This window comes from Coregonus clupeaformis, unplaced genomic scaffold (genome assembly GCF_020615455.1).
Source record: "Coregonus clupeaformis isolate EN_2021a unplaced genomic scaffold, ASM2061545v1 scaf0106, whole genome shotgun sequence".
Lineage (NCBI taxonomy): Eukaryota > Metazoa > Chordata > Actinopteri > Salmoniformes > Salmonidae > Coregonus > Coregonus clupeaformis.
In genome coordinates, this window is record NW_025533561.1 from 152,663 (window position 1) to 224,751 (window position 72,089).

Sequence of the window (72,089 nt, forward strand, 5' to 3'; positions counted from 1 at the left end):
CGATTTCCGCCGAAGTTGGTGCCTCTCCTTATTTTTGTTTTTTTTAGTAATTTAGCAGATGCTCTTATCCAGAGCGACTTACAGGAGCAATTAGGATTAAGTGCCTTGCTCAAGGGCACATCGACAGATTTTTCACCTAGTTGGCTCGGGGATTAGAACCAGCAAACTTTCGGTTACTGGCACAACGCTCTTAACCACTAAGCTACCTGCCGCCTATGCCTTGTGTGGGCGGCTATCGGCGGTCGTCGTCACCGGCTTTCTAGCTGCCACCGATCTACGTTTCTTTTTCTATTTGTTTTGTCTTGATTGTACACACCTGGTTCCCATCACGTTATGATTATTTCCCTATTTAACCCCCTGCTTCCCCCCTGGTTCCCATCACGTTATGATTATTTCCCTATTTAACCCCCTGCTTCCCCCTGGTTCCCATCACGTTATGATTATTTCCCTATTTAACCCCTGCTTCCCCCTGGTTCCCATCACGTTATGATTATTTCCCTATTTAACCCCCTCCTTCCCCCTGGTTCCCATCACGTTATGATTATTTCCCTATTTAACCCTCTGCTTCCCTCATGGTTTTGTGCGTGATTGTTCTTTGTTTGGTGTTGTATACTGCTTTGAGCTGTTATGTTTCCCTGCGTGGAAATTAGATTTGTTGTTTTTCAGAGTAAAGTTCGTTATTTACTCAGTTCTGTGTCCTGCGCCTGACTCCATCCTACCGCTGCACACTGACACCTGACATCAAATAAGCAAAGAGAAACGACAGTCCATCATTACTTTAAGACATGAAGGTCAGTCAATACGGAACATTTCAATAACTTTGAAAGTTTCTTCTGCTGCAGAGGATAAGTTCATTAGAGTTACCAGCCTCAGAAATTGCAGCCCAAATAAATGCTTCACAGAGTTCAAGTCACAGACACATCTCAACATCAACTGTTCAGAGGGGACTGTGTGAATCAGGCTTTCATGGTCGAATTGCTGCAAAGAAACCACTACTAAAGGACACCAATAAGAAGAAGAGACCTGCTTGAGCCAAGAAACATGAGCAATGGACATTACACCGGTGAACATTTGTCCTTTGGTCTAGAGTCCAAATTTGAGATTGTTGGTTCCAACCGCTGTCTCTTTGTGAGAAGCGGTGTGGGTGAACAGATGATCTCCGCATGTGTAGTTCCCACCGTAAAGCATGGAGGAGGAGGTGTTATGGTGTGGGGGTGCTTTGCTGGTGACACTGTCTGTGATTTATTTAGAATTTAACCACACTTAACCAGCATGGCTACCACAGCATTCTGCGGCGTCACGCCATCCCATCTGGTTTAAGCTTAGTGGGACTATCATTTGTTTTTTAACAGGACAATGACTCAACACACCTCTATTTGACCAAGAAGGAGAGTGATTGAGTGCTGCATCAGATGACCTGGCCTCCACAATCACCCAACCTCAACCCAATTGAGATGGTTTGGGATGAGTTGGATCGCAGAGTGAAGGAAAAGCAGCCAACAAGTGCTCATCATATGTGGGAACTCCTTCAAGACTGTTGGAAAAGCATCCCAGGTGAAGCTGGTTGAGAGAATGCCAAGAGTGTTTAAAGCTGTCATCAAGGCAAAGGGTGGCTATTTGAAGAATTTTCAAATATAAAATATATTTTCATTTGTTTAACACTTTTTTGGTTACTGCATTATTCCATATTTGTTATTTCATAGTTTTGATGTCTTCACTATTATTCTACAATGGAAAAAATAGTAAAGATAAAGACAAACCCTTGAATGAGTAGGTGTGTCCAAACTTTTGACTGGTACTGTATATACATGAATTAATGTATCATTATTAACAGTAGATAACATGTTTCTAAACACTACTCAATTAATCCTTGTGTGTGTGTGTGTGTGTGTGTCCAGTGTGTGTGTGTGTGTGTGTGTGTTGTCCAATGAGTGTGTGTCCTGTGTGTGTATGTGTGTGTGTCCAGGTTGTGTGTCTAGTGTGTGTGTGTCCAGTGTGTGTGTGTATAGAATGTGTGTCCTGTGTGTGTGTGTGTCCAGTGTGTGTCCAGTGTATGTGTGTTCATTGAGTGATACAGGAATACTGACCTCAGAGTCTCCAGTTTACAGTGGGGATTCCCCAGTCCAGCAGAGAGCAGCTTCACTCGTGAATCCACAATGTCATTTTATGTACTCACAGAGCAGCTCTGGAGGCTTTGACCACTGGCAGCAGCCTCAGAAGACGTTCCTCTGATCTGGAGTATTTCTTCAGGTCAAACACATCCAGCTCCTTTTCTGAAGTCAGCAACACAAAGACCAGAGCTGACCACTGTGCAGGTGACAGTTCTTCTTCTGAGAGACGTCCTGATCTCAGGTAGCTTTGGATCTCCTCCACTAGAGAATGGTCATTCAGTTCATTCAGACAGTGGAACAGATTGATGCACCTCTCTGGAGAGGGATTCTCTCTGATCTTCTCCTTGATGTACTTGACTGTTTCTTCATGGCTCTGTGAGCTGCTTCTTGTCTTTGTCAGTAGACCTCGTAAGTGCTTCTGATTGGACTCCAGTGAGAGGCCCAGAAGGAAGCGGAGGAACAGGTCCAGGTTTCCTGTCTCACTTTGTAAGGCTTTATCCACAGCACTCTTGTAGACAGTAACTTTACGCTTGTGTCTGATCCTCACAGAAAAGTTCCTGGACGTTGATTGCTGTTCCGCCATTAGATTCTCATTGTTGTTGATGAATGAGAGGAACACATATACAGCAGCCAGAAACTCCTGAATGCTCAGATGCACGAAGCAGTACACCTTGTCCTGGTACAGCCCACATTCCTCTTTAAAGAGCTGTGTGCACAATCCTGAGTACACTGAGGCTTCATTGACATCAATGCCAGCCTCTTTCAGATCTTTTTCATAGAAAATCAGATTGCCCTTCACGAGCTGTTGAAAAGCCAGTTTTCCCAGTGACAGAATGCTCTCTTTATTCCAGTGTGGACCTGTCTCTTCTTTCCCAAGATACTTTTCATTCTTCTGTTTGGTATGAAACTCCACAAGGTGTGTGTACATCTCAGTGATAGTCTTTGGCATCTCTTCTGTCTTGTCTGTACTCAACATGTGTTCAAGGACTGTTGCAGAAATCCAACAGAAGACTGGAATGTGGCACATGATGTGGAGGCTCCTTGATGTCTTTATGTGTGAGATGATTCTGCTGGCCAGGTCCTCATCACTGAATCTCTTCCTGAAGTACTCCTCTTTCTGTGGGTCATTGAACCCTCGTACCTCTGTCACCTGGTCAACACACACTGAAGGGATCTTATTGGCTGCTGCAGGTCGGGTAGTTATCCAGAGGAGAGCAGAGGGAAGCAGATTTCCCTTGATGAGATTTGTCAGCAGAACATCCACTGAGGTTGACTCTGTGACGTCACAACAAATCTTGTTCTTCTGGAAGTCCAGGGGCAGTCGGCACTCATCCAGACCATCAAAGATGAACAGAACTTTGTACTTGTCGTAGTTGGAGATTCTTGATTCTTTGGTTTCCTTTGCGAAGCGATTGAGAAGTTTAATCAAAGTGTGTTCATCCCCGTTCATCAAATTCAGCTCCCGAAAAGGGAATGAAAATACAAATTGGAGATCCTGATTTGCTTTTCCTTCAGCCCAGTCCAGAATGAACTTCTGCACAGAGACTGTTTTTCCAATGCCAGCGACTCCCTTTGTCAGCACAGTTCTGATAAGTTTGACTTGTCCAGTTAAGGGTTTGAAGATGTCGTTACATTTGATTGCAGTCTCTGGTCTTGATTGTTTCCTGGTTGTTGTCTCAATCTGTCTCAGCTCATGTTCATTATTGACCTCTCCTGTTCCACCCTCTGTGATGTAGAGCTCTGTGTAGATCTTATTGAGAAGTGTTGGGTTTCCTTGTTCAGCGATCCCCTCAAATACACATTGAAACTTCTTCTTTAGATTAGATTTGAGTTCACGTTGGCAAATCACAGCAAGCTCGTCTGAATGAAGAAATAACACAGAGGATATTAATATTATGTCTGATTTAATGCCAACAGTTTTGTAAAACTGTGTTATAAAGTTTAAATTATAATAATTTATTCTCTTAACTGACTGATTTATATCCTTATTGGTATTCTCTCTCTCTCTCTCTCTCTCTCTCTCTCTCTTTCTCTCTCTCTCTCTCAACACAACACATCCCTGCTGCTACTTGATGAGGTCACTAGGTGTTGTGTTAAGGCTGCTACAATATCATTGAGTAACACAGCTACTTTAGCTGTACTTAAGCTACAGCTTTTAAATGTTCTAAAACAGCATTCAACATGAGGCAGACAGCTCTTACTTTTCTCCAGTGTGTCAGCAAGCTCCTTCTGGTTCATTTTCCTCAGGACGTGCAGTGTGATCTTCAGAGCCCCCTCTCTGGCACTGCTCTCCTGCTTCTCATCTTCACAATCCACCACTTCCTTATCCTGCTTCTGACTCTCAAAGCCTTCTGGGAGGTCTGGAATAAGAATCCTCTTGAACATCTTCAGCTCGTTCTTCACAAATGTTATAATATTCTCTTCAAGCAACTGAAATAAATCAAATAAATAAGTTATGCAAGAGACTAAATGCTTTCTCATTAACACATTAATTAATGATTGACAGGTCAACTTTACCTGAGGTAAACAAAAACAAATGTACATAACAGGACCACATACACTGAATATGGAGGCCAGGTCTGTTTGATGACTCTGGGAAGACTGACCACTGAGAATCTCTGACTCTGATCTCTCCTGTTGGTTTCTGTGGACAAAACATGAGATTACATCTCCTCATCCAGGGAGTGCACACACACACACACACACACACACACACACACACACACACACACACACACACACACACACACACACACACACACACACACACACACACTCAAAGGGAGGGAATGTTGTGTTTGTTTAATATTGTTTCAGGACTATGAAAATGGAAAAAAGGATTAGCCTATGGATTATGAAAACAACAAAAAGAAATAGGAAAATGGGATAGGAGAAATGACTAGAGACAGTGTTGTTTAACTCACTGACCATGACCCATGAGTTCTTCTTACCTTTGTTCACTAGAAGAGTCTCCCTCTCTAAACACTATAGGTAGAGCCATAGACCGGTCACTCTTCATGGACACACAGCTGGGTACAGGGGAGGCTGGTCTCTCCTGCTTGATTGGGCTTCAACACAACAGAGACAAACATTACGTCTCTCATCTACTCTGAGCTCAGATGGGGAAACAAGAGTTTCATTCTAAAACGCTATATATCCATATTCAGAAATGTTCGTAAATTAGCTTCTATTGTTTAAATAAATTATCAAATAAATGGTTGTGTTTTTTCACTAGCTAATCATGGCATGGTGTTGTTCAATGACAGATATGTGTTTGATTAAAATCAATCACTTAATGGCTTCATTTCAGAGAGACAAATGTTATTTTTGCAAAATGCTATATATCTAATTAACTCTCAGAGAAATAAGTAGTACTGCTAGATTTTACACAGTTACATTTAACAAATAACTACATTTTTAATAAAGAACTGTACAAAAGATACACTTGTGACATCACTATTTAAATATTGTAAAATAATAATAAATTCAGTAATATGAGATCTGTATGTAAAACATTTACATTTTATTTTTTAGTCATTTAGTCATTTAACATTTAGCAGATGTTTTTTATTCAGGGTCCGGATTCCCAAAAGCATTTTAAGGCCAAGTTCATCATTAGAACCTTCGTAGGAGCATTGTTAAATCTCTGAGCTGTTTCCCAAAACCATCGTTATTAACGTTGCACTTGAAAACGCTCATATTTTAACACCTGCCTCAGACCACTTGTAGAACAGCCAAGTGCGTCGTTAGATGCTTTTTTGCCCTCCCGCGTCACTTTATACACAGAAGATCTCCGCTAAACATAGAATCACATGGTTTATCCGTCTCTTTGTGACCGCAGATAAATTCAGAACACAGTTGTCTACAAATACAAAGTTGCCAATGTCTTTGCAATTGATTCAAACAAGGGAAGTACACAAATTTGCTTCAAATGAAAACAGAGATGACTGCATTAAAATATAAACAGTAGGCTATAGGCCTATTTCAATCATATTGGAATATATTCAATGTTCAATATATTTAGTTTTATTTTACTACTTGTGGGCTACTGTCTGTAAATTGTCTCAATATATTTCATGATGTGTAGCCTAACATGTGCCCAATGATGTGCCAAATCTGTGATTTAGTACATTTTTATTATGTTTACATTAGAATAAACTACCTCAATATTTGCAGCTGTAGGTATTAATATCTTTCTAGAAGCTGATCCGTGGTCAGTATTGTGAAATAATTATAATGTTAAGGAAAGATTTTAATGGAGAAAACTGATCCGAGAGCAGTGCTCCCTTTCTTTCGATCCTATCAGTGTCGACACATGCTCCACCGGACATGATATCTTGCGGTGCTGCTGATCCAGTTTCTACTGGTCTGCCTGCGGATCTGGAACTCTGACCTGTTCACCGGACGTGCGACCTTGTCCCGAACCTGCTGTTTCGACCCTCTCTCTCTCTCTCTCTACCACTCCTGCTGTCTCGACCTCTGAATGCTCGGCTATGAAAAGCCAACTGACATTTACTCCTGAGGTGCTGACGTGTTGCACCCACTATAACCACAGTGATTATTATTTGACCCTGCTAGTCAACTATGAACATTTTAAAATCTTGAAAAACGATCTGAACTTAATGGCCATATCCTCTTATAATCTCCCACAGCACAGCCAGAAGAGGACTGGCCACCCCTCAGAGCCTGGTTCCTCTCTAGGCTTCTTCCTAGGTCCCTGCCTTTCTAGGGAGTTTTTCCTAGCCACCGTGCTTCTACATCTGCATTGCTTGCTCTTTGGGGTTTTAGAATGGGTTTCTATATAAGCACTTTGTGACAACTGCTGATGTAAAAAATGTCTTCTGGGAATACATATGAAGCAGACCAGGCCAGGGTTTGGGGTTTGAGAAGTCAATGAGAGGTAAACATGACTTCCTTAGTTGTTAATTTTGAAAATGTTCTGTCTTAAGTAGTTTAACAAACTGACACGTTTTCATGTTAGTCATAAACAACTTTATATGGAAGGAGTGCCTTTGATTTGACGGCCTGCACATGTGCAGTTCGGCACAAGACGACCATTAGACCCAATGACATATTTCTGCGCATGAGCTTCAAATCAAATCAAATTGTATTTCTCACATGCGCCGAATACGACAGTGGTACAATTTACCGTGAAATGCTTACTTACGAGCCCTTTCCCAACAATGCAGAGTTAAAAAGTCACAAAAATCACTAAATAAAAAAAGGAAATAGTAACATAATAAAATAACAATAATGAGGCTATAAGGAGTACCAGTACTGAGTCAATGTAAAGGGGTACCAGGTAGTTGAGGAAATAACTAGACTATATACAAGGAGTACCAGTACTGAGTCAATGTGCAGGGGTACCAGGAAGTTGAGGTAATTGAGGTAATATGTACATGTAGGTAGGGGAAAAAGTGACTAGGCAATCAGGATAGAGATTACATCTCCTCATCCAGGGAGTGCACACACACTCACTGACACACACACACACACACACACACACACACACACACACACAGGGAGGGAATGTTGTGTTTGTTTAATATTGTTTTAGGACTATGATAATGGAAAAAAGGATTAGCCTATGGATTATGAAAACAACAAAAAAAATTGTTAAAATATAGACTAATATGTTATTAAATTGTGTTCTTACACTGGAACAGTCATGCCCTATGAGAAATGTACAACAGCGCATGTGCGAAAATAAAGCATTTATTTTTATTTTAGGGCATTTCCACTGAACACACACACACACACACACACACACACACACACACACACACACACAGGGAATGTTGTCTTTGTTTAATATTGTTTCAGGACTATGAAAATTGAAAAAAGATTTAGCCTATGGATTATGAAAACAACAAAAAGAAATGTGAAAATGGGAGAGGAGAAATGACTAGAGACAGTGTTGTTTAACTCACTGACCATGACCCATGAGTTCTTCTTACCTTTGTTCAGTAGAAAAGTCTCCCTCTCTAAACACTATAGGTTGACCCATAGACCGGTCACTCTTCATGGACACACAGCTGGGTACAGGGGAGGCTGGTCTCTCCTGCTTGATTGGGCTTCAACACAACAAAGACAAACATTACGTCTCTCATCTACTCTGAGCTCAGATGGGGAAACAAGAGTTTCATCCCAAAATGCTATATATCCATTTTCAGAAATGTTCGTAAATTAGCTTTTACTGTTTAAAGAAATGATGAAAGAGATTGGTGTGATTTTTCAGTAGCTAATCATTGCATGGTTGTTCAATGACAGACATGTGATTATTTAAAATCCATCACTTGATGGTTTCATTTCAGAGAGACAAACAATCATGTTTTTTGCAAAATGCTGTATATCTGCCTCACTCTCAGAGAAATAAGTAGTACTGCTAGGTTTTACACAGTAAATATATATCTGCCTCACTCTCAGAGAAATAAGTAGTACTGCTAGGTTTTACACAGTAATAATATATATATATATATATATCTGCCTCACTCTCAGAGAAATAAGTAGTACTGCTAGGTTTTACACAGTAATAACATATATCTGCCTCACTCTCAGAGAAATATGTAGTACTGCTAGGTTTTACACATTAATAATATATCTGCCTCACTCTCAGAGAAATAAGTAGTACTGCTAGGTTTTAAACAGTAATATAATATATCTGCCTCACTCTCAGAGAAATAAGTAGTACTGCTAGGTTTTACACATCAAAATTGGATAAAAGTAGAGACTCAGCTAGAAAAAGGTATATCATACACTACAGTTGAGGAACAATGGGAAAGTAATTCTGCTTTGAAAGATGATAAACTTGTAACCTCACTTTTGCGAAATTGGCCTTTAAAAGTGTTGGTACACCTACTGGAGAGATCTTCTTTATCTACAATGGTGTTACTTTGGCAGATAATGTCACCCATCTAAATAAATAGTATATGTAATATATATATATATATATATATATATATATATATATATATATATATATATATATATATATATATATATAGTTAACTAAATGTATGGTGTTTTTGGTTTATGTCAGTTTCATTGTTTGTTATGCTATAAATGGTTATTTTATGGTCGTAAGTGGTAAAATGAACTAGAAAATGTCATATTTTGCAATTCTGAGTAATTCCTACTTTAGTAAGGATATACTTCATTGAGTACTACTGCAGTTGCTAAATAATACCAATAGATGGTAGCATAAGACCACAAATGAAATTTCAGAAGATCAGTTTAGCGTTCTCCCTGGATACACCACCACTCCCCCTCACAGGAAAACTCCTGCACACGCTTTTTACTGTCCCTTTCCACACTGCTAATGCAAGAGGAACGACTGAAAAAGCAATAAACAGATTACTGTGAAATAATATAATGATGATTAATGTTTATTATTAGCTGTTTTTATGCTCATGTTTTGAAATTATACTTCATTACTATAACGATTATCAATAAGCCTGAACATTAATTTAGTCAACTCTGGTCGAGAAAAACTTATTTTCTTGGTACATTCATTGTCAGATTCATCAACCAGCAGCGAGCACTCTGCCTTCTAACACAAGCGAGGGGCATGTTGAGGTACATTTGCTATCCGGGAGGGTTGCATGATGTAATTCATTGGCGGGCTGGAAGACGCACTCTTGTCTTATCTATTCCGAGGCTGTTTAATCACAATATTAGATATTTAAAAATGCATGTATACTAGGGTTGAGGTTGGAGCATCTGACTAGTGATTATTTACCAGGGGTTCAACACCTGCTATAGTCACTATTTAATTGCTCTTCCAAAAGCATCACAGGCTTAATACGAGATATATAGCTAGCTAGCAGGTATCAGTATCGACACATGCTCCACCGGACGTGATACCTTGCGGTGCTGCTGATCCAGTTTCTACTGGTCTGCCTGCGGATATGGAACTCTGACCTGTTCACCGGACGTGCGACCTTGTCCCGAACCTGCTGTTTCGTCCCGCTCTCTCTCTCTCTACCACACCTGCTGTCTCGACCTCTGAATGCTCAGCTATGAAAAGCCAACTGAAATTTACTCCTGAGGTGCTGACGTGTTGCACCCTCTATAACCACAGTGATTATTATTTGACCCTGCTGGTCATCTATTAACATTTGAACATCTTGAAGAACGATCTGGCCTTATTGGCCATGTGCTCTTATAATCTCCCCCGGCACAGCCAGAAGAGGACTGGCCACCCCTCAGAGCCTGGTTCCTCTCTAGGTTTCTTCCTAGGTCCCTGCCTTTCTAGGGAGTTTTTCCTAGCCACCGTGCTTCTACATCTGCATTGCTTGCTCTTTGGGGTTTTAGACTGGGATTCTATATAAGCACTTTGTGACAACTGCAGATGTAAAAAATTTCTTCTGGGAGTTTGAGAAGTCAATGAGAGGTAAAAATGACTTCCTTATTTGTTAATTTTGAAAATGTTCTGTCTTAAGTAGTTTAACAAACTGACACATTTTCATGTTAGACAAAAACAACTTTATATCGAAGGAGTGCCTTTGATTTGACGGCCTGCACATGTGCAGTTCGGCACAAGACGTCCATTAGACCCAATTAAGTATTTCTGCACATGAGCTTCAAATCAAATCAAATTGTATTTCTCACATGCGCCGAATACAACAGTGGTGCACTTTACCGTGAAATGCCTACTTACGAGCCCTTTCCCAACAATGCAGAGTTAAAAAGTCACAAAAATTCACTAAATAAAAAAAGGAAATAGTAACATAATAAAATAACAATAATGAGGCTATAAGGAGTACCAGTACTGAGTCAATGTGCAGGGTACCAGGTAGTTGAGGTAATAACTAGACTATATACAAGGAGTACCAGTACTGAGTCAATGTGCAGGGTACCAGGTAGTTGAGGTAATTGAGGTAATATGTACATGTAGATAGGGGAAAAAGTGACTAGGCAATCAGGATAGAGATTACATCTCCTCATCCAGGGAGTGCACACACACTCACTGACAGACACACACACACACACACACACACACACACACACACAGGGAGGGAATGTTGTGTTTGTTTAATATTGTTTTAGGACTATGATAATGGAAAAAAGGATTAGCCTATGGATTATGAAAACAACAAAAATAAATTGGTAACATATAGACTAATATGTTATTAAATTGTGTTCTTACACTGGTACAGTCATGCCCTATGAGAAATATACAACTGCGCATGTGCGAAAATAAAGCATTTATTTTTTATTTTAGGGCATTTCCACTGACACACACACACACACACACACACACACACACACACACACACACAGGGAATGTTGTGTTTGTTTAATATTGTTTCAGGACTATGAAAATTGAAAAAAGATTTAGCCTATGGATTATGAAAACAACAAAAATAAATGTGAAAATGGGAGAGGAGAAATGACTAGAGACAGTGTTGTTTAACTCACTGACCATGACCCATGAGTTCTTCTTACCTTTGTTCAGTAGAAAAGTCTCCCTCTCTAAACACTATAGGTTGACCCATAGACCGGTCACTCTTCATGGACACACAGCTGGGTACAGTGGAGGCTGGTCTCTCCTGCTTGATTGGGCTTCAACACAACAAAGACAAACATTACATCTCTCATCTACTCTGAGCTCAGATGGGGAAACAAGAGTTTCATCCCAAAATGCTATATATCCATTTTCAGAAATGTTCGTGAATTAGCTTTTACTGTTCAAAGAAATTATGAAAAAGATTGGTGTGATTTTTCAGTAGCTAATCATGGCATGGTTGTTCAATGACAGACATGTGATTATTTAAAATCTATAACTTGATGGTTTCATTTCAGAGAGACAAATAATCATGTTTTTTGCAAAATGCTATATATCTGCCTCACTCTCAGAGAAATGAGTAGTACTGCTAGGTTTTACACAGTAATAATATACAGCTGTCTCACTCTCAGAGAAATAAGTAGTACTGCTAGGTTTTAAAAAGTAATAATTTATATCTGCCTCACTCTCAGAGAAATAAGTAGTACTGCTAGGTTTTACACATCAAAATTGGATAAAAGTAGAGACTCAGCTAGAAAAAGGTATATCATACACTACAGTTGAGGAACAATGGGAAAGTAATTCTGCTTTGAAAGATGATAAACTTGTAACCTCACTTTTATCTAAATGTATGGTGTTTTTGGTTTATGTCAGTTTCATTGTTTGTTATGTAATAAATTGTTATTTTATGGTGGTAAGTGGTCAAATGAACTAGAAAATGTCATATTTTGCAATTCTGAGTAATTCCTACTTTAGTAAGGATATACTTTATTGAGTACTACTGCAGTTGCTAAATAATTCCAATAGATGGAAGCATAAGACCATGAATGAAATTTCAGAAGATCAGTTTAGCTTTCTCCCTGGATACACCACCACTCCCCCTCACAGGAAAACTCCTGCACACGCTTTTTACTGTCCCTTTCCACACTGCTAACGCAAGAGGAACGACTGAAAAAGCAATAAACAGATTACTGTGAAATAATATAATGATGATTAATGTTTATTAGTAGCTGTTTTTATGCTCATGTTTTGAAATTATACTTCATTACTATAACGATTATCAATAAGCCTGAACATTAATTTAGTCAACTCTGGTCGAGAAAAACGTATTTTCCTAGTACATTCATTGTCAGATTCATCAACCAGCAGCGAGCACTCTGCCTTCTAGCACAAGCGAGGGGCATGTTGAGGTACATTTGCTAACCGGGAGGGTTGCATGATGTAATTCATTGGCGGGCTGGAAGACGCACTCTTGTCTTATCTATTCCGAGGCTGTTTAATCGCAATATTAGATATTTAAAAATGCATGTATACTAGGGTTGAGGTTGGAGCATCTGACTAGTGATTATTTACTAGGGGTTAAACACCTGCTATAGTCACTATTTAATTGCTCTTCCAAAAGCATCACAGGCCTAATACGAGATATATAGCTAACTAAAGTAATGAGTGACCAGTTTAGAAAATCATGGGACATATAGTAATTGGTTCAATGCTATTTTATGTCAATCATATTGCTGCTTGTAGCCTATACAGTGGGGAAAAAAGTATTTAGTCAGCCACCAATTGTGCAAGTTCTCCCACTTCAAAAGATGAGAGAGGCCTGTAATTTTCATCATAGGTACACGTCAACTATGACAGACAAATTGAGGAAAAAAAATCCAGAAAATCACATTTTAGGATTTTAAATGAATTTTTTTGCAAATTATGGTGGAAAATAAGTATTTGGTCACCTACAAATAAGCAAGATTTCTGGCTCTCACAGACCTGTAACTTCTTCTTTAAGAGGCTCCTCTGTCCTCCACTCGTTACCTGTATTAATGGCACCTATTTGAACTTGTTATCAGTATAAAAGACACCTGTCCACAACCTCAAACAGTCACACTCCAAACTCCACTATGGCCAAGACCAAAGAGCTGCCAAAGGACACCAGAAACAAAATTGTAGACCTGCAACAGGCTGGGAAGACTGAATCTGCAATAGGTAAGCAGCTTGGTTTGAAGAAATCAACTGTGGGAGCAATTATTAGGAAATGGAAGACATACAAGACCACTGATAATCTCCCTCAATCTGGGGCTCCACGCAAGATCTCACCCCGTGGGGTCAAAATGATCACAAGAATGGTGAGCAAAAATCCCAGAACCACACGGGGGGACCTAGTGAATGACCTGCAGAGAGCTGGGACCAAAGTAACAAAGCCTACCATCAGTAACACACTATGCCGTCAGGGACTCAAATCCTGCAGTGCCAGACGTGTCCCCCTGCTTAAGCCTGTACATGTCCAGGTCCGTCTGAAGTTTGCTAGAGTGCATTTGGATGATCCAGAAGAGGATTGGGAGAATGTCATATGGTCAGATGAAACCAAAATAGAACATTTTGGTAAAAACTCAACTCGTCGTGTTTGGAGGACAAAGAATGGTGAGTTGCATCCAAAGAACATCATACCTACTGTGAAGCATGGGGGTGGAAACATCATGCTTTGGGGCTGTTTTTCTGCAAAGGGACCAGGACGACTGATCCGTGTAAAGGAAAGAATGAATGGAGCCATGTATCGTGAGATTTTGAGTGAAAACCTCCTTCCATCAGCAAGGGCATTGAAGATGAAACGTGGCTGGGTCTTTCAGCATGACAATGATCCTAAAAACACCGCCCGGGCAACGAAGGAGTGGCTTTGTAAGAAGCATTTCAAGGTCCTGGAGTGGCCTAGCCAGTCTCCAGATCTCAACTCCATAGAACATATTTGGAGGGAATTGAAAGTCTGTGTTGCCCAGCAACAGCCCCAAAACATCACTGCTCTAGAGGAGATCTGCATGGAGGAATGGGCCAAAATAGCAGCAACAGTGTGTGAAAACCTTGTGAAGACTTACAGAAAACGTTTGACCTGTGTCATTGCCAACAAAGGGTATTTAACAAAGTATTGAGAAACTTTTGTTATTGACCAAATACTTATTTTTCACCTTAATTTGCAAATAAATTTATTACAAATCCTACAATGTGATTTTCTGGATTTTTTCTTCTCATTTTGTTTGTCATAGTTGACGTGTACCTATGATGAAAATTACAGGCCTCTCTCATCTTAATAAGTGGGAGAACTTGCACAATTGGTGGCTGACTAAATACTTTTTTCCCCCACTGTAACTGATGCATTATTGTCTTATGCTGCCATCTATTGGAAATATTTAGCAATTAAAAGTTATTAATTCACGTACAGACATTGGTGAGGCAGCTGAGAAATAAAGTGTATTTGATCAGTCTCAAAACTGCCCCACGCCAATTGCTGGACTTTCACACAGAGGTTACTAGGTCACCCAATTCAAACCACATTTGAAAAATAAAACAAATGTGTCTTATTTATCAAGTGTTCTGTCTTGCAATTATACATATAATAAAATAACAACAAAATAATCAAAACGCTATTTAATACTATAATTGCACTTTGTGACATCTGCTGGTGTAACAAGGGCTTTATAAATACATTTGATTGATTGTTGAGTTTAGGGTTTATATGGCAAAAAACTGTATGGGTTTATGGCACTCTTGCTCCTCCTTGTGGCCGTATGTGGGTACTACATACATCATTCATGACACTTGCTAGGCTCATAATCTGAGTTCTGATCTACAAATCCATTAGCTAGACCACCCGATTATACAACAATCACCCCATTATACCCATTTGATTTGCAACTCAGTGAACCTGCGCAGCATTCGCTCAATTTGATGCCTACGAACAAAGATTTCGATGCATATCAAATTACCCAGCAGCCATTTAGAAACAACAAGTCGTCCAAAAAATGGTTATTTCTTAATTAAAAAATTTCTTCTGGCTGTTTAAATCGGCCACATCTTGAAAAAGAGGACAGGGACATGCGTTTTGTTTAGATTTTACTTTACTTTTTTCTTAAAACAAATATGGTTAACCATGACCAGAAAATGTTTAATGTTTGATGGCTATCCGCCAGCCATCGCCTCTTAAACTGTGTCTCACCTCACTATTGGTGACTACAACATGTACTCAGGTGAACAGTGTGCACGCTCACCAAGTAGCCGTAACCTTGTTAATAATATATTACCTGAGGTAAACCTACAGGGTTAACGCTCACCAAGTTACCGTAACCTTGTTAATAATAAGTTACCTGAGGTAAACCTACAGGGTTAATGCAGGCAGGTCTCATTGATAACAATAGTGAAGCTGGCATTGTGACGCAGAACAATGGCTGGGAATAGAACATTCTGAAGGCGAGTCGGTGTCACCGGAGCTCAATAGAACTAATAGGAGCTGGTAGGGTGAAAAATGTCCAAACATAAGGCCAGTTTTTTCGCGATTACTTCATAACCAGGGAGAGAATGTAATATTATGAAACTTGGCTCCATGGCGGATGCAATGAACTAATTTGATCAGAAATAAACGTTGTAAAAAATGTAACTTGAGGCCCCCCGAAAATAATATTAAAAAGTTCAGTCCTTGGACACAGAGGGGTTAAACACAAAATTTACCGTCCATCTAGTGAAGAGAGGAGAACCGGACAGAGGGATGGTAGGTAGCCAGCATCCGTCAACGAGAGAGGGAGAAGCCCTCCACGGTATTTAACAGGTGGAAGAAACAACCCGGGAGCTCCATCGGTCCACAAGAAATGCAGGCAGCCGGTGATGATGTAGTGGTAGCTAGGATAACTAGGATGCTGCTCGTGTCTCAACACTGTAATGAACTCCGTCGTTGTTCCCCAACATCACCTCAGTCCACTCTGCGCGTAACTGGACGATATGCTTGGCGCCAAACCGTACGTGGACGCGGACAGTTCTGTACAGGGACGCGGACAGTTCCAGAACGCGGACGTGAGCAGAGCAACACAATAAACTAATCCAAGTCTTTAAAGTCAGTTACATTAGTAATATTCATTTTTTATTATGTAAAACAAAAATGATTTGTTTTTTAAAACAATATTTTGAGATCTGGGCCCATATCCAAAAAGCGTCTCAGAGTAGAAAATGTGTCGTATAAGTGCTGAGAATAAAGCCGTTTTAGTCCTACTCTTATGGGTATAAATTAAAGCTATGCATGAAGCCTCTTTATTCATAAGTGTCCCACCTAGTTGGCAGATATTTAGGACACCTCATGAGCTGTCCTAACCAGTTAAGAGGTACCAGCAGGTGTCTTGATAATAGGAACATGCAGCGAGTCAGCGGTTCCTGTGCAACATGTAATTGATTTGGAGCAGTGGTGACCTGTCATTCAGGGCAGAGCCCCACCTGTTTAGCAGATGCTCTTACCCAGAGCGATTTATCTTAAGATAGCTAGGTGAGACAACCAGATAATACAGTCAAACATACAGGATACGAACATTCAATTTCAGCTAAACAATGGATATATAGCGTTTTGCAATAAAAATAATAATAATGATATACATCTAAAATCTATTAATTAAACATCTGAGAACAGTAATATTGAAGGTACCCATAAGCAACCATTTCGTATTAAATAACACATGTGAAAAATTGTGGAAATAGCATTTAGGAAATAAACTCTTAATAATTCTTAAACAAAATTGTCATCTCACCTCTTAGCTTTGGTGTCATGTTCCCCAGAGAGACTCATTTTAGAGGCAGGGCCCCCCTCCTCTCTCTCCCCAGAGAGACTCATTTTAGAGGCAGGGCCCCCCTCCTCTCTCTCCCCAGAGAGACTCATTTTAGACCACTGACCCCTAAACAGTGATCCAACATGTTGGTTGTAGTTAACACAGTAATTCTTGAATGTGAATTGTTATCATTTATTAATTATCTCTTACAAAACATTTACTAACAGACATATCGAAACAGTCAGGTGATTTAATGCAATCACATGAATATCTAGTTGTGACATATCTTCACCATGGCCATGTCACATACTTATTTGTATTCATTAAAAGTCTGCCATTTATTATTTTTGAATCTGTTCTTTTCTAAACGTATCTGTGAATGTAGCCAGAAGGACTAAAACAGGCTTGATTGATCTGGGGGGGATCAGTGATCTATACAGAAATGTTTTTTGCAACAATTAAGAGATGTTTTATTATTTAAAGTAGGCTAGGTTATAATGTATAACAGTTTTTTTGTTGTTGTGTAAAGCAGATCAAGGTCTATACCTCAGCCAGTGGCGACCCGTCATTCAGGGCAGGTGGCCTTTCCTGTTTTGCATGTTATTGTGGCATTAATACATGTCACATATCAGTTTGCTAACAATGTAAAAATATATATATACACTACCGGTCAAAAGTTTTAGACCACCTACTTGAATGAGTACGAGTTTTAGAACTCGTACTCATTCAAGGGTTTTTCTTTATTTTTACTATTTTCTACATTGTAGAATAATAGTGAAGACATCAAAACTATGAAATAACACATATGGAATCATGTAGTAACCAAAAAAGTGTTAAACAAATCAAAATATATTTTATATTTGAGATTCTTCAAATAGCCACCCTTTGCCTTGATGACAGCTTTGCACACTCTTGGCATTCTCTCAACCAGCGACCCGTCATTCAGGGCAGGTGGCCTTTCCTGTTTTGCATGTTATTTTGGCATTAATACGTGTCACATATCAGTTTGCAAAAAATGTTTAATTAAATATATATATAATTGAGTTAATGTAGCCGCATACAAGCATGGTCTCTTTTTCTTGAGTAAGGCAGCTCCAAAATGCAGGTGTTTCAGCCTAGCTCAGTGCTTCCTGTGGTGGTGGGGCAAGCCAGAAGAAAATACGGAGCGCTGCTCCGTGATTGGCTCAGTGTTCTGTCACTCATGGGGACACTACGTCACTGCCAAGTCTAAGGGTAGAGCTAGAAAATTCAAGCCCCTTGGGTTCTGCCACAGAGTTACATTAGAAGTGCCCATCCAAGAAGGTCATTGGCCAACAGATAAAATGACGTCAAATCACATTATATCTACAGTAGCTTTGATTGAACTGATCAGGTCAACATCATACTTTCAAAATCTTAGCCAGCAGTCATCATCATGAATCAGGTCGACAATCTACAGGCAAATCCTTTTTAATCCTTGTCATATGAAGAGAAATAATGAAGAGAAATGATAGGACAGCTGTTGGGACTCTGCTGTTGGGACTCTGCTGTTGGGACTCTGCTGTTGGGACTCTGCTGTTGGGACTCTGCTGTTGGGACTCTGCTGTCGGGACTCTGCTGTCGGGACTCTGCTGTCGGGACTCTGCTGTCGGGAATCTGCTATTGGGACTCTGCTGTTGGGACTCTGCTTTATGTAGGCCCTAACAGTTTGTGGTCACCGTTTGTCACCGTTATAGTGCAATTAATGTATTGTTTAGTGTTGTGTTGTGGAGTGGCTTTGCTGACATGCATCCCCCTTTATTTATGTTTTGCCCCACCAAGATTGACATGCTAAAATCACCACTGACCTCAGCTATAGCCTAGATGACCAGCCTAAACCTGTTCAGATCAGTTCCCATAACGTTATAACAGTAACAGTAGCAGGAGCCTAGTCCTGATACAGATGGAGGTCTGTACCTCAGCTATAGCCTACATATCCTAGATGACCAGCCTAAACCTGTTCAGATCAGTTCCCATAACATTACAGACCTAACAGTAGCAGCAGTGGCGGCTCCTGAAAAAATTCTCAGGAGGGGCAATTTTTCTGATGATTTAGGTGACCTACACACATTTTAAAAAAGATATGTCCAGCAACAACATGAAGACAGGGGCAGCATATAAGTCAATACCAGAAGCATTTATTGACTGATCTGGGGAGATGGATTCCAGTTTCTGTGACAGATTATAAATAATCTCTGATGCCTTTGTTATATTAGCTTTTGGTTGAATGTACTGTCGTAGTAAATATATAATGTTATAGCTTGGTCTGACTAAAATCTTGTGCATGACCCATTTTGTGTTGGGCGTTTGTTTTCAATCAATGCTGTTCCTATCCTATAACAATGGACAAAAGAGTCCTATCTTGTCAGCCTTGTCAGCAGGTGGCCAAGGACAACACCCACGCCATAGGTCTCTCAGTTCTTCCAACTCACGAGTTCTTGCTCTGAGGACACACACACACACACACACACACATCATCACTGATAACACACACACACACACACACATCATCACTGTTAAACACACACACACACACACATCATCACTGTTAAACACACACACACACACACACAAAAATCCCCTCTCTTTAGGCTGAACATTTGAAGACAGAGAACCCGACTCAGAGCCAATGCAACAGTGGAGGGGACCTCGCCCAACTCATCAGGACCAATCAGAAGATCAGAACTACTAGATTCAACCTACATCATTTATTGTATAAAATGTCAGCACACAATGTTTTCGGGGCTCTCTTCAGATAGCTCCCTAAGAGTTTGACGAACGAGTCCGTGCACGCGATTCCAGATATCTTTACCTCTGAATAAACTGCCTTTATTATACCATATCCACCCTGTCCAAAGTCTCTACTTGGTCTCAGTTCTCCAGTAAACTTGTGATTATCAACAGTACACAACGGTAACAAACAATTGGGGGAACTCACGGGGCAGATAGTAAGGTCACAGTGACACAGAAAGCAGTTCAATGTCGGGGCTCGGGGTACAGAGTCGCTCTCTTACCAGGATCGATTTTCCCTGTGACTGTCAGATCGAGGTCCGCTCCGACCAGGGTGAAGCCGGCCGGCTCCACTTCTCTGTCCGGGACTCTGTCATCCAGCCAAGTCTCCCAGCTGTATTGGATTCCGCTGCCAGCAACGTTTTCATTATTTAGTCCGTTCGTAGCGGGTATGTACACGATCAACAAGATCAGTCCAAAACCCACCACTCGAAATCCATGGTTGGCAGAATGTTTGTAAACTAAGTGTACAAATTAAAAACATAAAATAACGCCACTAAGTGTACAAATTAAAAACATAAAATAACGCCACACTGCAGGTCGCAAAGAGACGCTGCTAGCCGCTATTTGCTTAGTTACGTTCATGGTTACGTCACGTATGACGAAAGCGCGTAAGTGCAAGCCCACAGACACCCATAGAGAATGTATTGAAAGCTTTGAAATTTGAAAAAAATAGATTTTACATGACAGGCTATGAGAGACTTCTGGGCGATTTTCAACCTGACTGAAATCGCCCAAAAACGGGCGGGGCCATTTGAAGCACGACTTTAGCCTGATTTGACATTTAGTGGCAGTCAGATCAGATTACAACACTGATAACTACTGTTGCCGTGATATAATTGATTAGAAAAAAAATCCCTTCCTTTTCCCGTTTGGCAGTGCGTCGCCCATATCGCCCTATTGAACAGGCCGTCCCTGAGTAGCAGGACAGAGCTTGTAGCCTAGGCATGGTATTTTACACACCATTTCAAATGGAGACCATCAGGTTTGTCAACATGATAAGTGATCATAGCTCAAACCTACTCTGACTATTGAATGTCTGACGTCGACCTAACCTTATAATAGTTTGTAGTTTAGCCTAGACCTACGAGAGTCTGCCCGTCTTTCCTACATATCAACACATTTATCCCACTTCTAATGTTACAGAGAAATATGTGCCACAGTTTCAACAGCCATTGTGTAACTGCGTAGGCTGCACACTTACTTTCACGTTCATATGAGGAAATCACATAACTTCTTACAGTCGCTGGTGCAGCCGCCTGTTCTCTTGCAGATGAAGTAGCTTTCATAGGCAACTCATTCAACCAGCCTAAACAACAGTAAATAAAATATGTCAAATGGTCAAAAGTCAATCCTGATATAGCCATGTACATCAAAGAGAGGTGTATTGCTACAGATGTAGGATCTTAATTTTAGCCAGTTTGCTACAGCAGGAAAATAATCCTGCAGCAACAGGACATTTTAATGATTATGGGAATGGCCGGCAGGGATGTAGCTCAGTTGGTAGAGCATGGCATTTGCAACGCCAGGGTTGTGGGTTCGATTCCAGTATAAAAAAATAAAATGTATGCACTCGCAATGTATGTAAGTCGCTCTGGATAAGAGCGTCTGCTAAATGACTAAAATGTAAAAAATCACCATGTAGAATTATGTGTACAGATGTAGGATCTTATTTTGATCACCCCCCCACTGCAGAATAACTTTCCCTCAACGCAGTAAATGTAAAACTTGTAGTGTATTTGAGGTTTTAAAAGGCTTCTGAAGTTTGTAATTTCCACTTAGAAATGGCAGACTTGAGTTTCCCTTACTAAAAATGTATCAACCGCTACAAAAATGTCCATTAATTATAATTCACATAATAATTCACATTTCCTGTTGCTGCAGGAATATTTTCCTGCTGTAGCAAACTGGCTCAAATTAAGATCCTACATATGTATGTGCAAATGTCCTTGGCGAATAAAGGTGATTCTGATTCTGCAAAGGTTGAGTCTCTAGATTCCCTTGCTGCTCTGGGGAAATAATGAAATGGAAATCATGGGCGATTTAAACTGGGACTGGTTATCTCCAAACTTTTAGACCATGTCATTTGTTATATTTCACCCAATTGATAAAGGAAGCTAGAAGGCTGAACCCAGAAGACAACTTTAAATCAACACTTACTGATATTATCCTAAAATCCTTTCACTCATATTGTTGAGTCTCTTTGTTCAACGGACGTCGGGTAGCCTGTGATATTAATATTGTAGCAAACAGCGGGGCAGGGCGGTGAACCCAGGTCGCTGGCCAAAACTAGGTTAACCCTATTGCTGCGATGGGAATTGTAACCTGTCTCACACTGCCCCCTATAAAAGCAAGTCTCGTGCTTCGACTACTCAGACCCCTCACACATCCGGGCCATGCAATCTGATGGCCTCACAGACACCATACTACTTCTGACACCAATGTAGCAAACAGCGGGGCAGGAAAGTGAACCCAGGTTGCACTTGTAAAAAGGCAAACAACCTACGCATCGCGCCATTGGCGCCAATTGGGTTACTTGGTTGGAATTGCATCATAGTACATGGAAATAATGATGCATTTTATTTAGTAAAGTGGTTTCTTGCATCAAACACAACAACATTTTCAGTCACCTCCTCCTTGTGTGAAGGACAAGTAGATAAACAGGTTAATGTCAAGCTCTGCATGTTTTTTTGGAATGTCTCATGGAATGCAGGCTTACATTGAACACCACACATTGGCTGCTACTGTAGGCTGAATGATAGAACAGCTATTTCCATGTTAAATGTTATTGGAGGCCTTTTTTACATTATGATCATATAGCCTACTTGGTCTCTGTCTAAACTGTAACTTAAAGTGGGTACAGCCTCAGTGTTCACAGTAAACTCACGCCGGAAGTTGCACAGATCGCTACACTATAGTAGAACTATGATACAATTACATTTATCATACGAAATGTGAAATGTAGAACTATGACGAATGAATATTGATGTATTGAATTCACAGGAGGTTGGTGGCACCTTAATTGGGGAGGACGGGCTTGTGGTAATGGCTGGAGCGGAATAGGTGGAATGGTATAATTAATATGAGCCGTCCACCCCTCAGCAACCTCCACTGATTGAATTTGACTTGCCCACGTCCAGTTAGCGCCATTTTGTATGATTAAACTGTCAAGTCATTATATATTTTCCGTTCTGCTGAGAGCACCTTCCTGATGACTGGCACTCTGTACATTCCTATGGATGAGGCCTGAGCTGGAATGTGAAGCTAACTGAAGCTAGCTTTAGAAAACCAGTATATCTAGCTTGCATCATAGTCCTCCCCTCAGGCTAAGTTCAGGTTACAGCATCAGGCAGACATCAACAGCCGAGTTGTAGGCTACTACCTGGGTCGTATTCATTAGTTTACACAGCAGCCAACAGTTTTAAAATGTTGCATAAACAGTTTACTCCAAACGCTGTCCAACGTGACCTAAACGGTTTCTGTTGCCAAACGTTTTGCTACGGTGGGCACTAATGAATACACACAACCTGTTTTGAGGAAGTGTAAATTGTTGTTAGTCTTTCCACAGTATTTATTTGTATCTTTTTCACACAACATACCTTCCTGAGTGAAAAGCGTTAACAGTAGATTAGAAAGAGAAAATGTTGTTGCTTGTTGTGTTTTAAGCCTGTTTTGAGAAGACAAGTCTATAGACCTATGATACAGTACACTCTTAGAAAAAAGAGTTCCAAAAGGGTCCTCTGGCTGTCCCCATAGGAGAACGCTTTTGGGTTCCAGGTAAAACCCTCAGTGGAAAGGATTCTTCATGGAACTCAAAAGGGTTCTACCTAGGACCAAAAAGGGTTCTACAAAGGGTTATCCTATGGTGACAGCCAAAGAACCCTTTTAGATTCTAGATAGTGTAGCAGCGATCACCCTGGGGCACACAGATGGAAACAGAACGAATTCACCCCACGCATCTAATTTATATCCAAAACATTTTAAGGAGAGTAGGCCTATTATAACACTGTCTACAAAACATATAATCAACTATATTAATACACATAACAATATCATCAACTATATTAATACACATAACAATATCATCAACTATATGAATACACATAACAATATCATCAACTATATTAATACACATAACAATATCATCAACTATATGAATACACATAACAATATCATCAACTATATTAATACACATAACAATATCATCAACTATATGAATACACATAACAATCGTCGTCTTACCTTTTATATGACTCTCAATAGAAGTAGAGTCTGGAATGATCATTCGGTGGTGGAAAGTTCCTTTAGTTTGTTCTGCTCATTTCCATATCAGGTTCTACCTGTTCTCTCTCCCACTCCCTGTCTCTTTATAGCTCTTACAATGTGCCTTGGCATACATTCTACAAGTGTCTGGAACTCCAAATGTAGTTCTGATTTAGTGTTCCAAATGAAAACAATTTGATTAAACTGGTTAATATGGTTACACTACATTAAGACTGAGTAATGCTGTGATTGTTTTTATTATTTTGTATTGAAATGTTTGACTTTATTTTCCCTATGTCCTTTCAATATAGGAACAATTTGTGAAATGACAGCCTTCTGTAAATATGGACAAAAGTCTATGGATTCATTTGATGGTATGTGTCTTGCAACATTATGTAAAATGACAGGTTGAGAAACACTGCATCTTCCTAGGTGCATATGTGAGAAGGAACGCAAACTGTCTCCCTATGTGTGTGCCATCCCTAAACATCAAGTGTTTGTGGTTCATTAAAATGTTTATTGTCAAGGTAAAAAAATAAATAATAATAAAAGTGTCTGGAACTCTATTGGAGGGATGTGACATCATTCTTCCACAAGAAATTCCATAATTTAGTGTTTTGTTGATGGTTGTCTTCAATTGGGTTGAGACCTGGTGACTGAGACGGCCATGGCATATTGTGAAACATCAGCAAGTTAAGCAATCTTCATCACTGAAGCTCCTGCCAAACGTGCCCCAACAATCACCAATCGATAAGCTCTTCCCGAGCAGGGTTGCAGTCTCTCTTCGTTGCAGCTCCTCTCTCCCCAGGGGTATCAGTTCCTCTCTCCCCAGGGGTAGCAGCTCCTCTCTCCCCAGGGGTAACAGCTCCTCTCTCCCCAGGGGTAACAGCTCCTCTCTCCCCAGGGGTAGCAGTTCCTCTCTCCCCAGGGGTAACAGCTCCTCTCTCCCCAGGGGTAGCAGCTCCTCTCTCCCCCAGGGGTAACAGCTCCTCTCTCCCCAAGGGTAACAGCTCCTCTCTCCCCAGGGGTAGCAGCTCCTCTCTCCCCAGGGGTAACAGCTCCTCTCTCCCCAGGGGTAACATCTCCTCTCTCCCCAGGGGTAACAGCTCCTCTCTCCCCAGGGGTATCAGCTCCTCTCTCCCCAGGGGTTACAGCTCCTCTCTCCCCAGGGGTAACAGCTCCTATCTCCCCAGGGGTAACAGCTCCTCTCTCCCCAGGGGTAGCAGCTCCTCTCTCCCCAGGGGTAGCAGCTCCTCTCTACCCTAGGATGTGAAGACATCGGTGGCTTAGCCCACAGCCAGTAGGAGGGTCCGGGAAGGAATTTCAACAGCTAAAGCCATGAATACAACACTAGTGTATTGCCAAAAACCACTCAAGAACTTCAAATATAGACCCTGACCTGTCCAATGAGCCAAACTGATTAAATAATCCCACAGTATCTCTCTCTCTCTCTCTCTCTCTCTCTCTCTCTCTCTCTCTCTCTCTCTCTCTCTCTCTCTCTCTCTCTCTCTCTCTCTCTCTCTCTCTCTCTCTCTCTCTCTCTCTCTCTCTCTCTCTCTCTCTCTCTCTCTCTCTCTCTCTCTCTCTCTCTCACACAGTGCAGTAATTAGAATCCCTATATCAGCTTTTAGTGATAGTCTACTGTGTGTTCTCCCCTCCTCTGTCTCTTTCCATCACTTTCTCTGCGTCGTCTAGTGATGTCTTTCATCTTGTCTGGTGTCTCTCTCCATCGACTCCCGAGTGGCGCAGTGGTTTAAGGCACTGCATCGCAGTTCTAGCTGTGCCATTAGAGATCCTGGTTCGTGACCGGGAGACCCATGGGCGGCGCACAATTGGTCCAGCGTCGTCCAAGGTAGGGGAGGGTTTGGCCGGCAGGGATGTGGGTTCGTTTCCCACGGGGGGACAGTATGAAAAATAAAAAATAAAAATAAAAAAACATGTATGCTGTAGTATGCATTTACTAACGGTAAGTCGCTCTGGATGAGAGCGTCTGCTAAATGACTAAAATGTCATATCCTATTCTTCTGTTGCTGTCTCTGTGTCTTGTCTGGTGTCTCTCTCCATCATATCATATTATTCTGTTGCTGTCTCTGTGTCTTGTCTGGTGTCTCTCTCCATCATATCCTATTATTCTGTTGCTGTCTCTGTGTCTTGTCTGGTGTCTCTCTCCATCATATCCTATTCTTCTGTTGCTGTCTCTGTGTCTTGTCTGGTGTCTCTCTCCATCATATCCTATTCTTCTGTTGCTGTCTCTGTGTCTTGTCTGGTGTCTCTCTCCATCATATCCTATTCTTCTGTTGCTGTCTCTGTGTCTTGTCTGGTGTCTCTCTCCATCATATCCTGTTCTTCTGTTGCTGTCCCTGTGTCTTGTCTGGTGTCTCTCTCCATCATATCCTATTCTTCTGTTGCTGTCTCTGTGTCTTGTCTGGTGTCTCTCTCCATCATATCCTATTCTTCTGTTGCTGTCTCTGTGTCTTGTCTGGTGTCTCTCTCCATCATATCCTATTCTTCTGTTGCTGTCTCTGTGTCTTGTCTGGTGTCTCTCTCCATCATATCCTATTCTTCTGTTGCTTTCTCTGTGTCTTGTCTGGTGTCTCTCTCCATCATATCCTATTCTTCTGTTGCTGTCTCTGTGTCTTGTCTGGTGTCTCTCTCCATCATATCCTATTCTTCTGTTGCTGTCTCTGTGTCTTGTCTGGTGTCTCTCTCCATCATATCCTATTCTTCTGTTGCTGTCTCTGTGTCTTGTCTGGTGTTTCTCTTTAGTTTTGCAATCCAAATTTGGAGCCATTGGAATTTTAACATGTTTTCCCATGTACATGGTGTAATTTACTGATGGTCCCTAACTAGCCCCATAGGGATATCCAAATTCAACCCAAATGTACCACAGGCATTACGATTGGGTCGGGTGCAGTTGCATTCTGAATTGATTATTACTTGGTGTGGGCATGTGGGCAACCTTCATTTACGTTGTGATGCAGTCACAACCACAAGTCTCACTAAACTCAGTTTTGGACAAGACTGACTTTATGACCAACATTATCCAACATTTTTCAGCGGAATTGTGCCATGTTTATTCTGGTGATAACTGGATCACTGGCTGTCTCATGGAGTGTGTGAGGGTGAGTGTCATGGTCGGGATGGCCTGAACTCAGAGCCTGATAGAATACCAAGGAAAACCGTAGTATCTGCAGTAGAACATGGTGGAACAAAGCCAGATGGCAGTAACCTCACTTACTGCTGTTTCCTTGGTTTTTACTGGGATTTTGTAGTTGCATCAAATTTGACCCTCCATTTTCTCTGAAACTGAAGATAATTGAACCAGGACACTTTGTCACAAGATATAACAGATACTACGAAGCCTGATTTAGGTCTGAACTCATCTTTGACCAAATGTGTAGCAGCAGTTTGCAATTGTACGGCAGAATAGCTGTGCACATAATCCTAATACCTCTTCATGGACTACATTTGAACACTTTAACAGTGTCTTCTGTTAGGGCGTGAACTGGTATGGTAAGATTAACTAGTGGGGCCAGTAACTGAAAGGTTGCTGGTTCGAATACCTGAGCCGTCAAGGTAAAAATATGTCTGTGCCCTTAAGCAAGGCACTTACACCTGATTTGCTCCAGGGGGCGCCGTACTACTATGACCCTGTAAAACACCACATTTCACTGCATCTATCCGGTGTCTGTGACAATACATTTACAAATATTGTATTTATTTATTACAACAGTTAATTTAACAATGCTGGTTATAAATCTTGTTTACATTTGATACCTTGACTTGCATTACACTCTCACTCCAGAAAAATATTCTCATGAAATCATATGACCTATAATTAGAGAAAAGGATTCCTGTGAACGCGGCCTGCTACAAGCAGGAAACAAGTTATGGATGTGTGATCTGTCTTGTCATCTTTTTGGGGTAACCACATTGGAACATTCCAACATTTATCTTTAAGGACATGAACTGGCAGAACAGGTTTCAGCAAAGTATGGAGTCATTGTTTTCAGGAAGGTGTCTCCATGGCGATAGGAGGGACAGGAGGCAGACTAAAGGGCAAGGGAAGCCACCTGAACTACTGCCCTACAAAGGCAAAGAGCAGTCTACGCAAACAGTGAATCTGAGAAAAATGGCTTTAAAGTTTGGGTTTTTGGTCCATGCATATCAACCATGACCACTGATCTGACCTATGACCCCTTAAATGCTGATACTGCACTCTGCCTTTGTATGACCTTAAACAGCTGTATGGGTAATGCAGAAGCAAAGTGCAGTATGTAAAAATCTAAATGTGTTTATCCAGCTTTCCTGTTGTTTTTCGGTTTGATGGAAACAGTTTGAGTGTTGTAACTATATTCCAACTGTATTTAATGTGTTATGTAGTCGTGTTTCCATGTTTTCAATGTTGTATTGGAGTAGGCCTAACCCTCACCAATATTTCTGTTGATGGAGAGAGACACCAGACAAGATGAGAGACATCAATAAACGACACAGAGAAAGTGATGGAGAGAGAGAGAGAGACACCAGACAAGACACAGAGACAGCAACAGAATAATAGGATATGATGGAGAGAGACACCAGACAAGACACAGAGACAGCAACAGAAGAATATGATATGATGGAGAGAGACACCAGACAAGACACAGGGACAGCAATAGAAGAATAGGATATGATGGAGAGAGACACCAGACAAGACACAGAGACAGCAAGAGAAGAACAGGATATGATGGAGAGAGACAGAACAAGCCATAACAGAAGAAAATAGACACAGGAGACAGTAACAAACTGGAACCTGAGACAGCAACAGACAAGACACAGATAGCAACAGACAAGACACAGAGAAAGTGACAGAAGAGGGCAGATGGAGAGAGAACCAAGGTTGGTTGAGCAGAAGAGGGCAGACAAGAGAGACAGCAACAGACGAGGGGAGACAAGAGAGACAGCAACAGAAGAGGGGAGACAAGAGAGACAGCAACAGAAGAGGGGAGACAAGAGAGACAGCAACAGAAGAGGGCAGACAAGAGAGACAGCAACAGAAGAGGGCAGACAAGAGACAGCAACAGAAAAGGGGAGACAAGAGAGACAGCAACAGAAGAGGGGAGACAAGAGAGACAGCAACATAAGGGGGGAGACAAGAGAGACAGCAACAGAAGAGGGGAGACAAGAGAGACAGCAACAGAAGACAGAGAAAGTAATGGAGAGAGGCAGAGGAGGGGAGATCAGACAGTAGACTGTATCACTTAAAGCTGCTCTATAGATTATAATTACTGCACAGTGAGTGTGTGTGTGTGTGTGTGTGTGTGGGGGGGGGGGGGGGGGTATGTGTGTGTGTGTGTGTGTCTGTGAGTGTGTGTGTGTGAGAGAGAGAGAGTAAATAATGGTAAAACAGCATTATAATGATAGTCATACAATGTCAAATATTTCTTAAGTATAAACATTCTCCATGATGAAATAACCTTAGGCCTACTATAATAAAACATTGAAAACATGAAAACACAACTACATAACACCATTAAATACAGTTTCCATCAAACAGATAAACAACAAGAAAGTTAGATCAACATATTTAGATTTCTTGATGATGCACTTTGCCGTTGCATTACACATATACTTGTTTAAGGTCATACAAAGGCAGAGTTCAGTATGAGCATTTTAGGGGTCATAGGTCAGATCAGTGGTTATGGTTGATATGCACGGACATTTGCGTAGACTGCTCTTTGCCTTTGTAGGGCAGTAGTTCAGGTGGCTGCCCTTGCCCTTTAGTCTGCCTCCTGTCCCTCCTATCGCCATGGAGACACCTTCCTGAAAACAATGACTCCATACTTCATGTCCTTAAAGATTAGAATGTTCCAATGTGGTTGGCTAAAAAGATGACAAGATAGATCACACATTCATCATTCAGGGTTTCTATCAAACAGAAATGTCACATTTCTGGTTTGTCCATACCTTGTTTCCTGCTTGTAGCAGTGTGCGTTTACAGGAATCCTTCTCTCTAACTATAAGTCACATGATTTCATGAGAATATTTTTCTGCAGTAAGAGGGTAATACAAGTGAAGGTGTCATTGGATCAACGTCAACAAGAGTTATAACCAGCATTGTTAAATTAACTGTTGGAATTGCAAAAAATATATGTGTTTTTATTGTCAGATACACCGGATAGGTGCAGTGAAATGTGTTGTGTTACAGGGTCATCCATAGTAGTACAGCACCCATGAAGCAAGTTAGTGTTAAGTGCCTTGCTTAAGGGCACATCAACAGATTTTCAAATTTACGGCTCGGGTATTCGAACCAGCGACCTTTCAGTTACTGGCCCAACATTCTAACCACTAGGCAATGTGACCACACCATACCAGGTCCCGCCCTAAAAGAAGACAATGTTTAAGTGTTCAAATGTAGTCCATGAAGAGGTATTAGGATTATGTGCACAACTATTCTGCCGTACAATTGCAAACTGCTGCTACACATTTGGTCAAAGATGAGTTCAGACCTAAATCAGGCTTCGTAGTATCTGTTATATCTTGTGACAAAGTGTCCTGGTTCAATTATCTTCAGTTTCAGAGAAAATGGAGGGTCAAATTTGATGTAACTACAAATCCCAGTAAAAAACCGGAGGAAACAGCAGTAAGTGAGGTTACTGCCATCTGGCTTTGTTCCACCATGTTCACTGCAGTTACTACGGTTTTCCTTGGTATTCTATCAGGCTCTGAGTTCAGGCCATCCCGACCATGACACTCACCCTCACACACTCCATGAGACAGCCAGTGATCCAGTTATCACCAGAATAAACATGGCAAAATTCCACTGAAAAATGTTGGATAATTTTGGTCATAAGTCAGTCTTGTCCAAAACTGAGTTTAGTGAGACTTGTGGTTGTGACTGCATCACAACGTAAATGAAGGTTGCCCACATGCCCACACCAAGTAATAATAAATTCAGAATGCAACTGCACGCGACCAATCGTAAGTACCTGTGGTAAATTTGGGTTGAATTTGGATATCCCTATGAGCTAGTTAGGGACCATCAGTAAATTACACCATGTACATGGGACAACATGTTAAAATTCCAATAGCTCCAAATTTGGATTGCAAAACTAAAGAGAGACATCAGACAAGACACAGAGACAGCAACAGAAGAATATGATATGATGGAGAGAGACACCAGACAAGACACAGAGACATCAATAGAAGAATATGATATGATGGAGAGAGACACCAGACAAGACACAGAGACAGCAACAGAAGAATAGGATATGATGGAGAGAGACACCAGACAAGACACAGAGACAGCAACAGAAGAATATGATATGATGGAGAGAGACACCAGACAAGACACAGAGACAGCAACAGAATAATAGGATATGATGGAGAGAGACACCAGACAAGATGAAAGACATCAATAGATGACACAGAGAAAGTGATGGAGAAAGACAGAGGAGGGGAGAACACACAGTAGACTATCACTAAAAGCTGATATAGGGATTCTAATTACTGCACTGCGTGTGTGTGAGCGAGAGAGAGAGAGAGAGAGAGAGAGAGAGAGAGAGAGAGAGAGAGAGAGAGAGAGAGAGAGAGAGAGAGAGAGAGAGAGAGGGATGTCTCGTGCCGAACAGCGCATGTTCGGATGTTGAAGCACTGTGGCTAGGAAAAACTCCCCAGAAAAGCAGGAACCTAGGAAGAAACATAGAGAGGAACCAGGCTCTGAGGGGTGGCCAGTCCTCTTCTGGCTGTGCCGGGTGGAGATTAAAACAATACATGGCCATTAAGGCCAGATCATTCTTCAAGATGTTCAAATGTTCATAGATGACCAGCAGGGTCAAATAATAATCACAGTGGTTATAGAGGTTGCAACAGGTCAGCATCTCAGAGTAAATGTCAGTTGCCTTTTCATAGTCGATCATTCAGAGGTTGAGACAGCAGGTGTGTGTGTGTGTGTGTGTAGAGAGAGAGAGAGAGAGAGAGAGAGAGAGAGAGAGAGAGAGAGAGAGAGAGAGAGAGAGAGAGAGAGAGAGAGAGAGAGAGAGAGAGAGAGAGAGAGAGAGAGAGAGAGAGAGAGAGAGAGAGAGAGAGAGAGAGAGAGAGAGAGAGAGAGAGAGAGAGAGAGAGAGAGAGTTTAGGTACTGTGGGATTCTTTAATCAGTTTGGCTCATTGGACAGGTCAGAGTCTATGTTTGAAGTTCTTAAGTGGTTTTTGGCAATACACTAGTGATGTATTCATGGATTTACCTGTTGAAATTCCTTCCCGGACCCTCCTACTGGCTATTGGCTAAGCCACCGATGTCTTCAAATCCTAGGGGAGAGAGGAGCTGCTACCCCTGTGGAGAGAGGAGCTGCTACCCCTGGGGAGAGAGGAGCAGCTACCCCTGGGGAGAGAGGAGCTGTTACCCCTGGGGAGAGAGGAGCTGATACCCCTGGGGAGAGAGGAGCTGATACCCCTGGGGAGAGAGGAGCTGATACCCCTGCGGAGAGAGGAGCTGCTACCCCTGGGGAGAGAGGAGCTGATACCCTGGGGAGAGAGGGAGCTGATACCCTGGGGAGAGAGGAACTGTACCCCTGGGGAGAGAGGAGCTGCAACGAAGAGAGCTGCGACCCTGCTCGGGAAGACTTAACGACTGGTGATTGTTGGGGCACGTTTGGCAGGAGCTTCAGTGATGAAGACTGCTGAACTTGCTGATGTTTCACAATATGCCATGGCCGTCTCAGTCACCAGGTCTCAAACCCAATTGAAGACAACCATCAACAAAACACTAAATTATGGAATTTCTTGTGGAAGAATGATGTCACATCCCTCCAATGGAGTTCAAGCCACTTTTTATTTTATTTTATTTTTTTACCTTGACAATAAACATTTTAATGAACCACAAACACTTGATGTTTAGGGATGGCACACACATAGGGAGACAGTTTGCGTTCCTTCTCACTTATGCACCTAGGAAGATGCAGTGTTTCTCAACCTGTCATTTTACATAATGTTGCAAGACACATACCATCAATTTAATCCATAGACTTTTGTCCATATTTACAGAAGGCTGTCATTTCACAAATTGTTCCTATATTGAAAGGACATAGGGAAAATAAAGTCAAACATTTCAATACAAAATAATAAAAACAATCACAGCATTACTCAGTCTTAATGTATTTTAACCATATTAACCAGTTTAATCAAATTGTTTTCATTTGGAACACTAAATCAGAACTACATTTGGAGTTCCAGACACTTGTAGAATGTATGCCAAGGCACATTGTAAGAGCTATAAAGAGACAGGGAGTGGGAGAGAGAACAGGTAGAACCTGATATGGAAATGAGCAGAACAAACTAAAGGAACTTTCCACCACCGAATGATCATTCCAGACTCTACTTCTATTGAGAGACATATAAAAGGTAAGACGACGATTGTTATGATATTAATATAGTTGATGATATTGTTATGTATATTCATATAGTTGATGATTTTGTTATGTGTATTCATATAGTTGATGATATTGTTATGTGTATTAATATAGTTGATGATATTGTTATGTGTATTAATATAGTTGATGATATTGTTATGTGTATTCATATAGTTGATGATATTGTTATGTATATTAATATAGTTGATGATATTGTTATGTGTATTCATATAGTTGATGATATTGTTATGTGTATTAATATAGTTGATGATATTGTTATGTGTATTCATATAGTTGATTATATGTTTTGTGGACAATGTTATAATAGGCCTACTCTCCTTAAAATGTTTTGGATATAAATTCGATGCGTGATGTGAATTAGTTCTGTTTCCATCTGTGTGCCCCAGGGTGATCGCTCATACACTATCTAGAATCTAAAAGGGTTCTTTGGCTGTCCCCATAGGATAACCATTTGTAGAACCCTTTTTGGTCCTAGGTAGAACCCTTTTGGGTTCCATGAAGAATCATTTCCACAGAGGGTTCTACATGGAAGCCAGAAGGGTTTTACCTGGAACCCAAAAGCGTTCTCCTGTGGGGACAGCCAGAGGACCCTTTTGGAACTATTTTTTCTAAGAGTGTACTGTATCATAGGTCTATAGACTTGTCTTCTCAAAACAGGCTTAAAACACAACAAGCAACAACATTTTCTCTTTCTAATCTACTATTAACTTTTTTCACTCAGGAAGGTATGTTGTGTGAAAGAGAGACAAATAAATATTGTGGAAAGACTAACAACAACTTACACTTCCTCAAAACAGGTTGTGTGTGTTCATTAGTGCCCACCGTAGCAAAACGTTTGGCAACAGAAACCGTTTAGGTCACGTTGTACAGCGTTTGGAGTAAACTGTTTATGAATTGTTGCAAAACTGTTGGCTGCTGAGTAAACTAATGACTACGACCCAGGTAGTAGCCTACAACTCGGCTGTTGATGTCTGCCTGATGCTGTAACCTGAACTTAGCCTGAGGGGTGGACTATGATGCAAGCTAGATATACTGGTTTTCTGAAACTAGCTTCAGTTAGCTTCACATTCCAGCTCAGGCCTCATCCATAGGAATGTACAGAGTGCCAGTCATCAGGAAGGTGCTCTCTCAGCAGAACGGAAAATATATAATGACTTGACAGTTTAATCATACAAAATGGCGCTAACTGGACGTGGGCAAGTCAAATTCAATCAGTGAAGGTTGCTGAGGGGAGGACGGCTCATATTAATGATACCATTGCACCTATTCCGCTCCAGCCATTACCACAAGCCCGTCCTCCCCAATTAAGGTGCCACCAACCTCCTGTGAATTCAATACATCAATATTCATTCGTCATAGTTCTACATTTCACATTTCCTTTGATAAATGTAATTGTATCATAGTTCTACTATAGTGTAGCGATCTGTGCAACTTCCGGCGTGAGTTTACTGTGAACACTGAGGCTGTACCCACTTTAAGTTACAGTTTTAACAGAGACCAAGTAGGCTATTTGATCATAATGTAAAAAGGCCTCCAATAACATTTAACATGGAAATAGCTGTTCTATCATTCAGCCTACAGTAGCAGCCAATGTGTGGTGTTCAATTGTAAGCCTATATTCCATGAGACATTCCAAAAACATGCAGAGCTTGACATTAACCTGTTTATCTACTTGTCCTTCACACAATGAGGAGGTGACTGAAAATGTTGTTGTGTTTGATTCAAGAAACCACTTTACTAAATAAAATGCATCATTATTCCCATGTACTATGATGCAATTCCAACCAAGTAACCCAATTGGCGCCAGTGGCGTGATGCGTAGGTTGTTTGCCTTTTTACAAGTGCAACCTGGGTTCACTTCCCTGCCCCGCTGTTTGCTACATTGGTGTCAGAAGTAGTATGGTGTCTGTGAGGCCATCAGATTGCACGGCCCGGATGTGTGAGGGGTCTGAGTAGTCAAGCACAAGACTTGCTTTTATAGGGGGCAGTGTGGAGACAGGTTACAATTCCCATCGCAGCAATGGGTTAACCTAGTTTTGGCCAGCGACCTGGGTTCACTGCCCTGCCCCGCTGTTTGCTACAATATTAATATCACAGGCTACCCGACGTCCGTTGAACAAAGAGACACAACAATATGAGTGAAAGGATTTTAGGATAATATCAGTAAGTGTTGATTTAAAGTTGTCTTCTGGGTTCAGCCTTCTAGCTTCCTTTATCAATAGGGTGAAATATAACAAATGACATGGCCTCAGAGTTTGGAGATAACCAGTCCCAGTTTAAATCGCCCATGATTTCCATTTCATTATTTCCCCAGAGCAGCAAGGGAATCCAGAGACTCAACCTTTGCAGAATCAGAATCACCTTTATTCGCCAAGTACATTTGCATGTACATATGTAGGATCTTAATTTGAGCCAGTTTGCTACAGCAGGAAAATGTTCCTGCAGCAACAGTAAATGTGATTTATAATTAATGAACATTTTTGTATCGGTTGATACATTTTTTGTAAGGGAAACTCAAGTCTGCCATTTCTAAGTGGAAATTACAAACTTCAGAAGCCTTTTAAAACCTCAAATACACTACAAGTTTTACATTTACTGCGTTGAGGGAAAGTTATTCTGCAGTGGGGGGGTGATCAAATTAAGATCCTACATCTGTACACATAATTCTACATGGTAATTTTTTACATTTTAGTCATTTAGCAGACGCTCTTATCCAGAGCGACTTACATACATTGCGAATGCATACATTTTTATTTTTTATACTGGAATCGAACCCACAACCCTGGCGTTGCAAATGCCATGCTCTACCAACTGAGCTACATCCCTGCCGGCCATTCCCATAATAATTCAAATGTCCTGTTGCTGCAGGATTATTTTCCTGCTGTAGCAAACTGGCTCAAATTAAGATCCTACATCTGTAGCAATACACCTCTCTTTGATGTACATGGCTATATCAGGATTGACTTTTGACCATTTGACATCTTTTATTTACTGTTGTTTAGGCTGGTTGAATGAGTTGCCTATAAAAGCTACTTCATCTGCAAGAGAACAGGCGGCTGCACCAGCGACTGTAAGAAGTTATGTGATTTCCTCATATGAACGTGAAAGTAAGTGTGTAGCCTACGCAGTTACACAATGGCTGTTGAAACTGTGGCACATATTTCTGGTAACATTAGAAGTCGGATAAATGTGTTGATATGTAGGAAAGACGGGCAGACTCTCGTAGGTCTAGGCTAAACTACAAACTATTATAAGGTCGACGTCAGACATTCAATAGTCAGAGTAGGTTTGAGCTATGATCACATATCATGCTGACAAACCTGATGGTCTCCGTTTGAAATGGTGTGTAAAATACCATGCCTAGGCTACAAGCTCTGTCCTGCTACTGTTAGGTCTATAACGTTATGGGAACTGATCTGAACAGGTTTAGGCTGGTCATCTAGGATATGTAGGCTATAGCTGTCATGAGCCCTCTCACTCCACCGGGTTACCACCTTAATTTGTTTCCACTATCTTCCACTCTGCTCACCTCCCTCTCTCTACTCAGCCTAACTAGCTCCACCTGTCCCTGCTCTGCTCGGCTCTAATTACTCTGCCAGCTGCGCTGCATTACCCACTAACCTCTCCCAGTATTTAAGGCCCTGTCTTTCAGCTCTCCGGTGTCAGATCGTCTGCAAAGCTCACACCTGGAACCTGTTTGCTCGCGCTTCTGGCTCACCCTGGTTTTGTGACCCCGGACCTGCCTGTTTTTTGGATACTCTTCTGCCTCAGGAGATCCAGACCTGCTTCTGCCATTACGACTCCTGACTACTCTTCAATCCCGGTAACTCTGACCAGCCTTCTGCCTTGCTACTACGTATTTTGGATTTCCCTTGAACTGTACTGCTGCCTGGTTTCATTCCGCCCTGTTGTGTCTGTGTCTCCCCCCAGGACTTCTGGACCACCCACCACCGGCTTCTAGGTCGCATCGCTGCCACTGGGGGGCACAGACCCAGCGCATTGGACGGGATCCCTGTTACCCTGGAGCCTTCATTCACTCCCTACTTCCCTTTTCCCTTAAGTTTAATAAACTTTCTGGTGTGACGCAATTGTGGTCCTCTGGTCGTCTGTCTGAATCGTGACAGTACGATCTGACCATTATGGACTCAGCGCACACTTTCCCCGACATGGAAACCGATGAGCATGAGCAGCAGTTCCAGCAGCAGCAACAACAACTTCGCCATGATCATTCAACTCCTCACCAACCTTACCCCCAGCCAGTCTGCCCACCAGCCCAGCCCCCGAGTTACCTGCCCCGGTCATTGCAGCCGCTGCTCCGAACCCAAGATTGGAAACCCCGAGCGTTCAACGGGCGATTCAACCCAGGTCCGGCCATTCCTGACTAGCTGCCGACTTCAGTTCTCCTTGCAGCCAAGGACCTTCGCCACGGAGGGGGCTAAAGTTGGGTATGCCATCACTCACCTGACGGGCCGAGCTCGACTCTGGGGAACAGCAGAGTTCGAACGTCAAACCCCCGCATGTGCAACCTTCGACCTGTTTGCTGAGGAGATGCTGAGGGTGTTTGACCTGGATTCACCCACCGCAGAGGCGTCTCGTGAACTGTTCAGTATTCGACAAGGCAGACGTACAGTCGCAGACCATTCCATCGACTTCCGAACCCTGGCTAGACGAAGTTCTTGGAACACACCATCGTTGGTGGACGCGTTCTTCCATAGTTTGGCTGACTATATCAAGGGACGCAGTTGGTCTCCCATGAACTGCCTTCCACTCTTGATGAAGCCATCGCACTGACTGTCAGGATCGACAGAAGGATACAGACCCGTCGTCGTGAGAGGGGGCGCCAAGGTCCACCTACTACCGGCATTCGGAGAGATCCGACTGGGCTCCTGTCATCTACTGCCACTCACCCAGGTCAGCTTGATCAGTCTGAGCCTATGGAGATTGGGCGAGCCTCCCTCACTCCTGCAGAGCGCCAGCGCCGCTTCACCTCAAACCTCTGCCTCTATTGTGGAGGTGATGGACATCGTGTGGTAACCTGCCCTTTAAAGGGCCGAAGCTCACCGGGCGTAGGGGGAGTCCGGTTGAGTTCAATGACCATCCAGTCCTCCGACCGCAAACCCCCTGCTGCAAGTTCACCTCCGCCTCTCTGACTCAACTCACACCCTGGCTGCTCTGGTGGATTCTGGCGCCGAAGCCAACATAATGGACATCAAGCTGGCACGCCAACTGGGACTGGAGAACCTCCGTTTGACACCTCCTATTCCTGCCCGGGCACTGGACGGACACTTACTCGGATCGGTCACTCATGTCACGGCCCCGGTCTCGATGGGTCTGTCCGGAAACCATCAAGAAACTATCCAGTTTCACCTGCTCCCCCTCTCCAGGCCAACCCCTCATCCTGGGTTACCCATGGCTCCGCCCGGCACAACCCTCAGCTCGACTGGGTGACCGGGGTGATCAGGGAGTGGGGAGAGGACTGCCACCGAACCTGCCTGCTTGCTGCCGCACTACCCCCTCGGCCAGTACCTACTAACTCCGCTCCTGACCTCTCCAATGTCCCCAGAATGCTACCATGGTCTCAGAGAGGTGTTTAACAAAGCAAGAGCCACATCTCTGCCCCCTCACCGACCGTACGACTGTGCCATCGACCTCCTCCCTGGAACAGCTCCTCCAAGGGGTCGTCTTTATTCGTTGTCTGCTCCTGAAAGAAAGTCCATGGAGGACTACATCAATGGCTCTCTGTCCGCAGGGATTAATCCGTTCATCTTCATCTCCTGCTGGTGCTGGCTTCTTCTTTGTGGGGAAGAAGGACGGATCTCTTCGCCCCTGCATCGACTACAGGGGACTCAACGACATCACAGTGAAAAACCGTTACCCTCTGCCTCTGCTCACCTCTGCTTTTGAGTTGCTCCAGGGAGCCACTGTTTTTACCAAGTTGGATCTCAGAAACGCTTACCACCTAGTGCGGATCCGGGAGGGAGATGAATGGAAAACCGCATTCAATACACCAACAGGCCACTACGAGTATCTGGTTATGCCTTTTGGCCTCACCAATGCTCCTGCTGTGTTCCAGGCTCTAGTGAATGATGTACTGCGGGACATGTTAAACAAGTTTGTCTTCGTTTACCTGGATGACATCTTAATTTACTCCAGAAACCTGTCTGAACACACCCGCCATGTCCAGCAAGTCCTTCATCGTCTTCTGGAGAATTCCCCTCTACGCCAAGGCAGAGAAATGTGAGTTTCACGTCAAGACAGTGGCCTTCCTGGGGTACATAGTGGCAGAAGGAAGTATCCAAATGGATCCTGCCAAAGTATCAGCAGTCACTTCATGGCCAGTTCCGGAGAACAGAAAGAAGCTGCAACAGTTTCTGGGGTTTGCTAACTTCTATAGGAAGTTTATCCGGAACTACAGTACCGTTGCTGCCCCTCTCACTGCTCTAACCAGCACCAAGCAACCCTTCACCTGGACCCCAGCAGCCGACAAAGCCTTCAGTACCCTCAAGGTGAGGTTCACCTCCGCTCCCATCCTCCAGATGCCTGATGTGGACCGGCAATTCATTGTGGAGGTGGACGCCTCGGATGTGGGAGTTGGTGCTGTGATTTCTCAGTGGGCTGCGGAGGATAGGAAGCTCCATCCCTGTGCCTTTTTCTCACGTCGGTTGTCCCCCTCTGAGTGCAATTACGACATAGGGAACCGTGAGCTGCTGGCTGTGAAGCTTGCCTTGGAGGAGTGGCGTCACTGGCTGGAGGGGTCCACCATTCCATTTCTCGTTTGGACCGATCATAAGAACTTGGAGTACATCCGCACGGCCAAACGGTTGAACTCCAGGCAGTCCCGCTGGGCCCTGTTCTTCACCAGGTTTAATTTCACTCTGTCATACCGGCCTGGATCACGCAACACCAAGCCAGACGCCCTCTCCGTCAATTCCAGAAGGATGACACCCCCTCCAAGGACCCTGTGTCGATTCTGCCAAGTCCCTGCATCGTTGCAGCTCTGACCTGGGCTGTTGAGGAACAGGTGCTGGAGGCTCTCCGTAACCAGCCAGGTCCCAGCACTTGCCCAGCTGACCGCCCTTTTTGTCCCCGAAGACCTGAGGTCCCAGGTCATTCAGTGGGGACATGACTCCCGCCTAGCTTGTCACCCTGGCTCCACCCGCACTTACAACCTGCTCGCCCAGAGGTTCTGGTGGCCCTCTCTGAGGAAGGATGTACGGGAATTCGTCCAAGCCTGCCCCATCTGCAACCAACACAAGTCGTCCTGCCAGCCCCCAGCCGGATTGCTGCAGCCCCTGCCTGTGCCCAGACGTCCCTGGTCTCACATCGCCCTTGACTTTGTCACGGGGCTGCCCCCCTTCAAGTGGCATGACCGTCATTCTCACCATCGTTGACCGTTTCAGCAAGATGGCACACTTCATTCCCTCCCCAAGCTCCCAACCGCCAAGGAGACCGCCCAGGTGGTCCTGGAACACGTCTTCCGGATCCACGGACTGCCAAGGGATGTTGTTTCTGACCGTGGTCCACAATTCTCCTCCGCTTTTTGGAAGGAGTTCTGTCACCTGCTGGGAGCCACAGTCAGTCTGACTTCCGGATTCCATCCCCAATCCAATGGGCAGTCAGAGCGGGCTAATCAGGAGCTCGAGAAGGCACTGCGATGCATGACTTCACGCAACCCCCACTCCTGGTCGCAGCAATTGACATGGGTGGAGTACGCACACAATTCTCTGACCTGCTCTGCCATCGGTATGTCCCCTTTCCAATGTGTTTATGGATACCAGCCTCCTCTATTTGCCAGCCAGGAGGAGGAGGTTACTTGCCCATCTGCACTTGCTTTTGCCCGTCGATGTCGCCGCACCTGGTCACAAGCCCGAGCCACACTCCTCAGGTCCGTTGCCAGCTACACTACCGGGGCCAACCGTCGGAGAATTCCTGCTCCCACCTACCATGTTGGTCAAAGGGGTGTGGTTGTCATCGAAGAACCTGCCACTCAGGGTGGAGTCGCAGAAGCTGGCACCTCGGTTCATTGGCCCATTCCCTATCATAAGAGTGATTAGCCCAACTGCTGTCCGGCTCCAACTGCCTAATTCCCTGAGGGTGCACCCCACTTTCCATGTGTCTAAGATTAAGCCCATCCATGAGAGTCCGCTGGTCCCTGCTGCGCCTGGTCCTCCTCCTCCACGGCTCAAGTCGATGGTGGTCTGGTTTACACCGTCCGCCGCCTGCTTCGGTCCAGACGGAGGGGTAGGGGTCTCCAGTACCTCATTGACTGGGAGGGCTATGGACCTGAGGAAAGGACCTGGGTGCCAGCTAGTCGGATTGTGGATAGGACTCTCATCACCGCTTTCCACCAACGGCATCCTGATCAACCTGCAATCCGTAGGGGGCCGCCCCAGAGGGGTCCCTAACCGTCCGGCCCGCTCGGCTTCCTGTCCTGTGCCTGATCCTGTCTCGGGACCTGTCCCATCTCCCCGACCACGGCCCTCCGGCTTCCTCCGAGGATGAGGACGTTCACTCGGACCGTTCGGAGGAGTTCTAGCCCTCCTCCGGCTCCCCTCCTCCCGCCCGGCGTGGTGTTGCTCTTGGGACTTCTGGGGCCGTCCCTTGGGGGGTTCTGTCATGAGCCCTCTCACTCCACCGGGTTACCACCTTAATTTGTTTCCACTATCTTCCACTCTGCTCACCTCCCTCTCTCTACTCAGCCTAACTAGCTCCACCTGTCCCTGCTCTGCTCGGCTCTAATTACTCTGCCAGCTGCGCTGCATTACCCACTAACCTCTCCCAGTATTTAAGGCCCTGTCTTTCAGCTCTCCGGTGTCAGATCGTCTGCAAAGCTCACACCTGGAACCTGTTTGCTCGCGCTTCTGGCTCACCCTGGTTTTGTGACCCCGGACCTGCCTGTTTTTGGATACTCTTCTGCCTCAGGAGATCCAGACCTGCTTCTGCCATTACGACTCCTGACTACTCTTCAATCCCGGTAACTCTGACCAGCCTTCTGCCTTGCTACTACGTATTTTGGATTTCCCTTGAACTGTACTGCTGCCTGGTTTCATTCCGCCCTGTTGTGTCTGTGTCTCCCCCCAGGACTTCTGGACCACCCACCACCGGCTTCATAGGACGCATCGCTGCCACTGGGGGGCACAGACCCAGCGCATTGGACGGGATCCCTGTTACCCTGGAGCCTTCATTCACTCCCTACTTCCCTTTTCCCTTAAGTTTAATAAACTTTCTGGTGTGACGCAATTGTGGTCCTCTGGTCGTCTGTCTGAATCGTGACAATAGCTGAGGTATAGACCTCCATCTGTATCAGGACTAGGCTCCTGCTACTGTTACTGTTATAACGTTATGGGAACTGATCTGAACAGGTTTACGCTGGTCATCTAGGCTATAGCTGAGGTCAGTGGTGATTTTAGCATGTCAATCTTGGTGGGGCAAAACATAAATAAAGGGGGATGCATGCCAGCAAAGCCACTCCACAACACAACACTAAACAATACATTCATTGCACTATAACGGTGAGAAACGGTGCCCACAAACTGGTAGGGCCTACATAAAGCAGAGTCCCAACAGCAGAGTCCCAACAGCAGAGTCCCAACAGCAGAGTCCCAACAGCAGAGTCCCAACAGCTGTCCTATAATTTCTCTTAATTATTTATCTTCATATGACAAGGATTAAAAAGGATTTGCCTGTAGATTGTCGACCTGATTCGTGATGATGACTGCTGGCTAAGATTTTGAAAGTATGATGTTGACATGATCAGTCCAATCAAAGCTACTGTAGATATAATGTGATTTGACGTCATTTTATCTGTGGCCAATGACCTTCTTGGATGGGCAATTCTAATGTAACTCTGTGGCAGCACCCAAGGGGCTTGAATTTTCTAGCTCTACCCTTAGACTTGGCGGTGACGTAGTGTCCCCATGAGTGACAGAACACTGAGCCAATCACGAACCAACGCTTTGCTTTTCTTCTGTCTTGCCCCACCACCACAGAACGCACTGAGCTAGGCTGAAACACCTGCATTTTGGAGCTGCCTTACTCAAGAAAACAAAAAAGAGACCATGTTTGTATGCGGCTATATTAAATCAATGATATATATTTATTTTTTTTGCAATTTTTGCAAACTGATATGTGACACGTATTAATACCAAAATAACATGCAAAACAGGAAAGGCCACCTGCCCTTAATGACGGGTCGCTGGTTGAGAGAATGCCAAGAGTGTGCAAAGCTGTCATCAAGGCAAAAAGGGTGGCTATTTGAAGAATCTCAAATATAAAATATATTTTGATTTGTTTAACACTTTTTTGGTTACTACATGATTCCATATGTGTTATTTCATAGATTTGATGTCTTCACTATTATTCTACAATGTAGAAAATAGTAAAAAATACAGAAAAACCCTTGAATGAGTATGTGTTCTAAAACTTTTGACCGGTAGTGTATATATTTTTTACGTTGTTAGAAAACTAATATGTGACATGTATTAATGCCACAATAACATGCAAAACAGGAAAGGCCACCTGCCCTGAATGACAGGTTGCCACTTGCTGAGGTATAGACCTTGATCTGCTTTACACAAAAAAAACTGTTATACATTATAACCTAGTCTACTTTAAATAATATAAAATCTCTAAATTGTTGCAAAAAACCTTTCTGTATAGATCACTGATCCCCCCCAGATCAATCAAGCCTGTTTTAGCCCTTCTGTCTACATTCTCAGATACGTTTAGAAAATAACAGATTCAAAAATAATAAATGGCCGACTTTTAATGAATACAAATAAGTGTGTGACATGGCCATGGTGAAGAGATGTCACAACTACATATTCATGTGATTGCATTAAATCACCTGACTGTTTCGATATGTCTGTTAGTAAATGTTTTGTAAGAGATAATTAATAAATTATAACAATTCACATTCAACAATTACTGTGTTAACTACAACCAACATGTTGGATCTCTGTTTAGGGGTCAGTGGTCTAAAATGAGTCTCTCTGGGGAGAGAGAGGAGGGGGGCCCTGCCTCTAAAATGAGTCTCTCTGGGGAGAGAGAGGAGGGGGGTCCTGCCTCTAAAATGAGTCTCTCTGGGGAGAGAGAGGAGGGGGTCCCTGCCTCTAAAATGAGTCTCTCTCGGGAACATGACACCAAAGCTAAGAGGTGAGATGACAATTTTGTTTAAGAATTATTAAGAGTTTATTTCCTAAATGCTATTTCCAAAATGTTTCACATGTGTTTTTAATCAGAAATGGTTGCTTATGGGTACCTTCAATATTACTGTTCTCAGATGTTTAATTAATAGATTTTGTTTAGCTGAAATTGAATGTTCGTATCCTGTATATTTGACTGTATTATCTGGTTGTCTCACCTAGCTATCTTAAGATGAATGCACTCACTGTAAATCGCTCTGGGTAAGAGCATCTGCTAAACAGGTGGGGCTCTGCCCTGAATGACAGGTCACCACTGCTCCAAAGCAATTACATTTTGCACAGGAACAACTGACTCGCTGCATGTTTCTATTATCAAGACACCTGCTGGTACCTCTTAACTGGTTAGTACAGCTCATGAGGTGTCCTAAATATCTGCCAACAAGGTGGGACGCTTATGAATAAAGAGGCTTCATGCATAGCTTTAATTTATACCCATAAGAGTACGACACATTTTCTACTCTTAGACGCTTTTTGGATATGGGCCCAGATCTCAAAATATTGTAACGACCCAGTATTAAATGAGTCTGTCTGGGGAGAGAGAGGACCAATTTTATACTCTGAGACGCTTTTTGGATACGTGCCCAGATCTCAAACTCTTGTTTTAAAAAACTATTTTTTTGTTTGTTTGACATAATAAAAAAAGAATATGTACCCGACTTTAAAGACAAGACTGCTTTTAGTTTATTGTGTGGCAGTGCTCATGTCCGCGTTCTGAAACTGTCCGCGTCCCTGTACAGAACTGTCCGTGTCCACGTACGGTTTGGCGCCAAGCATATTGTCCAGTTACGCGCAGAGTGGGCTGAGGTGATGTTGGGAAATAACGACGGAGTTCGCTACAGTGTTGAGACGCCGAAGTTTATTGTTCAATTGGCTTTTTTTGGGTAATGGTCAGGGACAGTATGAGTGTAGCCAGATCCTTTTCACTCGCTATTCTTGTTTAATTGTGTGGTTCACCGGATTCGTCATCATCCTCGAGGGACAGACGAACGACCTGCTAGCTAGCCAAGCTAGTCGGTACAGCTAGCTAAGCTAGCTACTCTACCAGCAGCATCCTAGTTATCCTAGCTACCACTACATCATCACCGGCTGCCTGCATTTCTTGTGGACCGATGGAGCTCCCGGGTTGTTTCTTCCACCTGTTAAATACCGTGGAGGGCTTCTCCCTCTCTCTTGATGGATGCTGGCTTCCTATGCTCCCTCTGTCCGGTTCTCCTCTCTTCACTAGATGGACGGTAACTTAACCATTTAACCCCTCTGTGTCCAAGGACTGAACTTTTGAATATTATTTTCGGGGCGCCTCAAGTGATATTTTTTGTTTATTTCTGATAAAATTAGTTCATTGCATCCGCCATGGAGCCCAGTTCCATAATATTACCTTCTGTCCCTGGTTATGAAGTAATCGCGAAAAAACAGGCCTTATGTTTGGGCATTTTTCACCCTACCAGCTCCTATTAGTTCTATTGAGCTCCGTGACACCGACTCGCCTTCAGAACGTTCTATTCCCAGCCCATTGTTCTGCGTCACAATGCCAGCTTCACTATTGTTATCAATGAGACCTGCCTGCGTTAACCCTGTAGGTTTACCTCAGGTAACTTATTATTAACAAGGTTTCGGCTACATGGTGAGCGTTAACCCTGTAGGTTTACCTCAGGTAACTTATTATTAACAAGGTTACGGCTACTTGGTGAGCGTTAACCCTGTAGGTTTACCTCAGGTAACTTATTATTAACAAGGTTACGGCTACTTGATGAACGCGCACACTGTTCACCTGAGTACACGTTGTGAGCCACAGTCGAAGACGAGATGGCTGGCACATAGCCATCAAACATTAAACATTCTCTGGTCAGAAAAAAGTGTACGATCTAAACAAAACACATGTAACTGTCCTCTTTTTCAAGATTATTATATTATTTCACAGTAATCTGTTAAATGCTTTTTCAGTCGTTCCTCTTGCGTTAGCAGTGTGGAAAGGGACAGTAAAAAGCGTGTGCAGGAGTTTTCCTGTGAGGGGGAGTGGTGGTGTATTCAGGGAGAAAACTAAACTGAGCTTCTGAAATGTCATTCATGGTCTTATGCTTTCATCTATTGGAATTATTTAGCAACTGCAGTAGTACTGAATAAAGTATATCCTTACTAAAGTAGTAATTACTCAGAATTACAAAATATGACATTTTCTAGTTCATTGTACCACTTACAACCATAAAATAACCATTTATAGCATAGCAAACAATGAAACTGACATAAACAACATACATTTAGTTAATTATAAAACTTTTTTTTTTAAACTATTTATTTAGATGGGTGACCTTATCTGCCAAAGTAATACCACTGTAGATAAAGAAGAGCTCTCCAGTAGGTGAACCAAAACTTTCAAAGGCCATTTTCTCAAAAGTGAGGTTACAAGTTTATCATCTTTCAAAGCTGTCACGGTTTCGGCCGAGGCTGCCTCTCTTCCTTGCTCGGGCAGGCTTCGGCGGTCATCGTCCCCGGAGAACTAGCTGCCACCGTTGTATGTTTCGATGTTCGTTTGGTTTTGTCTTTATGTTGTACACCTGTTATCGTTTAGCGCTCATTATTGTCCTAATAGTTCTCGTTGTGTTTTGTCATGTGTTGTGTGTGATTGCGCTACTGTTGGTTCTGTGCTTCGTTGTTTCCTCCTCTGTTTGGAGAGGGTTCTCGCACATGTTAGTGCGCATTTTGTTATTTACGCCTGTGTGCGTATTTTCTTGCCTCCGGGCTTTTTTGGCTCGTGTTCTAAGTGATTGTTCACTAAAGTCTTTTGGACTACGTTTCTGCGTCCTGCGCCTGATTCCTGCACCACACCCACCTACAGCACCCACTGACAATTGGGTGACATTATCTGCCAAAGTAACACCACTGTACAATGGAAGGACTGCCCGTTCCATGATCTCGCCATCACGGTTGACAACTCCGCTGTGTCCTCCTCCCAGAGTGCGAAGAGCCTAGGCGTGACCCTGGACAACACCCTGTCTGTCACGGTTAATTAAGCCAGAACCCAGAAGCAGACCAGGACACGGTACGTGAGACAAAGGTGAGTGTTTATTTATAGAGTCCGAGTGAAGCTGAATAATCCAGGGAACAGAGCGGGTGGCGTGGATGGGTTGTTGAAGGTGCAGTGGTTGGTCCGGTACTGGCTCGGCAGCCGCCGACCATCAGGCAGAGGTTGGGTGAAGGTTCCGGGTGAGAGACTGCAGACAGAACAAAACGGAGGTGAGTACACAGCAAATCAACAAGGTGCAAAACAACAAAACTAACGCTAGAACTCAAAGGCTGATACGCTGACAAACATACTGTTCATGGCTAACGATCCGGCAGGAACTGGATGTTGGCCCAGAGCCTAAGAAGGGTGATGATCAGGACCAGGTGTGCAGATTGCTGATGGGATGCAGGTGCGGAAACCCAGAGCGCTCCCGGAGCGTTCCCGAACCCTCGGGAAACTGGAGAATACGAGCAGGAACACTAGTCACCAGACAGGACCCGACTCAGACAGCCGGGATCGTCACAGTACCCCCTCCGACGAACGCCACCGGGCGGACTTCCCGGAGCGCCAGGATGGAGGCGGTAGAAGTCACTGATGAGGTCTGCGTCTAGGACCTGTCGCCGCGGAATCCAACTCCTCTCCTCAGGGCCATACCCCTCCCAGTCCACGAGATACTGGAAACCCCGGCCCCGCCGTCTGGAATCCATGATGCGACGCACCGTGTAGGCAGGACCACCTCCGATCATCCGAGGAGGAGGAGGAGGAGGCGGAGGAGGCAACAGAGGACTGAGGAAGACAGGCTTGAGGCAGGAGACATGAAAGGTGGGATGGACTCTGAGCGTCCTCAGTAGTTTGAGTCGAACTGCCACTGGATTGATCACCTTCTCCACCACAAACGGACCAATGAACTTCGGTAACAACTTCCTAGACTCAGTCCGTAACGGAAGATCCCGTGTGGCCAACCAAACCCCTATCTCCCGATGGTATAGGTGGGAGGCGGGAATCCGGCGACGATTCGCCTGGAGCTGATACCGGTCCGAAACTCTAAGGAGTGCCTTTCTGGCCCGATGCCAGGTCCGGTGGCAACGCCGAATATGGGCCTGAACAGAAGGCACTGAGAGCTCCTTCTCCTGAGAAGGAAACAGGGGAGGTTGGTAGCCATACAGGCACTGGAAGGGAGACATCCCAGTGGCAGATGTAGGAAGAGTATTGTGGGCATACTCAACCCAAGGCAACTGAGAAACCCAGGAGGTGGGGTTGGAAGAGACCAGACAGCGTAAGCGTTGATTCCATCTTCTGGTTGGCTCTCTCCGCCTGACCATTGGATTGGGGGTGAAAACCAGATGTGAGACTGACCGTAGCTCCAATGGCCAAACAGAAGGACTTCCAGACAGCAGAGGTAAACTGAGGGCCACGGTCGGAAACGATATCACTGGGCAAACCGTGGACCCTGAAAACCTCCCCTAACCAGGATCTCGGACGTCTCCGAGGCAGAGGGAAGCTTGGCAATTGGCACAAAGTGGGCGAACTTGCTGAATCTGTCCACGATAGTCAGAACGACCGTGTTCCCCTCAGAGGCGGGCAACCCCGTGACGAAGTCCAGGGCCAGATGCGACCATGGTCGCCGGGGAATAGGAAGGGGGTGAAGTAGTCCAGAGCTGGGCCGATTGGTACTCTTATTCTGCGCCACACACTGGACAGGCAGCAACAAAACCCCGAGTATCCTCGGCCATGGCAGGCCACCAAAAACGCTCTGCGAAGAAACGCCATAGTCCGAGCCACGCCAGGGTGACAAGCCATCTTGCTTGCGTGGGACCATTTGAGGACAGCAGGACGAACCGACTCAGGCACAAACAACCGACCCGGGTGGACCGTTACCGGGACCGGGCTGAGTCCGAAGGGGCCGCCAGCACCTCCTCCTCAATCTTCCACATAACTGCTCCCACGACGCAGTTCCGGGGAGGATTGTCTCGGTCTTGGACCCACTCTCCTCCGTCTTGGAGAACATCCGGGACAAGGCGTCCGCCTTGCCGTTCTTAGATCCAGGTCGGAACGTCAGGGCAAACTTGAATCGTCCGAAAAACAACGCCACCTGGCCTGGACGGGAGTTGAGACGTTTAGCCGATTGCACGTAAGCAAGATTCTTGTGGTCCGTCCAGACAATAAACGGTTGCTCCGCCCTCCAACCAGTGGCGCCACTCCTCCAAGGCAAGTTTCACCGCGAGAAGCTCCCGGTTACCCACATCGTAATTCCTCTCCGCAGGCGAAAGGCGACGAGAGTAGTAGGCGCAGGGATGGAGTTTACTGTCCGTGGAGCATCGCTGCGACAGGATGGCGCCAACTCCCACATCAGACGCGTCCACTTCAACGACGAACTGACGGGCCGTGTCCGGTTGAGAGAGAATCGGTGCGTTGGTGAATCGCCTCTTCAAATCCAGAAACGCTCGATCCGCCTCCGGATTCCACTTGAAGGTCCTGATGCTGGAAGTCAAGGCAGTTAACGGAGCGGCCACACGGCTGTAATCCCGGATGAATCTGCGGTAGAAATTCGCAAACCCCAAAAAATCTCTGGAGCTGCAATCTGCATCGGGCTGGGCCCATTCCAGAACCGCTCTAACCTTCTCCTGGTCCATCCTAATCTCTCCCCTGGAGATGATGTACCCGAGAAAGGATGTCGTGTGGGCGTGAAACTCGCACTTCTCGGCCTTCACGAACAGGCGATTCTCCAACAATCGCTGCAGCACCTGCCGGACATGCTGGACGTGGTCGGAAGGTTCCTTCGAGAAGATCAGAATGTCATCCAGGTAAACAAACACAAAGAGACCGATCATATCTCTCAGGACGTCGTTCACCATACTCTGGAATACCGCTGGAGCATTGGTCAGTCCAAACGGCATCACCTGATACTCGGTGACCCATCGGTGTATTGAAACCCGTCAACCACTCGTCCCCCTCTCTGATCCGGACCAGGTGATACGCATTGCGTAGGTCTAGCTTGGTGAACACCGTAGCACCCTGTAAGTGAGTCGAAGGCAGAACTCATCAAGGGCAGGGGATACTTGTTCTTGATCGTGATGTCATTCAACCCCCGATAATCAATACACGGTCGAAGAGAGCCATCCTTCTTACCCACAAAGAAGAATCCTGCCCCCCAGGGGTGATGACGAGGGGCGAACGAGACCAGCAGCTAGAGACTCCTTGATGTAGGTCTCCAACGCCTCACGTTCAGGTCGGGAGATACTGTATAACCTTCCCTTGGGGTAGACAGCTCCAGGGACCAGGTTGATGGCACAATCATAGGGTCGGTGGGGGAGGGAGTGACAGAGCCTTCTGCTTACTGAAAACTTCCCCCAAATCGTGATATGTCTCGGGAACCAGGGACAAATCTGGGGGTTTAGCCTCAATCACCTGACTGGGAACCGAATGGGGCAGGCAGTCTTGAGACAGTTAGCATGACAATCAAGGCTCCAACTCGTTACCTTGCCCGTCACCCAATCGAACGTGGGATTGTGTTCCTTCAGCCAGGGGTATCCAAGGACCAGAGGAACATGGGAAGACGGCAGAATGAAGAATGAAATCATCTCAGAATGATTCCCCGACAACCGCATCTTAACCGGTTCAGTCCTCATCGTGATACGTGCCAGACTACTGCCGTTCAGAGTGGTCGCTTCAATGGCTTCCGGCAATTGCTCCTTGGAAAGCCCCAGCTGTTCCACCAACTCGGCATCAAGAAAGCTTCCATCGGCACCTGAATCGATAAAAGCGTTAAGCGCTAAGCTCTGATTCCTGTTCACAAGGGTAGCCGGGAAATGGGGTCTGACAGAGGTACTGAGAGGTTGAAACTGGCTCGCTAAAAGTCCTCCCAACTTTAGCGAGCCGGGCAGTTTGACGACCGCCGGGAACAGGTGGAGATGTAATGTCCCGAGCTACCACAGTAGAGGCAGCAGTTGGTCTGACGTCTCTGTTGACGCTCCTCCTTGGTTAACCCGTGCCGCCCCACTTGCATGGGTTCAGAATCGGGAGAGAGGACCTCTCCACTAATCCATTGTGGAGGAGAATGATCGACGTGTTCTGGTCCACCACCCGACCCGACTGGGAACTGAGAAGCTGATCGGTTGGACGGAACCCATTGCTTCTCCCTCCTTCGCTCTCGGACTCGATTATCCACCCGAATAGACAAAGCTACCAAGCTGTCCAGGTCACTAGGCTCCGGATAGGAGATCAACTCATCCTTGAGCTGCTCCGACAGACCCTGGTAAAAGGCCGCTTGCAGAGACTCCTCGTTCCACCCACTCTCCACAGCCAACGTCTTGAACTCGATCACGAAGTCGGCCACGCTGCGAGTTCCTTGGCGAAAGCGAAAACAGGCGCCTAGCTGCGTCCCTCCCTCGGACGGAATGGTCGAAGAGCTTCCTCATCTCGGCCGCGAACCCCTGGTATGAAGCCATGCAGGGATCCTGTCGTTCCCAAACGGCTGAAGCCCACTCCAGCGCTTCGACCACGCAGCAACTCAATCACAAAGGCTATCCTAGCCTTGTCTGTGGCATAAGAGTAGGGCTGTAGATCGAACACTAGTCCACACTGCATAAGGAAGGAACGGCATCTTCCCAGCTCTCCCTCATACTTATCCGGCGTCGGAACCTTGGGCTCACGGATGGACACAGCTTCAGAAGCGGCAGGCGAGATGGGTGAAACCGGTAGTGGATCCTCCACCGGACACTTGCGTTGGTTCTGGACCTCCGTCAGACCGGTAGAAAGGTTCGAACTGACAACGCGATCTCCTGTAGTACCGTGCTATGATAGCCCAACATCTTCTCCTGCTGGGTAATAGCATGGCGAACAGAGTCCAGGTCCGCTGGGTTCATTACTGGCCGGATCGTTCTGTCACGGTTAATTAAGCCAGAACCCAGAAGCAGACCAGGACACGGCACGTGAGACAAAGGTGAGTGTTTATTTATAGAGTCCGAGTGAAGCTGAATAATCCAGGGAACAGAGCGGGTGGCGTGGATGGGTTGTTGAAGGTGCAGTGGTTGGTCCGGTACTGGCTCGGCAGCCGCCGACCATCAGGCAGAGGTTGGGTGAAGGTTCCGGGTGAGAGACTGCAGACAGAACAAAACGGAGGTGAGTACACAGCAAATCAACAAGGTGCAAAACAACAAAACTAACGCTAGAACTCAAAGGCTGATACGCTGACAAACATACTGTTCATGGCTAACGATCCGGCAGGAACTGGATGTTGGCCCAGAGCCTAAGAAGGGTGATGATCAGGACCAGGTGTGCAGATTGCTGATGGGATGCAGGTGCGGAAACCCAGAGCGCTCCCCGAGCGTTCCCGAACCCTCGGGAAACTGGAGAATACGAGCAGGAACACTAGTCACCAGACAGGACCCGACTCAGACAGCCGGGATCGTCACACTGTCGTTCTCCGCCAACATCAAGGCGGTGACCCGCTCCTGCAGGTTCATGCTCTACAACATTCGGAGAGTACGACCCTGCCTTACACAGGAAGCGGCACAGGTCCTAATCCAGGCACTTGTCATCTCCCGTCTGGACTACTGCAACTCGCTGTTGGCTGGCCTCCCTGCCTGTGCCATTAAACCCCTACAACTCATCCAGAATGCCGCAGCCCGTCTGGTGTTCAACCTTCCCTAGTTCTCTCACGTCACCCCCCTCCTCCGCACACTCCACTGGCTTCCAGTTGAAGCTCGCATCCGCTACAAGACCATGGTGCTTGCCTATGGAGCAGTGAGGGGAACGGCACCTCTGTACCTTCAGGCTCTGATCAGTCCCTACACCCAAACGAGGGCATTGCGTTCATCCACCTCTGGCCTGCTGGCTCCCCTTCCTCTGCGGAAGCATAGCTCCCGCTCAGCCCAGTCAAAACTGTTCGCTGCTCTGGCACCCCAATGGTGGAACAAAGCTCCCTCACGACGCCAGGACAGCGGAGTCACTCACCACCTTCCGGAGACATTTGAAACCCCACCTCTTTAAGGAATACCTGGGATAGGATAAAGTGTTCCTTCTAACCCCCCCAAATTGTAAAGTGGTTATCCCACTGGCTATAGGGTGAACGCACCAATTTGCGAGTCGCTCTGGCTAAGAGCATCTGCTAAATGACGTTAATGTGCCCTTGAGCAAGGCACTTAACCCTAATTGCTCCTGTAAGTCGCTCTGGATAAGAGCGTCTGCTAAATGACTAAAATGTAAATGTAAATGTAAATGTAGATAAAGAAGAGCTCTCCAGTAGGTGTACCAAACCATTAAAAGGCCATTTTCTCAAAATTGAGGTTACAAGTTTATCATCTTTCAAAGCAGAATTACTTTCCCATTGTTCCTCAACTGTAGTGTATGATATACCTTTTTCTAGCTGAGTCTCTACTTTTATCCAATGTAAAAAAACACAATTTCAAATTTTGCTACATAAGATCGAATCGAGCCGGTCGGTCACATTTGACTGTGTAAAACCTAGCAGTACTACTTATTTCTCTGAGAGTGAGGCAGGTATATATTATTACTGTGTAAAACCTAGCAGTACTACTTATTTCTCTGACAGTGAGGCAGAAATGTATTATAACTGTGTAAAACCTAGCAATACTACTTATTTCTCTGATAGTGAGGCAGATATATATTATTACTGTGTAAAACCTAGCAGTACTACTTATTTCTCTGAGAGTGAGCCAGATATATATTATTACTGTGTAAAACCTAGCAGTACTACTTATTTCTCTGATAGTGAGGCAGATATATAGCATTTTGCAAAAACATGATTATTTGTCTCTCTGAAATGAAACCATTAAGTGATAGATTTTAAACAAATACATGTCTCCAATCTCTTTCATAATTTCGTCAAACAATAAAAGCTAATTTTCGAACATTTCTGAAAATGGATATATAGCGTTTTTGTTTTGGAATGAAACTCTTCTTATGTTTCCCCATCTGAGCTCAGAGTAGATGAGAGACGTAATGTTTGTCTCTGTTGTGTTGAAGCCCAATCAAGCAGGAGAGACCAGCCTCCCCTGTACCCAGCTGTGTGTCCATGAAGAGTGACTGGTCTATGGATCTACCTATGAGGTTTAGAGAGGGAGACTTTTCTACTGAACAAAGGTAAGAAGAACTCATGGGTCACGGTCAGTGAGTTAAACAACACTGTCTCTAGTCATTTCTCCTCTCCCATTTTCCCATTTCTTTTTGTTGTTTTCATAATCCATAGGCTAATACTTTTTTCCATTTTCTTAGTCCTGAAACAATATTAAACAAACACAACATTCCCTCCCTGTGTGTGTGTGTGTGTGTGTGTGTGTGTGTGTGTGTGTGTGTGTGTTTGTGTGTGTGCACTCCCTGGATGAGGAAATGTAATCTCATGTTTTGTCCACAGAAACCAACAGGAGAGATCAGAGTCAAATATTCCCAGTGGTCAGTCTTCCCAGAGTCATCAAATAGACCTGGCCTCCATATTCAGTGTATGTGGTCCTGTTATGTACATTTGTTTTTGTTTACCTCAAGTAAAGTCGATCTGTCAATCATTCATTAATGTGTTAATGAGAAAGCATTTAGTCTCTTGCTTAACTTATTTGCTTATTTTATTTCAGTTGCTTGAAGAGAATATTATGACATTTGTGAAGAACGAGCTGAAGATGTTCAGGAGGATTCTTAGTCCAGAACTCCCAGAAGGCTTTGAGAGTCAGAAGCAGGATAAGGAAGTGGTGGATGCTGAAGATGAGAAGCAGGAGAGCAGTGCCAGAGAGGGGGCTCTGAAGATCACACTGCACGTCCTGAGGAAAATGAACCAGAAGGAGCTTGCTGACACACTGGAGAAAAGTAAGAGCTGTCTGCCTCATGTTGAATGCTGTTTTATAACATTTAAAAGCTGTAGCTAAAGTACAGCTAAAGTAGCTGTGTAACTCAATGATATTGTAGCAGCCTTAACACAACACCTTGTGACATCATCAAGTAGCAGCAGGGATGTGTTGTGTTGATTAATTTAGACCAGAGAAGAGGAGAGAGAGAGAGAGAGAGAGAGAGAGAGAGAGAGAGAGAGAGAGAGAGAGAGAGAGAGAGAGAGAGAGAGAGAGAGAGAGAGAGAGAGAGAGAGAGAGAGAGAGAGAGAGAGAGAGAGAGAGAGAGAGAGAGAGAGAGAGAGAGAGAGAGAGAGAGAGAGAGAGAGAGAGACAAAGAGAGAGAGAGAGAGAGAGAGAGAGAGAGAGAGAGAGAGAGAGAGAGAGAGAGAGAGAGAGAGAGAGAGAGAGAGAGAATACAAAATAATAATAATATAATCAGTCACACCAGTCTGTAATGCATTATGAAAACATTTACAGATTTATACAGACAGTTAAGATAATAAATGATTACAATTTAAACTTTATAACACTGGCTTACAATACTGTAGCCATTAAAACAGACGTAATATTAATGTTATTATTATGTTATTTCTTCATTCAGATGAGCTTGTTGTGGTTTGCCAACGTGAACTCAAATCTAATCTAAAGAAGAAGTTTCAATGTGTATTTGAGGGGATCGCTAAACAAGGAAACCCAACACTTCTCAATAAGATCTACACAGAGCTCTACATCACAGAGGGTGGAACAGGAGAGGTCAACAATGAACATGAGCTGAGACAGATTGAGACAACAACCAGGAAACAAGCAAGACCAGAGTCTGCAATCAAATGTAACGACATCTTCAAACCCTTAACTGGACAAGACAAACTTATCAGAACTGTGCTGACAAAGGGAGTCACTGGCATTGGAAAAACAGTCTCTGTGCAGAAGTTCATTCTGGACTGGGCTGAAGGAAAAGCAAATCAGGATGTCCAATTTGTATTTTCATTCCCTTTTCGGGAGCTGAATTTGATGAAAGGGGAAAAACACACTTTCATTGAACTTCTCAATCACTTCTCAATGGAAACCAAAGAATCAAGAATCTCCAACTACGACAAGTACAAAGTTCTGTTAATCTTTGATGGTCTGGATGAGTGCCGACTGCCCCTAGACTTCCAGAAGAACAAGATCTGTTGTGACGTCACAGAGTCAACCTCAGTGGATGTTCTGCTGACAAATCTCATCAAGGGAAATCTGCTTCCCTCTGCTCTCCTCTGGATAACTACCCAACCTGCAGCAGCCAATCAGATCCCTTCAGGGTGTGTTGACCAGGTGACAGAGGTACGAGGGTTCAATGACCCACAGAAGGAGGAGTACTTCAGGAAGAGATTCAGTGATGAGGACCTGGCCAGCAGAATCATCTCACACATAAAGACATCAAGGAGCCTCCACATCATGTGCCACATTCCAGTCTTCTGTTGGATTTCTGCAACAGTCCTTGAACACATGTTGAGTACAGACAAGACAGAAGAGATGCCCAAGACTCTGACTGAGATGTACACACACCGTGTGGAGTTTCATACCAAACAGAATAATGAAAAGTATCTTGGGAAAGAAGAGACAGGTCCACACTGGAATAAAGAGATCATTCTGTCACTGGGAAAACTGGCTTTTCAACAGCTTGTGAAGGGCGATCTGATTTTCTATAAAAAAGACCTGAAAAAGGTTGGCATTGATGTCAATGACGCCTCAGTGTACTCAGGATTGTGCACACAGCTCTTTAAAGAGGAATGTGGGCTGTACCAGGACAAGGTGTACTGCTTCGTGCATCTGAGCATTCAGGAGTTTCTGGCTGCTGTATATGTGTCCCTCTCATTCATCAACAACAATGAGAATCTAATGGATGAATCTCAATCAACGTCCAGTAACTTTTCTTCGCTGTTCAGACGCAAGCCTGAAATTACTGTCTACAAGAGTGCTGTGGATAAAGCCTTACAAAGTGAGACAGGAAACCTGGACCTTTTCCTCCGCTTCCTTCTGGGCCTCTCACTGGAGTCCAATCAGAAGCACTTACGAGGTCTACTGACAAAGACAAGAAGCAGCTCACAGAGCCATAGAGAAACAGTCAAGTACATCAAGGAGAAGATCAGGGAGAATCCCTCTCCAGAGAGGTGCATCAATCTGTTCCACTGTCTGAATGAACTGAATGACCATTCTCTAGTGGAGGAGATCCAAAGCTACCTGAGATCAGGAAGTATCTCAGAAGCCAAACTGTCACCTGCACAGTGGTCAGCTCTGGTCTTTGTGTTGCTGACTTCAGAAAAGGAGCTGGATGTGTTTGACCTGAAGAAATACTCCAGATCAGAGAAAGGTCTTCTGAGGCTGCTGCCAGTGGTCAAAGCCTCCAGAGCTGCTCTGTGAGTACATAAAATGACATTTAAGTACTAATCATCAGGAAGAAATATTCAGTTTTGTGAAATATATGTATTATAATATGTATATAATATATAATATTACATTGAAAAACATATTGAATCAATGCATTGATGTTCACATTAGTATAACAATATGACCATGCAATTCTAGGAGACAGAAGATGAATCTATATGTTGTTTGGGAGAATAAACCAAATGCATCTGCCATTGTCCTTCTACACTACTGGTGTTAAATTAACAGTGTGTTTGTGAAATCATGATGATCTCTTTGCAGGCTTTCATTCTGTGGACTCACAGAGAAAGGCTGTGCTTCTCTGGTCTCAGCTCTGAAGTCAAACCCCTCACACCTGAGAGAGCTGGATCTGAGTAACAATGACCTGAAGGATTCAGGAGTGAAGCTGCTCTCTGCTGGACTGGGGAATCCCCACTGTAAACTGGAGACTCTGAGGTCAGTATTCCTGTAGTTGGTCAACAAGTGATAACTGTTCACCAGATCCACACGTGTTTACCAGGTACACATAGTCCACACCATATGTGTTTGGACAGTGAAGCTTACAGTTTTTAATTTGGTGCTATGCTCCAGCATCTTGGATTTGAGATATAATGTTTCATATTAGGCGACAGTATATAATGTCACCTTTTATTTGAGGATATTTTCATACATATCTGTGTTACTGTTTAAAAATGAAATCACTTTATGTATCTAGTTCTCCCATTTGTATATGTCGTTATAATTTGGACATATTCATTTATATTGTATTAAAGTAGTCATACGTTTAGTATTTGGTCCCATATTCCTTACCCACAGTGATTACATCAAGCCTGTGATTCTACAAACTTGTTGAATGCATTTGCAGTTTGTCTTGGTTGTGTTTTAGATGATGTTTTTCCCAATTGAAACTGAATGGTGAATAATGTCCTGTCATTTTGGAGTCACTTCACTTGTATTGTCAGTAAGAATAGAAGATGTTTCTGAACACTTCTACATTCATGTGGATGCTACCATGATAATGAATAATCATGAATGAATCGTGAATGATGATGAACGAAAAGTTACAGAGGAACAAGGATCATACCCCCTCTGTTATTGGTAATGGTGAGAGGTTAGCATGTTTTGTTGTAGCCTCTGTAACTTTCTCACTCATTATTATTCATGATTCATTCATGATTTTTCTTAATCAAGGCATCATTAGGATTAATTTAGTAGTGTTTAGAAACATGTTATCTACTCACTTAGACAGAAAATTACTCCAGTCATCATCCACCATTCAGTTACTATTGGGCAAAACATAACCCAAAACACAACCAAAACAAACTGCAAATGCAACTAACGAGTTTGGGACCAAATACTCAACTTTTGACTACTTTAATACACTATAAGTGAATTGGTCAGAATACTTATGACTTCTTCAAATGGGGGGACTAGATACATAAAGTGCTTGATTTCTAAACGGTGAAACAGATATGTATTAAAATACCCTAAAATAAAAGGTGACATTATATACTGTCACTTCATATGAAACATTTGATCTCAAATCCAAAATGTTGGAGTATAGAGCCAAATTTAAAATGTTAGCTTCACTGTCAAAATATATATATACTGTGGACTGTATACTCAATACAATCTAAATCTGATACCTCACTGTTTGTCTTTTGACTGATACTGCTTTTTAAACTGGTCTGGTCAGTCTACTCAAATATTCGTAATATACATTTTTCTCTCTACACACAATATTATGATTTTTTCTAATAATTATATATATATGGCAGGTTTCAGGACACTGGTATAAATGAAAATGTTGAAAAAATATACTGCCACTATTTTCACCACCAAAGAATAGCAGTGTGGTTTTAATATGATTCTTTGCAGGATGTCAGGCTGTCTAGTCACAGAGGAAGGCTGTTCTTCTCTGGTCTCAGCTCTGAAGTCAAACCCCTCACACCTGAGAGAGCTGGATCTGAGCAACAATGACCTGAAGGATTCAGGAGTGAAGCTGCTCTCTGCTGGACTGGGGAATTCCCACTGTAAACTGGAGACTCTGAGGTCAGTATTCCTGTAGTTGGTCAACAAGTGATAACTGTTCACCAGATCCACACGTGTTTACCAGGTACACATAGTCCACACCATATGTGTTTGGACAGTGAAGCTTACAGTTTTAAATTTGGTGCTATGCTCCAGCATTTTGGATTTGAGATATAAAGTTTCATATTAGGCGACAGTACAGAATGTCACCTTTTATTTGAGGATATTTTCATACATATCTGTTTTACTGTTTAGAAATGAAAGCACTTTATGTATATAGTTCTCCCATTTGAAAAAGTCTTAATAATTTGGACATATTCACTTATATTGTATTAAAGTAGTCATAAGTTTAGTATTTGGTCCCATATTCCTTACCTGTAGTGATTACATCAAGCTTGTGATTCTACAAACTGGTTTAATGCATTTGCAGTTTGTCTTGGTTGTGTTTTGGATTATGTTTTTCCTGATAGAAACTGAATGGTGAATAATGTCTTGTCATTTTGGAGTCACTTCACTTGTATTGTCAGTAAGAATAGAATATGTTTCTGAACACTTCTACATTCATGTGGATGCTACTATGATTATGAATAATCATGAATGAATCGTGAATGATGATGAATGAGAAAGTTACAGAGGAACAAGGATCATACCCCCTCGCGGCAGGTAGCTTAGTGGTTAAGAGCGTTGTGCCAGTAACCGAAAGGTCGCTGGTTCTAATCCCCGAGCCAACTAGGTGAAAAATCTGTCAATGTGCCCTTGAGCAAGGCACTTAACCCTAATTGCTCCTGTAAGTCGCTCTGGATAAGAGCGTCTGCTAAATAATGTGAATGTTATTGGTAATGGTGAGAGGTTAGCATGTCATTTTGGAGTCACTTCACTTGTATTTTATTTATTTATTGATTTAACCTTTATTTAACCAGGTAAGCCAGTTGAGAACAAGTTCTCATTTACAACTGCGACCTGGCCAAGATAAAGCAAAGCAGTGCGATAAAAACAACAACACAGAGTTACATATGGGGTAAAACAAAACGTAAAGTCAAAAATACAACAGAAAATGTTTGAACACACATACAGTGTGTTCAAATGTAGCAAGTTATGGAGGTTAGGCAATAAATAGGCTATAGTACAAAATAATTACAATTAGAATTAACACTGGAATGATAGATGTGCAAGAGATGATGTGCAAATAGAGATACTGGGGTGCAAATTAGGTAAATAAATAACAATATTGGGATGAGGTAGTTGGGTGAGCTAATTTCAGATGGGCTGTGTACAGGTGCAGTGATCGGTAAGGTGCTCTGACAACTGATGCTTAAAGTTAGTGAGGGAGATAAAAGTCTCCAGCTTCAGAGATTTTTGCAGTTCGTTCCAGTCATTTGCAGCAGAGAACTGGAAGGAATGGCGGCCAAAGGAGGTGTTGGCTTTGGGGATGACCAGTGAGATATACCTGCTGGAGCGCAGACTATGGGTGGGTGTTGCTATGGTGACCAATGAGCTAGGATAAGGCGGGGATTTACCTAGCAGTGATTTATAGATGGCCTGGAGCCAGTGGGTTTGGCAACGAATATGTAGTGAGGACCAGCCAACAAGAGCGTACAGGTCACAGTGGTGGGTAGTATATGGGGCTTTGGAGACAAAACGGATGGCACTGTGATAGACTACATCCAATTTGCTGAGTAGAGTGTTGGAGGCTATTTTGTAAATGACATCGCCGAAGTCAAGGATCGGTAGGATAGTCAGTTTTACGAGGGGCATGTTTGGCAGCATGAGTGAAGGAGGCTTTGTTGCGAAATAGGAAGCCGATTCTAGATTTAACTTTGGATTGGAGATTCTTAATGTGAGTCTGGAAGGAGAGTTTACAGTCTAACCAGACACCTAGGTATTTGTAGTTGTCCACATACTCTTGGTCAGACCCGTCAAGAGTAGTGATTCTAGTCGGGTGGACGGGTGCCAGCAGCGTTCGATTGAAGAGCATGTATTTAGTTTTACTAGCGTTTAAGAGCAGTTGGAGGCTACTGAAGGAGTGTTGTATGGCATTGAAGCTCGTTTGGAGGTTTGTTAACACAGGGTCCAATGAAGGGCCAGATGTATACAAAATGGTGTCGTCTGCGTAGAGGTGGATCTGAGAGTCACCAGCAGCAAGAGCGACATCATTGATATACACAGAGAAAAGAGTCGGCCCCAGTGGCACCCCCATAGAGACTGCCATAGGTCCAGACAACAGGCCCTCCGATTTGACACATTGAACTCTATCTGAGAAGTAGTTGGTCAACCAGGCGAGGCAGTCATTTGAGAAACCAAGGCTATTTAGTCTGCCAATAAGAATGCGGTGGTTGACAGAGTCGAAAGCCTTGGCCAGGTCGATGAAGACGGCTGCACAGTACCTTCTATTATCAATCGCGGTTATAATATCGTTTAGGACCTTGAGCGTGGCTGAAGTGCACCCATGACCAGCTCGGAAACCGCATTGCATAGCGGAGAAGGTACGGTTGGATTCTAAATGGTTGGTGATCTGTTTGTTAACTTGGCTTTCAAAAATTTCGAAAGGCAGGGCACGATGGATATAGGTCTGTAACAGTTTGGATCTAGAGTGTCACCCCCTTTGAAGAGGGGGATGACCGCGGCAGCTTTCCAATCTCTGGGGATCTCAGACATTACGAAAGAGAGGTTGAACAGGCTAGTAATAGGGGTTGCGACAATTTCGGCGGCTAGTTTTAGAAAGAAAGGATCTAGATTGTCTAGCCCAGATGATTTGTAGGGGTCCAGATTTTGCAGCTCTTTCAGAACATCAGCTGTCTGAATTTGTGTGAAGGAGAAGCGGGGGGGGGGCAAGGGCAAGTTGCAGCAGAGGGTGCAGAGCTGGTGGCCGGGGTAGGGGTAGCCAGGTGGAACGCATGGCCAGCCGTAGCAAAATGCTTGTTGAAATTCTCGATTATTGTAGATATATCGGTGGTGACAGTGTTTCCTAGCCTCAGTGCAGTGGGCAGCTGGGAGGAAGTGCTCTTATTCTCCATGGACTTTACAGTGTCCCAAAACTTTTTGGAGTTAGTGCTACAGGATGCAAATTTCTGTTTGAAAAAGCTAGCCTTTGCTTTCCTAACTGCTTGTGCATATTGGTTCCTAACTTTCCTGAAAAGTTGCATATCGCGGGGGCTATTTGATGCCAATGCAGTACGCCACAGGATGTTTTTGTGCTGGTCAAGGGCAGTCAAGTCTGAGGAGAACCAGGGGCTATATCTGTTCTTAGTTCTGTATTTTTTGAATGGGGCATGTTTATTTAAGATTTAGAGGAAATTACTTTTAAAGAACAACCAGGCATCCTCTACAGACGGAATGAGATCTATATCCATCCAGGATACCCGGGCCAGGTCAATTAGAAAGGCCTGCTCGCTAAAGTGTTTTAGGGAGCGTTGACAGTGATGAGGGGTGGTCGTTTGACCGCGGACCCGTTACGGACGCAGGCAATTAGGCAGTGATCGCTGAGATCCTGGTTGAAGACAGCGGAGGTGTATTTAGAGGGTAAGTAGTCAGGATAATATCTATGAGGGTACCCATGTTTACGGATTTAGGGTTGTACCTGATAGGTTCGTTGATCATTTGTGTGAGATTGAGGGCATCTAGTTTGGATTGTAGGATGGCTGGGGTGTTAAGCATATCCCAATTTAGGTCACCAAGCAGTACGAACTCTGAGGATAAATGGGGGGCAATCAATTCACATATGGTGTCCAGGGCACAGCTGGGGGCTGAGGGGGGTCTGTAGCAAGCGGCAACAGTGAGAGACTAATTTCTGGAAAGGTGGATTTTTAGAAGTAGAAGCTCAAACTGTTTGGGCACAGACCTGGATAGTATGATAGAGCTCTGCAGGCTATCTCTACAGTAGATTGCAACTCCACCCCCTTTGGCAGTTCTATCTAGACGGAAAATTTTATAGTTGGGGCTGGAAATTTCCGAATTTTTGGTGGCCTTCCTAAGCCAGGATTCAGACACTGCTAGAACATCAGGGTTGTATTGTACAACTTGTATTGTCAGTAAGAATATAATATGTTTTCTGAACACTTCTACATTCATGTGGATGTTTCCATGATTATGAATAATCATGAATGAATCGTGAATGATGATGAATGAGAAAGTTACAGAGGAACAAGGATCATACACCCTCTGTTATTGGTAATGGTGAGAGGTTAGCATGTTTTGTTGTAGACTCTGTAACTTTCTCACTCATTATTAGTCATGATTCATTCATGATTTTTCTTAATCAAGGCATCATCAGGATTAATTTAGTAGTGTTTAGAAACATGTTATCTACTCACTTAGACAGAAAATTACTCCAGTCATCATCCACCATTCAGCTACTATCAGGCAAAACATAACCCAAAACACAACCAAAACAAACTGCAAATGCAACCAACGAGTTTGGGACCAAATACTCAACTTTTGACAACTTTAATGAATTATAAGTGAAATGGTCAGAATACGTTTGACTTCGTCAAATGGGGGGACTAGATACATAAAGTGCTTTCATTTCTAAACGGTGAAACAGATATGTATTAAAATACCCTCAAATAAAAGGTGACATTATATACTGTCACCTCATATGAAACGCTTGATCTCAAATCCACAATGCTGGAGTAAAGAGCCACATTTAAAATGTTAGCTTTACTGTCAAAATAGATATAGTGTGGACTGTATACTCAATACAATCTAAATATGATACCTCACTGTCTGTCTTTTGACTGATACTGCTTTTTAAACTGCTCTGGTCAGTCTACTCAAATATTTGTACTAGACATTTTTCTATCTACAAGCAATACTTTGATAATTTGTCATTTCTAATAATGATACATTCATTTATGAATAGATATGGCAGGTTTCAGGACACTGATATATCTTAATATGTAGAAAAAATATACTGCCACTATTTTGACCACCAAAGAATAGCAGTGTGGTTTTAATATGATTTGACTCTTTGCAGGCTGTCAGGCTGTCTAGTCACAGAGGAAGGCTGTGTTGCTCTGGTCTCAGCTCTGAGTTCAAACCCCTCACACCTGAGAGAGCTGGACCTGAGCTACAATCACCCAGGAGACTCAGGAGTCAGACTGCTCTCTGCTGGATTGCAGGATCCACACTGCAGACTGGAGAAACTCAAGTATGTAGAGGGTTTATGTCAATGTTCATATCAGACATGTTGGAGTTATCAGGCTAGTTAAGACAAACATTCTGACCACCACTTGGACTAAGTTATATAAAGACTGTGTGTGTGTGTGTGTGTGTGTGTCCAGATTGTGTGTGTGTGTGTGTGTGGTGTGTGTATGTGGTGTGTGTGTGTCCAGTTTGTGTGTGTGTGTGGTGTGTGTCCAGTGTGTGTGTGTGTGTGTGTGTCTGTGTTTGTGTGTGAGTGTGTGTCCAGTGTGTGTGTGTGTGTGTGTGTGTGTGTGTGTGTGTGTGTGTGTGTGTGTGTGTGTGTGTGTGTGTGTGTGTGTGTGTGTGTGTGTGTTTGTGTGTGTGTGTGAGTGTGTGTCCTGTGTGTATGTGTGCACGTGTATCAGTGTATCACACACACACATACACTGGACACACATACACACTGGACACACATGCAAGTGCACACAATGAACACACACACACAAACACACTGGACACACACAGACTGGAAACACACACACACTGGACAAACACACACTGGACACATACACACAAAGGACACAGACACACACACACACACACACAAAGTGGCCCCACACACACACAAAAAGGAAACACATACACACTGGACAGACACACTGGGCACACACACACACAAACTGGACACACACACACACACACACTCACACGGACACACACACACACATTCACACTGGACACACACACACTCACACACTGGACAAACACACACACACACCGGAAACACAAACACACTGGACACACACTCACACACACACACACACACACTCACACTGGACACACACACACACACACTCAAACTGGACACACACACACACACACAATGGACACACACACACACACTGGACACACAAACACACTGGACACACACACATGCACACACACACACACACACACACTGGACACACACACACTGGACACACACACACACACACACACACACAAAAACACACACACACACACACTGGACACACACACACACACACACACTGGACAAACACACTCACACACACACAAACACACACACACACACACACTCACACTGGACACACACACACACACACAAACACACACACACACACTGGACACACACACACTGGACACACACACACACACACACACACACACTAACACTGGACACACACACACACACACAAACACTGGACACACACACACACACACTGGACACATACACACACACACACACACACACACACTGGACACACACACACTGGACACACACAGACACTGGACACACACACACTGAAAACACACACACACTGGACACACACACACACACACTGGAAACACACACACTGGAAACACACACACTGGACAAACACACACTCTGGACAAAAACACACACACACACTGGATCACACACACACACACACACTCACACTGGAGACACACACACACACTGAACACACACACACACTGGACAAACACACACACACACACACTGGAAATACACAATCAATCAATCAATTTTATTTTATATAGCCCTTCTTACATCAGCTAATATCTCGAAGTGCTGTACAGAAACCCAGCCTAAAACCCCAAACAGCTAGTAATGCAGGTGTAGAAGCACGGTGGCTAGGAAAAACTCCCTAGAAAGGCCAAAACCTAGGAAGAAACCTAGAGAGGAACCAGGCTATGAGGGGTGGCCAGTCCTCTTCTGGCTGTGCCGGGTGGAGATTATAACAGAACCATGCCAAGATGTTCAAAAATGTTCATAAGTGACAAGCATGGTCAAATAATAATCAGGAATAAATCTCAGTTGGCTTTTCATAGCCGATCATTAAGAGTTGAAAACAGCAGGTCTGGGACAGGTAGGGGGTTCCATAACCGCAGGCAGAACAGTTGAAACTGGAATAGCAGCAAGGCCAGGCGGACTGGGGACAGCAAGGTGTCATCATGCCCGGTAGTCCTGACGTATGGTCCTAGGGCTCAGGTTCTCAGAGAGAAAGAGAGAACGAGAGAATTAGAGAGAGCATACTTAAATTCACACAGGACACTGGATAAGACAGGAGAAGTACTCCAGGTATAACCAACTAACCCCAGCCCCCCGACACATAAACTACTGCAGCATAAATACTGGAGGCTGAGACAGGAGCGGTCCGGAGACACTGTGGCCCCATCCGAAGAAACCCCGGACAGGGCCAAACAGGAAGGATATAACCCCACCCACTCTGCCAAAGCACAGCCCCCGCACCACTAGAGGGATATCCTCAACCACCAACTTACAATCCTGAGACAAGGCCGAGTATAGCCCACAGAGGTCTCCACCACAGCACAAACCAAGGGGGGGCGCCAACCCAGACAGGAAGATCACGTCAGTAACTCAACCCACTCAAGTGACGCATCCCCTCCTAGGGGATGGCATGAAAGAGCACCAGCAAGCCAGTGACTCAGCCCCTGTAACAGGGTTAGAGGCAGAGAACCCCAGTGGAGAGAGGGGAACCGGCCTGGCAGAGACAGCAAGGGCTGTTCGTTGCTCCAGAGCCTTCCGTTCACCTTCACACTCCTGGGCCAGACTACACTCAATCATATGACCTACTGAAGAGATAAGTCTTCAGTAAAGACTTAAAGGTTGAGACCGAGTCTGCGCTCTCACATGGGTAGGCAGACTGTTCCATAAAAATGGAGATCTATAGGAGAAAGCCCTGCCTCCCGCTGTTTGCTTAGAAATTCTAGGGACAATTAGGAGGCCTGCTCTTGTGACCGTAGCGTACGTATTGGTATGTACGGCAGGACCAACTCGGAAAGATAGGTAGGAGCAAGCCCATGTAACGCTTTATAGGTTAACAGTAAAACCTTGAAATCAGCCCTTGCCTTAACAGGAAGCCAGTGTAGGGAAGCTAGCACTGGAGTAATATGATCAAATTTCTTGGTTCTAGTCAGGATTCTAGCAGCCGTATTTAGCACTAACTGAAGTTTATTTAGTGCTTTATCCGGGTAGCCGGAAAGTAGAGCATTGCAGTAGTCTAACCTAGAAGTAACAAATGCATGGATTAATTTTTCTGCATCATTTTTGGACAGAAAATTTCTGATTTTTGCAATGTTACGTAGATGGAAAAAAGCTGTCCTTGAAACAGTCTTGATATGTTCGACAAAAGAGAGATCAGGGTCAAGAGTAACGCTCGAGGTCCTTCACAGTTTTATTTGAGACGACTTTACAACCATCAAGATGGATTGTCAGATTTAACAGAAGATCTCTTTGTTTCTTGGGACCTAGAACAAGCATCTCTGTTTTGTCCGAAGTTTAAAGTAGAAAGTTTTCAGCCATCCACTTCCTTATGTCTGAAACACAGGCTTCTAGCGAGGGCAATTTTGGGGCTTCACCATGTTTCATTGAAATGTACAGCTGTGTGTCATCCGCATAGCAGTGAAAGTTAACATTATGTTTTCGAATAACATCCCCAAGAGGTAAAATATATAGTGAAAACAATAGTGGTCCTAAAACGGAACCTTGAGGAACACCGAAATGTACAGTTGATTTGTCGGAGGACAGACCATTCACAGAGACAAACTGATATCTTTCCGACAGGTAAGATCTAAACCAGGCCAGAACTTGTCCGTGTAGACCAATTTGGGTTTCAGTCTCTCCAAAAGAATGTGGTGATCGATGGTGTCAAAGGCAGCACTAAGGTCTAGTAGCACGAGGACAGATGCAGAGCCTCGGTCTGATGCCATTAAAAGGTCATTTACCACCTTCACAAGTGCAGTCTCAGTGCTATGATGGGGTCTAAAACCAGACTGAAGCATTTCGTATACATTGTTTGTCTTCAGAAAGGCAGTGAGTTGCTGCGCAACAGCTTTTTCTCAAAATTTTTGAGAGGAATGGAAGATTCGATATAGGCCGATAGTTTTTTATATTTTCCGGGTCAAGGTTTGGCTTTTTCAAGAGAGGCTTTATCACTGCCACTTTTAGTGAGTTTGGTACACATCCGGTGGATAGAGAGCTGTTTATTATGTTCAACATAGGAGGGCCAAGCACAGGAAGCAGCTCCTTCAGCAGTTTAGTAGGAATAGGATCCAGTATGCAGCTTGAAGGTTTAGAGGCCATGATTATTTTCATCATTGTGTCAAGAGATATAGTACTAAAACACTTAAGTGTCTCTCCCGATCCCAGGCCCTCGCAGAGCTGAGCAGATCCAGGACAGCTAAGCCCTGGAGGAATACGCAGATTCAAAGAGGAGTCCGTAATTTGCTTTCTAATGGTCATGATCTTTTCCTCAAAGAAGTTCATGAATTTATTACTGCTGAAGTGAAAGCCATCCTCTCTTGGGGAATGCTGCTTTTTAGTTAGCTTTGCAACAGTATCAAAAAGAAATTTTGGATTGTTCTTATTTTCCTCGATTAAGTTGGAAAAGTAGGATGATCGAGCAGCAGTGAGGGCTCTTCCGGTACTGCACGGTACTGTCTTTCCAAGCTAGTCGGAAGACTTCCAGTTTGGTGTGGCGCCATTTCCGTTCCAATTTCCTGGAAGCTTGCTTCAAAGCTTGGGTATTTTCTGTATACCAGGGAGCTAGTTTCTTATGACAAATGTTTTTCGTTTTTAGGGGGTGCAACTGCATCTAGGGTATTGCGCATAGGTTAAATTGAGTTCCTCAGTTAAGTGGTTAACTGATTTTTGTCCTCTGACGTCCTTGGGTAGGCAGAAGGAGTCTGGAAGGGCATCAAGGAATTTTTGTGTTGTCTGAGAATTTATAGCACGACTTTTGATGCTCCTTGGTTGGGGTCTGAGTAGATTATTTGTTGCGATTGCAAACGTAATAAAATGGTGGTCCGATAGTCAGGATTTTGTGGAAAAACATTAAGATCTACAACATTTATTCCATGGGACAAAAACTAGGTCCAGAGTATGACTGTGGCAGTGAGTAGGTCCAGAGACATGTTGGACAAAACCCACTGAGTCGATGATGGCTCCGAAAGACTTTTGGAGTGGGTCTGTGGACTTCTCCATGTGAATATTAAAATCACCAAAAATTAGAATATGATCTGCTATGACTACAAGGTCTGATAGGAATTCAGGAAACTCAGAGAGGAACGCTGTATATGGCCCAGGAGGCCTGTAAACAGTAGCTATAAAAAGTGATTGAGTAGGCTGCATAGATTTCATGACTAGAAGCTCAAAAGATGAAAATGCCATTTTTTTTGTAAATTGAAATTTGCTATCGTAAATGTTAGCAACACCTCCGCCTTTATGGGATGCACGGGAATATGGTCACTAGTGTAACCAGGAGGTGAGGCCTCATTTAACACAGCAAATTCATCAGGCTTAAGCCATGTTTCAGTCAGGCCAATCACATCAAGATTATGATCAGTGATTAGTTCATTGACTATGACTGCCTTTGAAGTGAGGGATCTAACATTAAGTAACCCTATTTTGAGATGTGAGGTATCACGATCTCTTTCAATAATGGCAGGAATGGAGGAGGTCTTTATCCTAATAAGATTGCTAGGGTGAACACCGATATGTTTAGTTTTGCCCAACCTAGGTCGAGGCACAGCAACAGTCTCAATGGGTATGGCTGAGCTGACTACACTGACTGTGCTATTGGCAGACTCCACTAAGCTGGCAGGTTGGCTAACAGCCTGCTGCCTGGCCTGCACCCTATTTCACTGTGGGGCTGAGAGGAGTTAGAGCCCTATCTATGTTGGTAGATAAGAGGAGAGCACCCCTCCAGCTAGGATGGAGTCCGTCACTCCTCAGCAGGTCAGGCCGGATCCTGTTTGTGGGTGAGTCCCAGAAAGAGGGCCAATTATCCACAAATTCTATCTTTTGGGAGGGGCAGAAAACAGTTTTCAACCAGCGATTGAGTGCTGAGACTCTGCTGTAGAGCTCGGTCACTTCCCCTAACTGGGAGGGGGCCAGAGACAATTACTCGATGCCGACACATCTTTCTAGCTGATTTACACGCTGAAGCTATGTTGCACTTGGTGACCTCTGACTGTTTCATCCTAACATCGTTGGTGCCGACGTGGATAACAATATCTCTATACTCTCTACACTCGCCAGTTTTAGCTTTAGCCAGCACCATCTTTAGATTAGCTTTAACGTCGGTAGCCCTGCCCCCTGGTAAACAGTGTATGATCGCTGGGTGATTCGTTTTAAGTCTAATACTGCGGGTAATGGAGTCGCCAATGACTAGGGTTTTCAATTTGTCAGAGCTAATGGTTGGAGCCTTCGAGGCGTCTCAGACCCCGTAACGGGAGGAGTAGAGACAGAGAAGACTCAGACTCAGACTCCGACTCGCATACATAATGGGGAAAACCGTTGAAAGTTTCTGTCGGCTGAATGAGCGACACGGTTGAGCATTCCAACAGTATTTCCCTCCAGAAGCCATGAGAAAGTTGTCCGGCTGCGGGGACTGTGCGGGGGATTTATACTAACGTTACTATCTGTACTTACTGGTGGCACAGACGCTGTTTCTTCCTTTCCTACACTGAGATTACCCTTGCCTAACGATTGCGTCTGAAGCTGGGCTTGTAGCACAGCTATTCTCGCCGTAAGGCGATCGTTCTCCTGTATATTATGAGTACAGCGACTGCAATTAGAAGACATCATGTTAATGTTACTACTTAGCTTCGGCTGTTGAAGATGTTGACGAACCATGTCCAGATAAAGCGTCCGGAGTGAAAAAGTTGAATAAGGGAAAAAAGTTGCGATGGAAAAAAGGAAAATAAAGTACAGTTGGCAGCAAAAACGCACAGGAAAATGACTCTTCTGTCTCGGGATAAAACGTCCGGGGTGAAA